The sequence below is a fragment of the Pelmatolapia mariae genome, linkage group LG7, assembly GCF_036321145.2.
Source record: "Pelmatolapia mariae isolate MD_Pm_ZW linkage group LG7, Pm_UMD_F_2, whole genome shotgun sequence".
NCBI classification, from domain to species: Eukaryota; Metazoa; Chordata; class Actinopteri; order Cichliformes; family Cichlidae; genus Pelmatolapia; species Pelmatolapia mariae.
Window position 1 is genome coordinate 8,412,460 of NC_086233.1, and position 72,089 is coordinate 8,484,548.

General features: G+C 39.2%; 2 protein-coding genes, 1 long non-coding RNA gene and 1 other non-coding gene across 4 annotated transcripts in view; 1 reads left to right on the plus strand and 3 right to left on the minus strand.

The window, feature by feature from the left end:
- Positions 1-4,888: 4,888 nt before the first annotated feature.
- On the minus strand, positions 4,889-18,181 carry st3gal2 (ST3 beta-galactoside alpha-2,3-sialyltransferase 2). Its single transcript, XM_063480226.2, has 7 exons — positions 17,664-18,181; positions 11,195-11,254; positions 10,626-10,759; positions 8,750-8,929; positions 8,391-8,436; positions 7,390-7,509; positions 4,889-7,306 (listed from the first exon to the last, which is right to left on the minus strand). The coding sequence occupies exons 1-7, from the start codon at positions 18,060-18,062 to the stop codon at positions 7,133-7,135; spliced, it is 1,113 nt and encodes a 370-aa protein (XP_063336296.2). The 5' UTR covers positions 18,063-18,181; the 3' UTR covers positions 4,889-7,132.
- A 45-nt stretch (positions 18,182-18,226) lies between these two features.
- On the minus strand, positions 18,227-58,202 carry LOC135933352 (uncharacterized). The gene is made up of 3 exons (XR_010573730.1): positions 58,033-58,202; positions 57,730-57,919; positions 18,227-20,264 (listed from the first exon to the last, which is right to left on the minus strand). It is a non-coding gene; the product is annotated as an uncharacterized LOC135933352 (long non-coding RNA).
- An 8,778-nt stretch (positions 58,203-66,980) lies between these two features.
- LOC134632511 (5S ribosomal RNA) lies at positions 66,981-67,099 on the minus strand. The gene has a single exon (XR_010094518.1). It is a non-coding gene; the product is annotated as a 5S ribosomal RNA (ribosomal RNA).
- A 798-nt stretch (positions 67,100-67,897) lies between these two features.
- sf3b3 (splicing factor 3b, subunit 3) overlaps positions 67,898-72,089 on the plus strand; it is a 21,804-nt gene continuing 17,612 nt past the window's right edge. Inside the window, exons 1-5 of the mRNA XM_063477738.1 lie at positions 67,898-68,004; positions 68,551-68,678; positions 69,035-69,190; positions 69,486-69,656; positions 71,860-72,032. Of these exons, the coding sequence (XP_063333808.1) occupies positions 68,609-68,678; positions 69,035-69,190; positions 69,486-69,656; positions 71,860-72,032 (570 nt within the window). The 5' untranslated portion in view covers positions 67,898-68,004; positions 68,551-68,608. The remainder of the gene's footprint in view (positions 68,005-68,550; positions 68,679-69,034; positions 69,191-69,485; positions 69,657-71,859; positions 72,033-72,089) is intronic.

Consider the following 72,089-nt stretch of genomic DNA (forward strand, 5'->3'; position numbering starts at 1 on the left):
AAACAATGCAGCCAATTAGTTTAATGTGCCTCTGTTTCTATCCACGAAAATGGAAAGTGTGGTAAACTCCCTGTGCAGCGTCACAAAGCTCGATAACATAGTTTCAGGCGATCAGTAATTGGGTGATGTTTGTGGCTTAACCGAGCAGCAGCACATGACACGTGAGACAAAACTGAGTAAAAATAGTCCTGGATGTATCGGGGACCTGGATTCCACTGACAGCACGAACAAAGCAGCTTTTAGCACAGGGATGGTCGGGGTAGTCCGGTCTAAAATTATTGTATAATTGTATTAAATCAGTCCAGTTTAAACTCAGCATTTTCTGTAAGTCAGCCTCAGTGAGCCACACAATCAAATTTCACAGCCTAGCACAAGCACACAAGCACAAATTTAACTGAAATGCTCTCAGTTGTTTCCTACAAAGTTACAACACAGAACCTAACCAGAAAACTGGTTCTCCAGGAGAAAAGAAAAATGAGTGTATTGGGTCAGAGACAGGCGAAAAGACCTACTTTAGGTTAGAAATACTACAGGGAACACTCAGATCTGTGTCATGTAGGTGGAGGGAAAAACTCCACACTAATCTAGGCTGGTACACCCGAAAGGGATCGCCCTGCCACTTATCTCTTTCTATCACAATGTTCTGGTCTACAGCTGTGAGCCAGGAAGCTAAAAACTGTTTCGATGTCGGAACAAGGTCTGGCCTGTTTGTGGGGGGGTTACAGTTACGGCTTTTGATAGGAATGTGTTACACTGCTATCGGAGAGCAACATAAGTAATGTCTGCATAAAAGCCACATTATCTCCAAAACAATTTACACATTCATTCTGAATGTGGCAGCTGACGATTTTAAGAAAACACCGAACCAGGCTCAAGTTCACCACAGAAGCGGTACAGTGATACGTCTACAATTTTAGCTGTTTTATTATCATCTCCATCTGCTGTTCTACACTCACGGCGTGCTTCAAAACAGACAAGAACAGGACAGGTACCCGCAGAGTCGCGGGCTTGAATATAGCAGATTCAAGCTCTCTCTGTCTGCCGTCTATCTTGCCTCACGAGTATCTACCCTGTGTCCCAAAAAGAAGCAAAGGGCCTAATATGAATTCACCGCGAGTCACGCTGCATCACGAGTTTACATCCTCTCCCTCAGCCTACAGCCATCTTTAGAAAACAATGACAGTGTACAAAGCAGTAAGGAGTGAACACCAGGGGACGTTTGTACCGTGACCAGAAGGCAGAAGAGCGTGTTTCATGAAGGTGTGTGCATGTACAGCTCAGAAGGCACAGTTCTCAGCCAGAAGATGTGCGTGTGTGTGCTTTTGTGTGCACGTGTTTGTGGGAAAAAATGGCAAATGGTAGCAGGTGTGTGTTGCCGATGGAGCAGCTGTAGGCGAGAGGATGTCCAGCAGCAGGACAAGGCACGAAAGCATGAGTGTACGTGTGTGTGTGTGTGTGTGTGTGTGAGTGTGTGTGAGAGAGAGAGAGACAAAGAGTGTCCAGAATCAGCCACAGCAACACCAAAACATCCTGTAAAATCTGTTATGTGCAAAGAAGAATAAAAACACTGAAATCAAGTACAATGATAATACAGTAATACACCAACAGAGCTCATATCAGAAGCAGAGGCACAGCTTAAAGTGGACCTATTATGCTCATTTCCAGCTCCATGTTTGTTGTGTTTTTATTCTTGGGCTCTCACAGTAGCCTTTAATGATTTATAGCTCAAAGTAATCTTTATTTATCATATACTGGGTCTTCAGCTTGCCACTGAAAACAACCAGTGTTGGCTCTTTTTCCTTTAAGCCAGCTTTCTTCTGATTAGCTGAGACGAACAAATTAGGCACAGACCCCCCATAACTGTCTGAAACTGGGTGATTAGAGCAGACTGAAGCCTTTTTCACCACAGTACTTGAAATTTTGGCCATGTTTGATATGAGCATCCACTTCTGTAACAGTATATATATATGACAGAAAATTAGGTAAAGCATAATGGGTACTCTTTAATTGTTCTCAGTAAGAATGATGGTTAAAGTACATGTAAAATGTAAAACAGCTAATAAGAACATACCTCAGTAATAATGTCAGGGGATGATATCCCCGAAGTTATAACAACAATCTCAGAGAGATGTGATTGTTCTCTCACACAGGTCTTATTTCACATGGATGAAGCAGGTGCTGCAGAAGTTGGCGCTCACAGTTCCTACGCAGCTTCTATTGACAAATCTTCATAACCATTTTTAGGGGGTGTCAGATTTGGTATTTTAACTCAGCGCATGCCACATTATGAGTCACTAAATACACGCTGACTCATAAAGAAAAATATTCAAGCTGTACCTAGCACTTTTCTCACAGAGCAGCATGCTCTATGAGTCTGTCTGTGCTGTTTGCCCTGGGTTAAAATAGGAAGGCCGGATGTGGAAAAATGTGAGATGAAACAAAACAAAAAACATAAAAACATAAAAACACTGCTGGTGAATTTTGAGAGCCTCATAGAGCAACAGCAGTGACAGGGCCTGCAGAGGTTTTGTTTCTCTGCAAGCATATCCTGCAGATCTAACAGCCCAGCTCAATGCTTTTTCCTATTCATAAAACATTAACAAAGCTGATTTAAACACAAAACAAAACAAAAAAAACTAAAAGCCTAAAACCATCGGCAGGGAAAACCATTATATTACTACATTTTCTAATTTCAGATGTATGAAAACAGGGACACGCTGCTCCATAATGTTGCCAGTGGTCAAAAACTCCACAGGATACCTTTAACTCTGAATGTTGTCGGTTTCCTCATAAATATTTAATACTATTTTTGAAATATGTCAATTTGAAACTAAGTGTTTAGACGCTTTAAGTAATTTATGACTTACAGTTTGACAACTCACCACTGAATCAAGCCTGTGACTGACAGAAGTATTATCAAACAAATTTTAAAAAAAATGTTAAAAGGGGCCATTAATGCTCATTTTCTGTTGTGGTTTCTGCTTGATTAGCAGTTTAAAAAATGTTTTCAATAATTTACCTTATACTGGCCCTTTAAATAGCCACCCAGCGCATCATCTAACTGAAACATTCTGGCCTCTTTGTTGTGATTGGCTGTCTTGCACCCTTGCCTTCTTATCGTAGGAAAGCCAGAGCTGTGGCTGACCATATAAGGAAATATGCACCAAGCTGACATCAGATAGACACAAGAGTAGAAAAAAACATTAAACTAAGCCTTTAGAACTGTGTAACATCTGGGATTAGAGCTCACAGCAGTTACTTTTATAGACGCTTACCTTATTACTTGAAAATTTGGCAATATTTAATATGGGCATCCACATTTGTAACAGTATACAGGTCCTTCTCAAAAAATTAGCATATTGTGATAAAGTTCATTATTTCCTGTAATGTACTGATAAACATTAGACTTTCATATATTTTAGATTCAGTACACACAACTGAAGTAGTTCAAGCCTTTCATTGTTTTAATATTGATGATTTTGGCATACATAACTCATGAAAACCCAAAATTTCTGTCTCAAAAAATTAGCATATTTCATCCGACCAATAAAAGAAAAGTGTTTTTAATACAAAAAAACGTCAACCTTCAAATAATTATGTTCAGTTATGCACTCAATACTTGGTCGGGAATCCTTTTGCAGAAATGACTGCTTCAATGCGGCGTGGCATGGAGGCAATCAGCCTGTGGCACTGCTGAGGTGTTATGGAGGCCCAGGATGCTTTGATAGCGGCCTTAAGCTCATCCAGAGTGTTGGGTCTTGCGTCTCTCAACTTTCTCTTCACAATATCCCACAGATTCTCTATGGGGTTCAGGTCAGGAGAGTTGGCAGGCCAATTGAGCACAGTAATACCATGGTCAGTAAACCATTTACCAGTGGTTTTGGCACTGTGAGCAGGTGCCAGGTCGTGCTGAAAAATGAAATCTTCATCTCCATAAAGCTTTTCAGCAGATGGAAGCATGAACTGCTCCAAAATCTCCTGATAGCTAGCTGCATTGACCCTGCCCTTGATAAAACACAGTGGACCAACACCAGCAGCTGACATGGCACCCCAGACCATCACTGACTGTGGGTACTTGACACTGGACTTCAGGCATTTTGGCATTTCCCTCTCCCCAGTCTTCCTCCAGACTCTGGCACCTTGATTTCCGAATGACATGCAAAAGTTGCTTTCATCCGAAAAAAGTACTTTGGACCGCTGAGCAACAGTCCAGTGCTGCTTCTCTGTAGCCCAGGTCAGGCACTTCTGCCGCTGTTTCTGGTTCAAGAGTGGCTTGACCTGGGGCATGCAGCACCTGTAGCCCATTTCCTGCACACGCCTGTACACGGTGGCTCTGGATGTTTCTACTCCAGACTCAGTCCACTTCTTCCGCAGGTCCCCCAAGGTCTGGAATCGGTTCTTCTCCACAATCTTCCTCAGGGTCCGGTCACCTCTTCTCGTTGTGCAGCGTTTTCTGCCACACTTTTTCCTTCCCACAGAGGTGCCTTGATACAGCACTCTGGGAACAGCCTATACGTTCAGAAATTTCTTTCTGTGTCTTACCCTCTTGCTTGAGGGCGTCAATGATGGCCTTCTGGACAGCAGTCAGGTCGGCAGTCTTACCCACGATTGCGGTTTTGAGTAATGAACCAGGCTGGGAGTTTTTAAAAGCCTCAGGAATCTTTTGCAGGTGTTTAGAGTTAATTCGTTGATTCAGATGGTTAGGTTAATAGCTTGTTTAGAGAACCTTTTCATGATATGCTAATTTTTTGAGACAGGAATTTTGGGTTTTCATGAGTTATGTATGCCAAAATCATCAATATTAAAACAATGAAAGGCTTGAACTACTTCAGTTGTGTGTAATGAATCTAAAATATATGAAAGTCTAATGTTTATCAGTACATATAATGAACTTTATCACAATATGCTAATTTTTTGAGAAGGACCTGTATATGAAAGAAAACAAAGAAAAGCACATAAAGTTTCAAAGCCACAGCTCTCAGTACAAATGCTGCGTTTACGATAATGATTCAAATCAGTATAACTGCATTAGGTGCGAGTGAAGAGCGAGTTGAGTTCACTCTGCCAGTTTTTCTTCATGTTTTACAGACCTGCGTAGGAACCCTGAGTACCTTTCATTTTCAGCCTCCACCTCTTTATGACCACATCTCCATGGATGAATTTACAACCTCAGCTCAAACCAAATACTTTCGCCCATCTACCTCTGCTCTAGAAATGGTCTAGCAGCACATCCTAAACTATCATTTGCTTGTTTTCTTGTTAAAGACATATCAACTAACAATGGCGAATATCAACGAGTAAATCACTACTACATGATGGTGACAGAAACACTTTTTTTCTGAGGTGATCCTGTAAATCACTCAAATCAAACAAAGCTAAGCATGAACTCTGCGTTCTGTGGGGGGGGGGGGATGTCATCACGATGAAACAACAGGACAGGATGTGCAGTTTTATGGCAGAGAGGTCAAGTGTAAGGCGACTGGTAGCTCCGCCCCCTCCAGACACAGCTGAAAGCTTTAATTGGTTAAAGAGGGACTGGGGCTAGTGGTTAATGATGCTGAGCTACTAATGAGTTAATAACTCTAATATCTGGTGGAGGTTTCTTTCACTCCATTAAATGGGCCTTAATTTGGGGTGAAGTGCTCCCAACAGTTTCTAACTCCACTGAGGTGTGGAAGTTTGCCTGAAGTCTTAGCTTCTCCATCTTTTCCAAACCAGAGCGGTGAGTTTGAGTAGCGCTGTGCAAGCGGCTGCACATAAACTGCAGCGACGCGACGCCTTCTTCTTTTTCTGCTTCTCATGCCGGCTTTGTCAGTCTGTTTCTACAAGCCCCAGCTCTTTGTTTTTAGTCCTCTTCTCCCAAATTAGACCTGGACAGACCACATGAGGATTAAACTCGGGGCCCAGACACCAGCATGCCTCCATCCAAACATAAAATCCCCGGAGATGGGCTTTTGGCCTCACCACAGTCAAAGCGTCATTCTCCCAGAACATTTCCTCTCCGAGTCTGAATGTGAATAAAGGCTGTAGCAGGGGCCTGTGGTTGTTGTGGCATTTAAAAGCAGGATGCGGTGCTAGTGCTGCAGTAATCTTTCTGAGTCAGAATGGCTGAAAGGCAAAAGTCTCCATTGTGCTTCTGTGGGTCAGCTGCATGGTGCTAATGCCTTGCTGAGACTGTAAGGACTCTGGGGACTTTAGAGGACAGTCATATGCTATAAACCTAGAGCAATCACGCACCATCTTATAAGGAACCATTTTACAACCCACCACTGTCAGACAAAGTCCTTATAACACTGTCTTCTCCAGTAGAAACCACATAAATAGGAGTTTACAGTGAAAATTGTCAAGATTTGAGAAGAACAACTGTTTATCAAGTGGCCTTTTAAGTTCTGGAGTCCTTTAAATGTCCAACATTACACTTTTGCGTCTGCAACCTCAGCCTTTTCTGAAGGTCTGCACCTAACAAGGGGAACAACAAACGATGTAGAACAACATTGCTCTAGACGCTGACCGTTCAGCTTCTGTCGTCTTTTCAGTACATATGATAGCGTGTCTCTGTTATTTATTGAGGATTAGGTTGTCATCCAAGGTGAATATTTCCTCTGGATTTAGTCCAAAAGTGGGACATGTTTTCCCTCTGTTTCCTTCTCCAGCATCCTCCACGCTGCAAACAAAGTCAGTATTTATTGTCATTGGTTAGGTTTTCCTCCATGGGCCCTCATACCTGTGTTTGTGCTGTCCTTTGCCTTGATTTTCAGTCCTAACGCAGCCCAGGTGAAATCCTGAGCCTTTTGCTTCTAATTTGAGGCTCAACTCCCACTTTTAGAGCAGCGAAAAGAGTCACGTTGGATCTACACAATAGTTGTTCGTAGCTACTTAACAGATGCGACCTGCAGCTCAACAGAGGGCATTCATTTAATATGAGGGGAAAGTGAACGGAGTAAAGTGTTGAGTACCAACTGTGATCACTTTGTCTCGTCTTCTGTAGCCATTTGGTTTTACTTCAGCAGAGAACCTAAACTTGTGCAGGCAAGTGAAAGCAAAAACATGATGTAAGCAGCCTGTATAGTGTCTGTTTGCTGAACCAGCCCTCTAACGCTAAACTTTAGATATATGCAGGATGGTTCGCTGGTTATTTTCCAGGAAAGACTGTGATTTTGCCAGCTTTGGCCAGCCGCTCAATGATCTGGGCTTCGTAGTCTGCGTCGTGGACGCCGGTCTTCCTGAATTCTCCGGAGTAGCGGTTCTGCTCCCAGTAGTGGTGCCAGTTTCCACGGCTGTCTGCACCGAAACCAAACACGTTCACCTAGAGGAGAGCAGAAAATAAAGCAAGACATATGACACAAGTGCAACGTTGATGCAAACGCAGAGAGAGAAAGAAGAACAGACCTCATCACAGACGTGCAGAGCAAAGAACAGCACTAGCATCCCAGTGGAGGGGTAGCGGCCATGATGTCTAGTCCAGCGGTCGTGGATGTATTTAAAGAATGCTGGGTTGAAGATCTGGACCTGGGTCATGGAGGGACATGTAGAGAAAGGGAAGATACCATAAGATAAAGTCTTATTTACTGTGAAATCAAAGCAAAAGTCCTACAAGAAAACTGTGGAATTTCTTGTTTATTTGAAAGTACCGCCTCGGGCAGCGAGACCTGCAGACCTCTGCTTCAACTACAAAGCCACATCGTTCCAACTTAAGTAAAATTCAAGCTCATTCCTCATCAAAATGAAGGTTGTTAAACAGATGTTTGCACTGTAACACAGGGAAGATAACCCCGTGCATATTATAGACGCTGCATATTCCACCAGTCCCACAGAACAAAAAAAAGATTTTGCCAAGTTAAATTTTAATACTCCCTGCAGTTCTGATCACTGTGAAAGATTCAAGGACTTCTTAAGGAAATGAATGGTAATTAGAAATTTATCATCTACCTCTAGGTGATACTCAAGTCTGCAACAAACTGGGCTTAGAGAGGCTGCTCAGAACCCCATTTACTCCCCCACCCCACAGTGGGGGAGTAAATCTTTTAAATCTATAATTTTGGGTCTGCCACAAAGATGCTGTAAAAAAAAATTGTAAAAATAAATTAAAACTGAGTCTCTGACCAGGCGAAGATATTTGCCAAGTCTTCACATGACAGGGATTAGTCTGAGTTTATTTATTTTCACGGATTAAAAATACCCAAAAACGAGCAGATTAGTAAAAACAAAGGAAGGGTTTATAATCTAACTGTAATCCTTCATCAACAATGGGAATGGGGTGAAACAGTTGTAGCAGACCAGGTTCCCTCTTTGTGTGTGTGTGTGTGTGTGTGTGTGTGTGTGAGTGTGAGAGAGAGAGAGAGAGAGAGAGAAAATGGCCAAAATGAATTGCACTCAATGAAAATACATACCTTGTCTTTATCTACTCGGAGGAACTGCTTCACTGGAGCGTAAGTACTGAGAGGGAGAGAGAGAAATTGATTGAATACATTCAATCAGCACTTTATGTGATTGCTGGAGCTATGAATTCTGGATGATTGACAGCTGGCAGATTGTTCCACCCCAAAAACTCTCTGGCTTCTCACATCTCCACTCCACGTGTCAGTGCATGTGTGTTAAGAAAATTTTATTTATTCCCCAAAGATACTCTGCCGTGTGTCTGTGTGCCCTGAAGTCAAATGGCAAGTTTCAACATCCCTGCGCTGCAAGCAGTATTTCACATGTCTTAATCCATGCTTATGCATATCTGCGTGCACGTGTCTCGTCTTACAATCGAATCTGGCCCGTGGACAGAGCGCTGGTGATCCAGACCAGATCCAGTGTTTTGAAGGGAACGAGCACGAAGCTGACGTTGGCTGCCAGGTTTTTGGCACTCTCTGGGTACATGAAGTGGTGAGTGGTGTGGCTGCCCGCGTCTTCCTCGTAGCCCACCGTAGGGGCCAGATTTATCCTAGGAGAGAGTGTGACGGGGGAAGAGCGTGAGAGATGAACATCATCAGGTCACAGGCTGTTAGAAATTGGTGTGTGAGGCCTCGGGTTTTACCTCCAGCTGGACTCAAACTGGTGCCAAAGTACCTTCACATGGATTTAATTTCACACTGACTTGCCAAATTCCTGATGCAATTCCTGCTCATGTTGCTGGAATCAATTTCTTGAAGCGTGACTTCATGACCTCATAGAGCTCAATATAGCTACTAATTTTGGCTATTATGGGTCTATGACAGATATACCGGTATACAGATATCAGCTTGCGTGTTATTCAGCTATTTTGTAACTGATAAAATAAGTTTGAGAGCAAACAATACAGTTGTTTAAAATGTGCTTAACTTAAATAAAGTAAAAATAAAGCATGTCATAAAAGAAAATGGGCTCAGTTTGTCACACTTTACAGCTGAGGTGATCAAACTCGCTTTTTAGTTTCTTCTTCCTTTGTGCTGTTTCAGTGTTTTGCTGCTGAATGCAGTTTGATTCAAGGTCACACAAACAAGTTCTTCACCTATAGACCGCTGTTCTTGGCGACTGTTTGTTTACTTGTTCTTTACGTCATAGCACAGCTCCCATAGCAGTGAAAACACCTTACGTATATCACAGTTACACTGTATCAAGTACACATATGCAGCGTATACAGTAATGTATATTATATGCAGTAAAATCAGTCAGACAGTAACTAATCGCTCAGCTGCGTTTGAGCCATTCATTGTATTTACAGTAGCTGTGACTCACTGTCTGGAGGAGTGATCCGTTTATGTAAACAGTTGGTTGCGCTTGGAATTAAAAAAGTGGCTACTGACTTCACCTTACCATATGCCAGTGAACAAAACAGATGTTGTTCACACAGCAGGAGTTAAAAAGCATGCAGACAGGCGGTGGGTGGTGACAGTGAGGGGGACTTTTGTGGGTCAAGCTGGTTGAAAAACAAATGAAAATCAGAGCACAGCATTAAGAAATCGTAGCAGGAGATGGAAGTTGGAGGCTGCCCACACGGGTCTATTGAGAATGCAGCTCTAATGGATTCCATTGCTTATAGCAGGCAAAAACACATTATATCAGTCACTCCTGCTGAGTGTTTCATGGCACCGGCATGTGTCCTCGACACTAACTCGCGCGCAGTGCAGGAAACTACATATAGCTGTGCTCATGAGTTGGATTGTTTAAGAACAATCAGGCTTTGTGATCCGTCAATGCGGCTCGGAAACAGCTGGGGAGCAGACTGACACAAAAGGATTTATGTGCCTCTGTGCATGGGTGTGTGTGTGTGAGACAGAGACGCAATCTATAAGTTCAAATGTCTCGGGACACAAACGCTGGGATTACTTTTGCTATCGCACACATATCTGCTGTTTGCTTCTTTGTAAGTACAACTCCCCATCCTGTACACACATGCACACACAATCTAGATGGCAATGATGATGGAACTTTAATGGCACATACTGTGCGGTGTGAGAATACAGTGTAATCCCCACATAAACTCTTTTTTCTTCTTCCCTCCAGCTGTCTCCCTCCTCTCCTCTCCCTCCTTCCCCTCCAAGCTTTGGTCTTACAGCATAATTTTACTTCTTTGAGTCGTGCTTTTATCTAATAGTGCCCTGCATCCACTCTGTTTTGTCTTGCTCTGCTCATCTATCCGTTGCAGCCGTCTCTCTCACCTCATAATGTAGTTGTGATCATCAATGGTTGCGCCATATCTGGCCCCGCGAAGGTTCCCGGAGTTCCCCACCACAGCGCAGCGCAGGCAGCGTCCCGGATCCCACGAGCCGTACGGCGACCTTCCGGGAATCACCTGTGATAAACAACCATGATTAAATCAAGCAGACTGGACCGAAGCTACGGAGGAAATTAAATACATCACAAATACACATAAAACGACCTAACCTGCAGCTCAGACCTGACTGTGAAAATACATGCAGCTCTCAATATTGGGGTGAATTCTTTATGAGAATCTCCATGAAAAATACATGAACCACTTCAGCCCTAAGGGAGCCAGACTAAACCTACATCCTTATGGGAAAGCACTTTAAGTGCTTTGAGAGTCCGAATATAAAAAAGTCATACGGACGCGCTGGAGAGGAATGAGCCAGGTTTGAGATAAACCAAATGTCAAATAAAGACAATCTGCTCCCCCTCCACTCAGTCTTTGGACGGAAGTCTGAATTAATGACTTGGCTGATATGAAAGCACTACGGCAAAGGAAAGATGAATTAATAATATAAAATACCTGGAACAACCTCAGCAGCACCTGCTGGATGCTGTGGGGTTTAAACTGGGGCTGTAACATCTAGAGAGAGAACGAGAGAGAGAGAGAGAGAGAGAGAGAGATAGTTAGGATGTGTAGTTTCTCCTCTGCAGACAAATCATATCTGACAAGAGACTTTAAATTTAGTTACATTCTGTGTGCCCGTGTGCATGTGTATGCATGCACTCACTTGCATTCAAGAGAAAATAAGCAGATGCTTGTGCCTAAGTGTGTGCGTGTGTGTTTAGGTAACAGCTACATGTCAGACTGACAGGATGCAGTCAGACTGTGGTCAAAGGAGCTGAGGCATTGCCGTCCACATGTCAAAAAAGAAAAGAAAGCAGTGGGGGAGCTCCCAAACACCTTTTTTTTTTTAGGAAGGTTGTTTCAGAGTAAATTATTTAAAAAAAAAGATTTGGTAAATGTAAAGGTGCACAGAAGATAAAAAATAAGATCTAAACATAGCCCAGAGAAAGATGAAGAGAGGAGGAGAGTGATACAATAGGTCGCTCTTAAGCTAGCTGTCTGTCAGAGGATTAATGGATAGATAACACCATAAATGTGAAGCTACTGGTGTTTTACATTGAAAAAAAAACACCCTCAGATTAAGTTCCTCCCTTTGGCTACTGTGAAAATGGGTTTAATGCATTGTTCATCAGCTTGTCTGAAAACATGAATAATAATCTAAGCGCTTTAGCTTGAACAGAGTCCATTATAATTTTAATGAGGAAGGTCACTTAGAAAAAAAATAAAGCACGGCACCTCACAAAATTACCATACTTAAAAGCTCCACCATTTTACAGGGCACATTTGAAATGAGCACAGAAGTATCAGTCTACCCTCTGACCTGTGGGTGCTGACTTTTGAAGCCGTTTTAATGTGAAGCCTTAATAGCTTTTAAACTGGTGAACTTTAAAAAGCGCTTAAACCGTCTTGGCATGTTTGTCCTCATAATAAATTATAGCATTTCAACACATGAGACTATGGTGAGAGACCATGGGCGTGACTACTTCTTGAGTCCTTGAGCATGCAAACTAGTGCCATCTATAGGCGAAAAAAGTAACAGCAGCACCACCCAGAACAATCTGGGTGTCACCTGCCACATGTGAAAATATTAATTTCTTGGTAAATGATTTGGTAAATTTCACTTAATCAAATACTAAAAAACAAAAAACGCCCCTCCAAACACTAACCAGATTTCCATCAACCTCAGCTCTGCTTTGGTTTAATGGTAATTTTAAAATGTTAATTGCTTCCAGCATGTTAGCATCGTGACATTAGCATTTAGCTCAAAGCATTGCTGTGCCTAATTATAGCCTCTCAGTGTTGCTAGCATGGAGGCAGCCTTCATTCTTAAAGTTTTAACTCACGAAATGCCCGTTTTTTAACTTATCCTTTAACTTCAAAGCTTTCTTGGGCAGGCACCAGTCGCTTTACATCGACAAGTGATCTTAAAGGGCATGAACTATATTGAAGCCACATGTTTACAGTTAAGAAAAAAAAATATTGTTTGCTTTATTCATGTCAGTAAGAGTGTTTTTCATTTCTCTGGATCAGGGTTTGAGTGCCCTTTTGTGGTATGGTGATGCTTACCAACTAACAAATAGAAGTTGTCCAATTAAAAGGCAAAAAATAAATCCTGGCTCATTTGAGCATCTGCCAAACCACACAGGCAAATGTGCAATCATGCATGAAAAGATAAAACAAGCACCTGCACAAATGTAAAAAAAAAAAAAATCCCATAAACAAAGAATGCAGTTTATGGCATCCTATGGATAGCCATCGGGGTATTGGCAGCTGAAGCATGGCTCCTCCTATCCATAACCATCTTTTCTTTGTCTCTCCCACACACAGCAATCTTCATTTTCACACTCCTTTGTCACCCCTTCCTTTGCACCCACCAGTGTCCTTAATTCGCTTCTTCCAACACAGATCTCAGTCTTCAAGATTTTCATTCATGCATCTTCTGTATCAGCCTTTTTGCCCTCATGTCTAATTCCTGCTCTTTAACTTCCCCTTTCCCCTCTCCCTTACTGCTGCTCCTCTTGTCTATCTTCATCTCCTTTTCTCTCTGGGTTGCTTGTGCACGAGGCAGATCATAAGCCCTGATCAGAGTCCACTAATCTTTCTTTCACACCTTCTGACTTTGTCTCTCTTGCTGTTGCCTCTCTGCCATTGTGTCTTTGTCTCTGTTTTCCCAATCCTCCTTGATCCATCCATCCCTTTGCCTTCCTCGGTCTCTGACTGCATACACGATGCCAGAGCCAGCTTGGCATTCGATACCGCTGTTGTTCAGGGGCTACTAATTTTTGGCGTTTGTTTTCTGGCAGCATAGCCGGATGCTGTCGAGCTTCCTTCATGTCAGCCGTCTTCTGACTCCCAAAGTTTCCTGGCAACTGCATCCAAGGAACTCTAATTTTTCTTTTTCCATTGAAACAAGATTTCACTGCTGTTTCCAGAAGCCACATTAGATATTCAAAATTAGCCCTGTTATAAAATTAGAGACAACTGCAAAGTGTTCAAATTTTAAAAGAAATTGTAAAATTACCTTAAAAAGTACAATTACTGTACAACATTGGAGAGTTTGTGTCTACAGCAACAGACTGAAATGTTTAAAATGTTTCTTTCACTGCGTGCTTGCATTGTGTCTCTCCTGAGTCAGGAGTACACATTTGCACATTAGGTTTGATTGAAGAGGTCCAATCACGAATACGCATTAATCGCTTGTTTTCATTTCTTTATAGCGCTGCTTGATTGGATTTGGGAATAAAAGAAAGTCGACCAATACAAAAACAAACAAATCAAATAACAAAGGAGAAGTATTTTTTTCACTGGTTGCATCGGGTGCATAGACTTCCCATAACAAATCACTTTTGGACTGAAGAGGTTCTCTCAGAAGAAATAAAAGGAGGTAACTGACTAGGGAGCAGCTACACAGATGATCCTTACTGTGAATTGCTGAAGTCTGCCTCATAAAACTCTTTACCAGGAAACAATGTCTTTTTCTGTTTTCTGATTCCCAAATGCAAGGACTGTAAGTCATCCTTACTTTACAATACAGCGCTCAAAGATAAATACTAGTTCGAGACACAACAATATAAACAGCAGGCAAGACACTAGACAGCAAGCCATTATTACTCTTGAGGTCTGTGGCCGTTCCTCTCTCCATTCTCCACCCAGCCATCCATTAATTCCTGTTAAGTTAAAATGGATGTATTGATTAGAGAGTGGAAATCTGATGACTGCAGTGTGAGAGAATAAATATTGTGTAGTTGCTAAATAAGGCTTGCCTTTTAGGTTTGACGTCAATTCTTTTGAAAAAGTCAGAATTCAAGCATAACTCAATTAAAGACTCTGGAGTATGTCTGTGATTGTAATTCTCAGCAAATTTCCGCACAACTAATTCCAGCAGTCCAACAATTCTTGACTGTGATATGCAGGGTTTCTCTTTTCAAACAGAAATAATATTCTAATTAAGTTCTAGTCAAGTTTTTATTCTCCGCAGTACCCTCTGCAGGAGAGGCCGCATGAATTTCAATGTAATTATTTACATGCCTTGTGATCATTCTGGGCAAATTGTTAAGCTTCACTCAGGGTGCTGTGACATTTTTTTACTCTAAATTTATGCAGACAACAAGTAAACTGGCACTTTTCACTGTGTCTGCAGTAATTCAGAAACAAGGACAGCTGCCTGTCTACAACACTTATCTCTCCAAAGCCTGGTGAGTTGTCTTTACCTTCATAGGAGGCTAATAAATATAATTTACATTATGTTCATTCTTACGATATTTTAAGGAACATTCTAAATTTAGAGAAAAATATGGAAACTCTCTATGAAGTTTCCAAATTTAAATTTTAAGGTATTTTAAGATAGGTAGAGTTTTCCTCCCCATTAGCATTAGCAACGATTTTAACATATCTCCCAAAACTACACTCCAGACCTCAAGTTAAGAGGTCTTCAAGGTCAGGTGTTCATGGTGCCAAACAAACACACAAGGTATATGCTATATATTAGAAATCAAGCAATTACAACATTACATACGTGGTGTAACCAACACAAGTCGTTCATTAAAATGACTGCCTACAGTGGTCAAGCAATGTGACTTATTGGAAGCCCATTAAAAGCTGCTGCTGGTCAGAGCAGATGATTACATTTCTGGACTAATTAAATTCAGAAACCACATTTAATATAATTAAATTAATATAATTTAATATAAATCTATTTTAGATCTGCCCATTCCTTTCCTATCCACTCTCCCCCCCCCCCCCACGCCAGTTCATCACCACCCTGTTACAGTGTGACCTAATGACTTGGCAGCTGTTGGCCTGTGTTTGCAGTTTTTTGCCATTTCAGAGCTTAGCTGAGATTCGGCTTTGAAATAAGAGTCTAACCCGGCCACTGAAGGACACTACACTGGATGACACTTACTGCAGATGCACACAAACACATTTGCACTTAGATTTGAGTGGACATAGAGAGACAACGCATGTACGTAAATAGTTACAAACCAAACTAAAAGGAGGCATTTACATAATGATCCTTTAAGTGCTTCCTGTCAGTATCTCACATTTGACTCGAAAAAAACTCATTCTGGGGTTTGTTTGTTTTTTACACATTACTATAAAACAGTTTAAGGAAAACCCAGAGGCCAACCTTGTTTATTTGTTCCACTTTTCCACAAATACTATGACATATGACTGGCAGGGATACTTGAGAAGCATGTAGGACTTGTAAGAGGGGGATTGGTTGGCTCAGAGATGAGGCAGGATGAGGAGGATAAGATTATTATGTGTTACTCCCCCTGTGTTAGTGTTCTATAAACTTATGTCTTCCATGTAACTTGCAGCTCCCCACACTCTCTATATACGTAAATAGAAAGTGCTTGATAGTGCTCCAGACAGTGGCACAAAGTTATTTTTGTGTACTGTGGTTCAGAGGAGAATGATGCTATATGCTGTAGTATAATACATGATCTTATTACTGTGTTTTGCTTTATGAAGTTAGAAACATTAAATCACCCAAACACAGTCTGCAGATTTAGTGTGAAGTATGCAAACCAGGTGTTTTACTCCAAAACAAGTAACTAAACCACATATACAAAAAACGCAGCATAGCATTTATAAGTAGAACTTTAAATTTCTGATTTGGAAACTTCTACAATTTGCATGAACTTGTGGTAGCATGCACTGCATACCAATTTCCCTTCCAGTCAGGGACATCTGACCCGGGAACACTGAGATAAAGGGCTAAGAGCTCAGACAGGCAGAGGAGAACTTATTGCCCTTACTATTGCTGGATTTTTTCATGGATATTTATGAAAGTGAATTCAGATCATGGCTTTAAATTATTTAATTGCTCACATGTAAATTTACCAACAATCAAATGAAACCATTGTAGACATTATAAGTTTATCTAATGAAGTTGTTTTAAAGACTGTATGACACTGAGGGTTTCTGCCAGGAAAACTGTGGCTGCTGTAACTCGTGGAGGGATAAGTCGGCATTTTAATGAACACAAGTGAACGAATAGCTGCAGAGTGGACAAAGTATGACTTCATAACATTTCTTCTGGTTCTTTATGACTACGTTTTTAAAAAACAATCATTTAAAGTATTTTTACATGTGTGAAAACAAGAACGGTATGCTAATAAGACACATTAACTAACTTAACAGCTGTAGCATTTGTTCCAGTGCTTAGGAGCAGTGGGAGATTTAGCTCTGGCAGGCACAAACCCTGCTAATATTAACATCACATTGTATCAATCACGTATGGACAAACTATTCTGTTTGTATGTTAATTATAAAGCCAGATACTTAACATAACAACAGGAAGCAGTGGAATCAACTACGCAGGCTGTGTTCAAAATTCAACTAAAAGTTCATTAATTACCATCTTATATCTTGCATGTTTATTCTATAATGGTTTTACAGGGGATTATGTGCTGTCACCTAGCAGGGGGCAAACAAACTAACACGATAACACCTGTTAATCAGTGAGCTTTAGAAGAACTGCTAAGAAGATTTTGTTTACTTTGGAAATGCCATGCTGTCTCCAGCCTTCCAGTCTTTGTGCTAAGCTGACACGCTCTTGGATAAAGCTTAATATTTACCGATTAAGAGCAATAAGTATATATGCAAAGAAGCTGAGCTATTAAACTCGTAGCATATTGAGGGCATAGGCTCTTTGCTTTATTCGAATATTGAGAAAAAAAACATCAAACAGAAGTCAGGAACAAAACAAACTTGCACATGTAATAATGCGTCACCACACCTAATATAGTACAGATTTACAAACATGTAGGAGCCCTGGTTGTGGAGGTTATTGTTTTTCCAGACTTTGAGATATGTTACAATAGTTTACTGCTTTAGCTGATGTGAAAAAAACAAAACAAAAGAAAAACACTCCAGACTGTTACTAACTTACAGAACTTTAGAGATTAAAGTTACTTACCACCCACCAGTAGTAGACATCAGAGGGTAACTGCATGTTGTCTCTTGTCCAAACAGGAGAGATATCCGGGTCGTAGTTTTCATCGAACCAATCAGAAACTCCAGGATCCCCGACACAGCGCGGGCAAGCACACGTCTTCTGCTGTGGGGCATCAGGTGATGACAGGCGGTGCGCACCCATGTAGCTGGGCACGAGCTTCACACGCCGTGACTCTTCCCACCCGGGTGGTTCCAGGTAGTTGAATCCGACGCCCCCGCGAAGGGACACGGACAAGAATAGGGAAGTGAGAAAGATGAGAACCAGGGAGCCGAGGAGAACCCAGATTCTGCGGGAACATCTCACCCTGCCTCCTTTCTCTGCTCCACCTCCTACCCCGGTACTACCTCCACCTGTAACCATCCCTCCGCTTAACCAGGGCCTGAGCTCTGAGATTCTGGGAGCTCCCCTGGATGCACCCCCGCTCCAGGAACCCCAGCCCCAGCGCCTGTCCCGGTGCAGGGTGGAGGACGGTATGCGGCCCCCCCATGGCCATGTCCCCACCCCTGGGCCTGCCACTGTCCCCAGCCCACAACTACCTCCTCCTCTTCCTCCTGTGCCTCCACTAAGCGACCACCACGGTCTGGTCACAGTGACTGGGACGAGCCCCTGGCTGCCAGTATGGACCACACAATCACTCCCTTTATCGGTCTGTCAAAGACACGCACAAACACACACACAAAAATACAAAGGACAGTGTCAGAGTCAATCTGTCTCACAGTCAAGCTGTTCGCTCACCGGAGCTCCTACGCTTTCTCTGTGTCTCCCGCTGGATTCTCTCTCTCACTGCTCCACAGCCATGCACTCGTCTCACACACTGAAACGTCTGAACAGACACGAACACACACACACACGCACACAGGAGTCGCTGCTGAATCACACACAACTGTAGCCAGACTGCTTCAGAGGTCCTTTGTTTTCAGTGTGAGGTGATCTCTCTTTCAGTTTCGAGTACAATCCCAGCGTATTTGCACCTTTGTATCTTTTGTCCACTCCCTCCTCTTTTTTGAACTTTATAACTTTCCCTTTCCTGGCTTTCTCTGTCTGGATCTCTGTCACTTTTCCCTGCCTCTTTTTATTTGATTAACTGCAGTATCCATCGTCAGTGAAATCCAACGGCTGGATGCGGCAGGTCTTTCTCGTTTCCTCTGCCATCTGTGTGAATGTTGAGCTTGGCTGCAGCGCTGTGCTTTCTCTCTTCCTCCGTCTCTCTGTTTGCACTGAAGCGACGTAGCCAAAGACAGCCAGCAGACTAGTCGAGAGCGGTGGAGAGAGGGAGGGAAGAAGGAAGGAGGAGCAGCAGAAGGGAGGTGGTTTACCCTGAAGGTTGTTCCAACACTGCTCTAGCCACCCTTGACAATAAAAAACAACCAGTTTTTCCTTTCTTTTCTTCCTTTTGTCTTTCTATCAAGTTTCACCTCACCCAGTGTCACCCTCTTTCAAGGTCTCTCCTTTTTTTCTTTTACCCTTTTCAGTCCATTGTCTGAATCTGCCACTGAGGCACGCTGAGCTACTTGACTGAGAGCAACTGTGTTGAGATTAAAGCTCTCCTCTGATGTGACTCTTCTTTACGCTCTCCTCAAACACAAAGTCTTAAAAGTTAGTATAGAAAGTTTCAATTCTTTGTGTGTTATGATGAAATTGTAATGAAAAAGAAGTGTATAAAAAAGAACCCTTTAAGATAGTTTTCATCACACGCTGTAAAAGAATACAGCATTTCCTTCTATCACCTCACTGATGTCTCACCAATTTGGCATCCACAGTTCAGAAAGAAAAATCAGTCAAGAAGTCCTGTCACTGTTCATTTCAAACTGGTGCAGATGTCAGATTTTTATGATGACTATTTGTCCATGGATGAGGCTGCGCCGTGGAAAGGCGAAAGTGGTGGATGGAGTGAGGCGCACAGGGCGTGATGGAAAAATAGACAAAACCAATCAGCCCCAAATCTCATCTTCTCTCCAGCTGGCTTTGAGAGGATGACGGGAGGAGGGGAGGGCGTAGCATCTGTCCTCTACCCCAGACTATGTGTGTATGTGCACATCTTTATGCCTGTGATTTAATGTGTGTATGGTGCAAAGCTAGGTTTGCACACCGTCTGCCAAATGCACTAATTTAATTGTGTTCTACAGCTGTGCCAGTGGGTGTGTGTTTGTGTGCGGATGTTTTTGTGCATGCTCTGTTGGCTAGAAGCGTGAGTTTCATGGGGCTGGTGAGCTTAAGGTGGTTGCTGCTTAGCTCTAATCTGCTAAACTGTAATCTAAGGTTAGGACCCCTGCAGCGCCCACTTTATGCCAGATGTCTGCCCTGCTCATGTTCGTTAGATGCCCTAAAAAACACCTGCTTTGCTCACCTGCAGAGAAACAAAGTTATGCTTCTGTATTTCTAAAAAGCAGATGTTAATGTCTAAGTGTCTCTGGATCTTTAAACTGCAAATCATTGGTTCCAGCAAAGCTACAAAACTGGTTATTTCATGATCAAATGTCCGTATCTGGTTTTGTGCAGTGTTTCATAACTTTTAGCTCCCATGTCCAACAAGAAGTTTTACTTCCTCTTCAGCTGGAAAACCTGGAGAAACAGAGAAATAGGGATAAAAGAACGCCATTAGTCTCATTAACCGCATCGATATCTTTAATCTTCCTCTTTGATCCACTCACTTCAAGCCATCTCATTTAACCTGTTCCTTATTTCTGCTTTCTCTTCTCCCTTTCTTTTCATTCTTACTTTGATTCTGCTCTTCTTTCTTAATTTGTCTTTCAGACTTTCACTCACTACAGACAAGGGCGAACATTTGGGGAGGGGGGAAACGAAAGACTTGATGTCCCCTGTTTCTGAGTCTCTTGATTGGAAGTGAATAAATTTCAAAATGTCACTATGCTGAACTGGAAATGCTGAAACAGACTGACAGCATACAGATTGAAAGAGCGGGGGCAGAATACTAAGCAGAGAAACAGGCCCCTCATATAAACAAACTCCTGTCATATCGCCTGTCTTCTGTGTTTATTACTGCTGTACTGGATGATCGCGCATCTGTGGCACATTTACTAAGCTCAATATAAAATGTCAGGTTGCACAATTTTGCATCACAGCAATATTTCAGTGTAGATGACTGAGAGAGAGACAACAGAGGCTACAGACTAATTAAGTCCTGCTCATTAAGGTTTAAACTCAGTGGTGTGTTTGGACACATTTCGCCCGTGTCTGGGAAATGACACAAAAAAAGCACAATAGAAAGTGTTTCTTGCTGGCGGATTGGTTAAACAAAAATATTTTTAGAACTGCAATGTTTATTCATCCTGTAAGAAGGTGGCTGCATGAGGAAATGTGAGTTAAACTGCCTAACGTCATTGGCTCTACAGAAAGATTAGCAACTGAATAATCACTGTGGGGGATTTTGGTTAAGCTTTTAAACTCTTGAGTTGATTCTTGCTGTAAACAACAATAATAATAATAATGAAAATGATAATTAAAAGACACTGGACTGGACTTCCAGATGAGTCATTTAAATTAAGGCAAGAATGCAAATTTAAGAAGGAAATCAGAAAGGAAGCCACATCACATCTGTTGTATGGTTGTCGCGTTCATTGTCCAAAACATTTTCTGCCATTTCACACGCTAAGCCTTCAGTGGATTAAAAAATCTAAAATAATCAGCAGTGTAATCGGCAAGTGGTAGCTGGAGCCCCTCTCTTGCATTTTATCAAAGCCAAACCTTATAGCGGTTCATTATAAATAAGGAGGGACATCATTTGGGAAACGAAGGGCTGCAAATTCTTATTGCATATCCCAATATGTAGTTGTGTAGTGGAATGCTCTCCTCTTTGTCACCTTTAATTATAAGGATGTGATAAATGGAGCAAAGCTTGCTAGCTAGAGTGAAGTAAGCAACACATTTAACCTGCTCACTCTAGTCACATCATATACCAAACACAACCTCCCAATTTGGCTGTCTATTTAAGCTGCACACCTCCCACCTCACCCTGCATCTCTGCCTGCTGTTTCAACCCCTCCACTGCCCCAGCATCCATTTGTCGGCTTCAGGGGGGACATTTACTCATCTCTCCCCAATCTTATGTGTAACATGTGCGAGGAGAGATGAGCTCGGAGCCTAGACACCGATATCTGACTACGTCTGCTGTAATAACTGAATCATTTGAGGTTATGAGCAGTCTGACTGAAGTAATTATATGATGTGATTTGTGTCTGCTTCTCTTTTGTGCCATCAACCTACCAACACACCCACCGAGCAGCCAATGATCATTTTCCACTACTCTATTTTTGATGCATTGCCATGGCAGCCAGCAAGTGATGCAGAGTTGTTACAGCAACACAAACCACAGAGTCCCCAACCTTGACCCGTCTAATCAGTGCAAGAGAACTAGGGCAGACTTTGGTTCCAGTTGACATAATTTTTCTTTCTTGTTAAGTTGCATTTCTATATTTGCTGTATACGTCCACATGCTTCTGTGCTAGAACTTTTTCATCTTATTTTATAACTTGGTCTTTTTATTTTAACTGCACACCCACTTGTTGGAAAAGTGCATTAATAAACAACACACATATGCAGCTGTATAGAGCTGGCACAGGTTCTAACATCCCAACAAGCTGCACATTTACAGTATGGTGTAGCTGGTCGGCTTTTCCACACTTGTTCGAATTCATTTTGCAGGTTCCCTATAAATTCTTGTTAGAATTCCTTCCATTTGTCACTGAAAGCCAAGGGAAACAATTAATTTGAGCATGAAGCTCGCCTCTGCCCCTTTGGCTTTAATGGGAAATTCTGCCAATGCAACTAAGAGCATTCTTTATTGTATCCATTACTCATTTCGGAGAGAGAGGGAAGGACAAATGCAGACAGAGCTCCACCGTGGCAGCTGTTAGTGAAACAGCTGTCAGGATTTTCCACTGGATTTCCCACGGTTATCTATACTGTCCTTTAGAGTCCACACAGCCGTCAATGAAATCGTCTGTTAAATGATTCACTGCATCCAGTTTTCACTAAACAAATGCACATTTCTCCTCAGTTATCGCCGCTTATTGCTATGCAAGACAACACGGTTAATGTATAAAACATTGATGCCACAGAGTCCTGCTCATGCTGCAGCTCAAATGTTACATGTTTTTATGTGCACGGAGACATCACCTGTCTGAGTGTTAATACATTTATACACCTGGGGAGCAGCTTTCAGGATGTGAACTTGACTTCTGTGATTTGTATGCTGTCCAGTTTTTGTACACTGCCCTGCTTTCTGAATGCTAACACTTCTGTTGCATTGATTTCAGTCCAGCTTTAATAAGAGCACACCACTTTCAACTGTCAATCACCTCTCCCACGTCCCCCACCTTTGTTCTCTCTATTTTCTGCTTTAGGCACAGCAATTGCCCTGTCAAATTCCTGCAAGTCTGATGCCATCTCAGTTTTACAGCTAGCAATTATCACCCGATACCTCCAGTCACCCTTCTTTCTGTAGCTGTGAACAGGTGTCAGAAAATTTCAGTGTTTTTCTCTTACACTGCCTCCTGTTCAGCACGCTAACCTATGATACCCTGGGTCTAGTCAATCTTGTTCATTTCCTAGGTGAAGTTGTCCAAAGACTGAAGAAAACAATGGCTAACACAAAAACAAATCTACGCCCTTGCAAATAGATTTTAGAGATTTATTGTTCAAAGCTGAGCACAGATGCTCCACAGCGCATGTAAGTGGCAGACAGTTCTTTAAGTCCTGGCAGCAGCTTCACGTCACATTTCAGTGGACTACTTAAGAACAGTGAATATGAGCATAGTCATTAGTATTAACACTGAATATGTGCCCCAAGAAACTGACAGCTCTGTTCAAGATCTGTATTAACTGAAAATGTGATATATATTTTTTTAAAGTTGCTTCATTCACAAATTCTTTAGGTATATATTAATGCAGATTATGGTGATGTGCAAAAGTCTTGAATCACCAATCATGGAAAATTGATGCAAACATACATGCAACTACAGTATGCGGTGCAAAAACAGAGTTTGTACAATTCTAATAAACTTGAAAGTCAATTCTGAGTCCTTGATTCTTCAGCACAGCCTGAACTCTCTTAGTCAAGCTTTCTTGTAATTTTTTTAAGTAGTCTTCAGAAATACTTCTCCGTTCTCCATTTTGTTTATTACAGGTGTCTCATATTTTCAGTGAATCATACTTGTTATTAATCTCTGTCTCTCTTCTACAGCATGCCTTCTATCCTGTCTTCTTTCTGTCACCCCAACCGGTCGCAGCAGATGGCCGCCCCTCCCTGAGCCTGGTTCTGCCGGAGGTTTCTTCCTGTTAAAAGGGAGTTTTTCATTCCCACTGTCGCCAAAGTGCTTGCTTATAGGGGGCCATATGATTGTTGGGTTTTTCTCTGTATGTATTATTGTAGGGTCTACCTTATCTTACAAAGCGCCTTGAGACAGCTGTTGTTGTGATTTGGCGCTATATAAATAAAATTGAATTGAACTGAACTGAATTCATATACCTCCCCTGCCTCTCATGGTCACGGACCATTCTTTCCCCTTTTGTCTCTCTGTATGACCCCCTTCCCTCACCTATTGCATCTCTCCTTTCTTGCCAATAATAATGCTTCACTGCAATTTCATTACAAGAGGCCACCATCAACATAAAATCTAAAAGAAATACATTTCTTCATTATATTTAGATTTCAACTGACAAATTTAGAAGAACCTAATGCATACTTCTGTTACAAAATCCTTCGTCCACTTGCACAGCTGTGCCGCTTAACTCTCTTTTTTGTTTTTCTTTTACTTTTGCACATTTTGTGTTTTTGCATCTGCATTGAATATCTTCCTGGATATGTCCCTCTTCTTTCACCTAGTCTCTTTAGGGATTGCTACAGTGGATCATCTACCTTTTTATGTGCACATGTCCAAACCATCTCAACCTTGTGTCTCTCTTGTGTCTTCAGCCTGAGCTGTCCCTCTTACATACTTATTTCTAATCTTGTCTATCCCACTCTACCCTCCCTGCACTACTGCTTCAACTCTCTTGTGCACAGTCTTTTATCTTTTGCATGGTTGACCCCAGATAATTAAACACGCTGCTCGCTGATCATCACCACTTTTCTAACCCTAACTTCAACAATTCTTCAACTTTATCCCTCTGTAGTTGCTATAGCTCTGCACATCACCATTGTTCTTGCATTGTTCTTGATGCAAACATAATGCAACTAGAGTATGTGGTGCAAAAACACAGTTTATACAATTCTAATAAACTTGAAAGTCAGTTCTGAGTCCTTGATTCTTTAGCACAGCATGAACTCTCTTAGTCAAGCTTTCTTGTAATTTTTTTAAGTAGTCTTCAGAAATACTTCTCCAGGCTTCTTGAAGACCAATCAAAGCTCTTCTTTGAACGTCGGCTGCCTTTTTGTACTATTCTCTGTCATGATGATCCCACACTGCTTCAATAATACTGAAGGCCATGAGATTCATGCTCGGTACTGTTCCACTGTGTGTTTTTATATCCAGTTATGCTTTTACTGCGCTGTCAGCATATTTGTCGTGCTGAAAATGAAGGAACTGTTAAAATTACACTGTTGTGTAATTTAATGTACCTCAACCTTTTCTTCCTGTTTCCCTTCTTTACAAACGGCTTCTTCACAGCCACCATTCAACGCCAATTCTGACCAGACTTTTTTTTGCCTGCCAGTTTATTCAAATTTTTTAAGGACACATTCTATACCATACCAAGATATGCCACATTTGTAGCTAATAGCTCTTTGGGAATCACCTTGTTTGAGCAAAAAAAGAATTTTATGCCTGTCAACTGTCTTTGGCAATTTTCATAGATTCACATGGAAAACAAACAAACAAATATTTATTTTTTTCTTTCTTTTTGCAACAGACTGCTAGTAATAAAGGTTCCTAAAGATATCATTTAAAATAGGTTATTTGCTACTTGGTCTGTTATGTCTAGACGCAACACTGATTAATCTTTTCACTTAAGAGCCTTTTTATGTTTGAATGATTGTCAGTGCCAAGTGGTTTAGGAAACAAAAACAAATAATTCCTCCAGAAATAGTTAATTGCAAGGATGGGACTGAAAATGAATGCAAATGTCCAAAGACAAACTTTGAATGACCATCAGAAAGCCTGGAAACTATTGTCTCTATTATTACTTTTATAAAGTCTTAAGAAAGTCATTTCTTGAAGACAATGTACAAAGAAGAGAGGTAGCTCAAGACTTTTGAATAGTAATGTATGCCCTACATCTAACAAAATAGAACCTGAAGGCTTAAATCTGACCCACAGACCCTTTCGACTTAAGGTAACCTGCAATCACAGCACTGCTGCTTATGTGCGCAAATGAAATTTACATAATTAACACAGGGATAGCCACTGTGACATGACACATTAGTTTGGGACTCTTTGTTTTGGAGTTTCGACATCAAGATTTTGGCAGTTGAAGTTATCTTTTATAGACTGTGGAGGGCTCATTTGTCAACTAATACTAGCAAGTTTTATTAGCCAGCTGTATTCATAAACTGTATGATCGCAATGCACAGACACACATATCAGCTAAATAGTGCTCAGTAACCGACAAATACAATACTAGAATTTCACACACCATAAATGAAGCACAAACTTCTGCAATGTATTTGCACTTGAACCATACATTCAAAACAAGTTTTATTCTACACACTTTAAGCTTTTTATCTTACAGCTATGGCCCATTTAGATCACCACCCTAATCTAACATGCATGTCTACTTAAGGCATGCAGGCACAGAAGGAGCATCCAAACGGCACACAGTTAACAATTGTTAATTCACACTAAAGGTACGTCTGTGTCTGAAGGGGCAGAATGTTATAAACTTAAGAACTTGGCAGCGAGAGATGAAAATTCAGCCTCATCAAATTTTTTATGAATACCAAACTAAGTGTGCATCCATGGCAACTACTCACCAAATTCATTATTTAGTCCTGTTTGAAAGACTTTTGCTAAAAATTACAGAGCTCTGATGCAATTTTTAGAGGTTTGCATCTTCACAGGGAATAAATGGGCCACAGACTGTTAGGAATATCAGAAAATGTTGGTGTGTGGACTAAAATATTATCAATTTCGTATTAGCCATGGGAAAATGTTAAATATCCCCAGCTTTATTCCTTAATTGATATGCTGAACACTCCCTCTTGAAAATTTAAAGGTAGGCACAGATGTGCGACACATTAAATCAAAACTTGAACCCCTGCAGAGAGGTGATCTGGTGGCTCTGTTATGCTGTGGGGGCATTTTTCATGGCACTGTTTAAGTGCACTGGTCCCTTAGTAGAGAAAGATCACTTCAGATCAATGCATGTTATTCTGGTTAATCACCTTTATAATATAGAAACATTTTCTGTCCTAATAGGAGGAGCTCTTTTCATAAGGCACGAGAATCACTGAACTGTTTGACAAGACGGAAATGATGTGAATCACATGCATTAGTACTCCAGCAGAGTTCAATGATAGGAGATTTTAGACTGATGTGTCAGACAGTGCTCTCCACCACCTTGATCCAAAGACCAAATGAGGAGATATCTTTAGCAAGAAATAGATTTATTCCTCCGGCAGAGAGTGGGAGATTTAATGTTGAAGTAAACTGAAGCTGTACATTTTACACAAATATCATCATCCCGATGTCATAAAGTATTGGCTGAGCATAACAGCAGCCACTTGAAGCTTTTGACGTGTAAACTAGTGACTCTTCACCTCATGACACTGCATAGATGAAATCATGTATATAATATAATGCTGCATGAACTGAGGAAACATTTACAGCTAACTTCACATCTAGTAACAATATCACCTTGCCTATGTCGATGCTGCTTTTAATTGTCTGGTGCTGTTCAGTGTCCAACAAAACAACTTGCTGTGTTAGCCAGCGTGTATTATACGACTTCATCTGGATGAGTCCCCTTCCAGGTTTAATTACCATCTTTAATTACTTGCCTTAACTGGTGCTGTCACTAGGACTGTTGTTGCCTGCCTGCCATTAACCTATCTGGATATCTGTTCTTGGTCAATCAATCCTCTTTTTCCCCCATCCATTCCTCTTTTCCTCGCATGCGAGGAAAAGAGGAAAATATCCCTTAGCAAAAACATCTGTTATTAGCAGCTGTTATCTTGCACCAACCATTTTCAATTATCTTTGCCAATCATCTTCTCATAATAGGCTCTCCAACCACCCACTTTTAGTCTGTCTCCTCATCTTTTACCATTAGTTTCTTATTATTATCCAGCCCGCTCATTCATCTCTATCTTCTGCAATTATGTCTGCAGTTTGACTGTGTTTATGACAATGAAAGATTGATGCTGTCATTATAGGTGCATAGCACTCAGTGCTATGCACCATCTTCACCTCCATCATGGTTCTACTCCACTTTCCATCCTCCCATTGGAGGCAGCTGTCATTAGCAGTTCATGTGATTGAGGTCCAAAAGGTTCTAATAATTTTCCATCACAGTTTTTTTTTCTTTTTTGTCTCTCTCACCCTTGCTGGATGTCTCATTTGTCATTGTTTTTTACCGTTCCCCTCCATCAACCTCACTCTGTCTTTCTGTTTCAATCACAGCCGCAAATGGCATGAGTCAGAAACAATAAAAATCTGCCATTTTGTTTATTACAGGTGTCTCATATACCTCCCCTGCCTCTCATGGTCACGGACCATTCTTTCCCCTTTTGTCTCTCTGTATGACCCCCTTCCCTCACCTTTTGTCTCTCTATTTGTTTCCAATGATAATGCTTCACTGCAATTTCATTACAAGAGGCCACCATCAACATAAAATCTAAAAGAAATACATTTCTTCATTATATTTAGATTTCAACTGGCAAATTTAGAAGAACCTAATGCATACTTCTGTTACAAAATCCTTCATCCACTTGCACAGCTGTGCCGCTTAACTCTCTTTTTGTTTTTCTTTTACTTTTGCACATTTTGTGTTTTTGCATCTGCATTGAATATCTTCCTGGATATGTCCCTCTTCTTTCACCTAGTCTCTTCAGGGATTGCTACAGTGGATCATCTACCTTTTTATGTGCACATGTCCAAACCATCTCAACCTTGTGTCTCTCTTGTGTCTTCAGCCTGAGCTGTCCCTCTTACATACTCATTTCTAATCTTGTCTATCCCACTCTACCCTCCCTGCACTACTGCTTCAACTCTCTTGTGCACAGTCTTTTACCTTTTGCATGGTTGACCCCAGATAGTTAAACACGCTGCTTGCTGATCATCACCACTTTTCTCACCCTAACGTGAACAATTCTTTCCTATAGCTTCATGGTATGGTTAATCAACTTTATCCCTCTGCAGTTGCTATAGCTCTGCACATCACCATTGTTCTTGCATGCTTGTACTATTATACTTCTCGATTCCTAAGGCATCCTCTCATTCTCCAGGATCATGTTAAGCAATCTGGTTAAACAGTCTGCTGCATCTCTCCTAGACATCTCTATACTTCCACAGGTATTTCCACTCTTCATCCTCTTCACAGCTGCCCTTTGCTCCGTAATAATCATCTGCACTTCATTCTCATAACTTTCCCCTATATGTCCTCCTCTCTCTCTCATTTGTGAGCTCCTCTTTCCATCTTCTTAACACACACACCTTTCATATTTTGTCCTAAAGAACACAAAAAACCTTTAGCAACAACCTAGATCTTCGTGACTATTTCTGTGTCTCCACATCTAACACTGCAACAGCACTGCCAATTTGGAAATAGAAGAAATCATGACCAGCCTTAAGCAAAAAGAAACAAAGTGAAAACACAGAATGACTGAAATAACAATGGGAAAAGAAAATCTCATACACAGTCAAAGATCGGCTAATCTGAAAAGAAGATAAAGGGCTATTTATCGCAAAAGTCAAAATTCTCTCCATTTTGATAAATGCAAGCAGAAAGCCCTGCTCTGCAACTGGGCTGTAGCCATGGAAACCCACTATCTATATCCTTTGAAAAGAGATTATTTTTTCACTCCTGCCTTCAGTTAATTGTGTCACTGAACCATTCTGATTACACAAAATGACCAAAGATCTGCTCTTTAAAATGCAGTTGGTACATTATAAAATTGCAAAAGCATTTTTTATAACTGTCATGTTGGCTATAACATTTAGTGCAGACTGATGTGACCCATCTCAAATCATTAATTTATCAGGACTGAAACTCAGGATTTATTTTTCACAAATCATACTGACTTTTCTAATACAGTTCTAGTTGAAATGTGTATATTTCCTGTGCACATGGATGACTTTGCAAGGAGGCATGATTTTTGACTGTTATTTATCTTATTATGGAAAATGCAGTTTTGTACTTTAGTAGTTCGAGCTATAATGTAACATTCTCTTGGAAGCAGACAAATGTACCAAAAGTGGTTATATCTGAGTTTAAAAAGCACAAAACTTAAAACTAAAGTTACCCAGACGTTAAAAAAAAGAGGAGAGCTATGACAGACATTAGACAGGCACACTACAAATTCTTTGACAGCCTCTGTAACACATTAATAGTGTTTCGCTGGCATCTTTTAAATGAAAAGTGCCACAAACAGAGTTGGAACAAATGATAAAAAACAGACTAGAAAGATGATATCAGACTGTTGGTTTCTAAAAGTTACAGGAATGTTTGATGCAGTGCTTTTAGTTTAGACATGAGTAAAGTGGTGGGGGATAGGGGGTTCTGAATCCACCTAACCATCTGAGTGTTTCTGACAGGGTATGGTGGCCCTTTAATCATAAGTTTTTTGTGATGTCAATACTTGACACTTTTCTTTTTTCTCAAAGAAAGTGCTTTCCAACAGAACCTCTCAAATGACATCTATAAATAAACACAATATGATCCCCATGTACCACCTTTCTTAGTCTCTACTTTGTACTTTAATGCCTAAAAGAGAGATCGCTCCAAGTTTTGCATTCAAAGTGTGACACAACCAGAAGTAGAGCTAAAGTCCCTAGCAGTCAGAAATCTTTAAAGGAACTTATTCTTTTTAAATCTTTACAGAAAATTATGTTGAATAATGTCGAGGAGACACAAGAATCAGTATAAATCAAATAGAGTACTGTGTGCAGTATGTAGATTCTTATTTTTGTCTTTGCCAAGACCACACCAGCAACATTTTGAATAATTCCAAGCTCTGCTTTTGCTGAGTGCAATTTCTTACTTTAGTACTGTCAGCATGTCTATAATTAGATGAGCCTGGCTCCTGTGGCAAAGGATCACTTCAGAATAAAGTCTCCTGACCTGTAAAAAATGTAGACAGCATGACTGGATTTACAATCCTTGGACAGTTAGTTTTGCTACATGTTCAATGTCACCTTAGATATACCTTTATAGTGTAATGTGAACAAATACGGCTATTCTGATACAGTTTTTATGATAAAGCGAGTGGTAGAAGATGCAGATAAAACTGTGCTTTTTGCTGTGGTACAGATTGCTGTATGCTGAGAGCTGGTTCTATAATTTGGCCAATCACATACATATAAATAGGGATGATAAAAAATGGCCAGCAGTTGCCAAAATAATGCTGTCAAATTCAAAAACACCTATAACTACAACCTAATGTATGTCACTGGATGGTTTTTACATTTCCAACAATGTCACAAAAAACTCTTTAAGTATCACATCATCATATATTTCTGCTTATATTAATGAACTATAGATGCTACTTTTTGAGCAATGCTAAATTTAATGGTTCACATAAATATTCTGATATCTCTGGTATCATTTTACACATACATATTGAAGTGGAGACATATGCTGATATTTTAAATTACAATTTACAATTAAGCTGAGCTACTAAGTATGAGTGTGCAATAACGGACACTGAGGTTAACGAGGTAAAAAGTTTTTTGCTCTGGAAATGAATGCAGCAGCTCTAGTTTCCCCAGAGGACTCAGAACCTGACAACGAGTCACAGAGATAATCACGCCAGATGGGAATTTGCATCCTAAGGAACAACACAAAGTTCACGGATTCAGCACGGAAGGCAAACTGAAGGATGTTGAGGACATATGGTAACGAGACTGTCAACGACATTTTATAACAGGGGTCAAAAGAACATTCACTGTGGGTGGTTAAAATGTGTTTTTGTTTGTGTTGCCCACTGAACCATTGATATTAATTAATTACTGTTATTACCTTGTTGCTAAAAGCATAATAAATGTGAATTATGTGTTCTCCCACACAGGACATGACACCTTCACATGCAGGAACATGGTTGGTTTTATATGTACAATTCCCAGACATTGTTGAGCAAAGCTGCATAAAATCTCTCAAGAACAAACCTGACCTTTATTCAAAGAAGCAGGCAGCTTGGCAGGGCTGAAGTGTTGTGTATCCTGTGCTGAGTAGATTAGGCTTTGAGTTGTGGCTCAATTCTAAGGGTAAGCAACCACCAAGGAGTGACCTCCAGAGCTGAAAAACGAAGCCAAATGCACGTGGCAAAGACTGCAGTTCTTCTAGAAGCCACTTGAGGCTGTCTCTAAGAAGGACAATTCCCACATACCCCATGATAAAATGTACAAAATTAAAGGTTTGAAAAGCATAGCTTGGTACAAAAAGCTCTAGAGATAGTTTCCCACTTCATAACAACTTAGAGGAGGGGATTTTCTAGTAACTCAACCATCTGGATTGACATGTGACCTGACACAGGAGCTGGAGCTGGTCAGTGACTGTTACGCCTCATCCCTCACACCTCACGGCAGTCCCTGAGCCTGATTCTGCCAGAAGTTTCTTCCTGTTAAAAGGAAGTTTTTCCTCCCTACCACTGCAAAGTGTTTGCTCATCAGGGACTTATTCCTTGTAAGGGTTTACCTGTGTGTTCCTTTTGGAGTATTTTTAATTTTATGCGACTAGTATTGATTGCTGTGTAGTACAAACCATCCAAGATATGTGTGCTTGAGTGTTGGTGACTAAAAGTCTGGTGTTTAATTACCCCTTTAATTAGCTGACATTTGTCTGTACATTGCACCTGTACAATTTATGCTTTTTAATTCATTTCAAATCAATTTCTTTTGTATAGCGGCAAACTAAAACAACTGCTGCCTAAAGGCACTTTAAACTTTTAGTAATGTAGGAGTTCAAATCACAAAGCTATGACCAGTATTTAATCTTAGCTAATTAACATAACTAGAGAAAACACAGTAAATTTGATGTTTTATGTTCATTTAAATATTTTTCTTTCATTCATTGTGGCAGCTTTGACCAGCTTTGAGTTTGCCTTTCCTTGCTTTCTCACATGAAATATACTTTAATGATGATTCAAATTCAGCAGCATAATGCTAAAAGCCAATTTTCTTCACTTAGAGCGGAACGTGTTCCAGCAGCACTACACCTTGGACCACAACAAAGAAAATAAATGCTAATGCAATATTTCAGTATTTCTAAAAACAGCTATTAAAGGTCAAATATTTGAAAAGGAAAGTGTGATGTAAAAATAACCCCTGAAAATAATTCTGCCTCTTCGGATTCGCTGTACATGACAGTCCTAGTGAGTCTGGGCTAACAATCATTGTTTTCAGCAAGTTTAATCAGCTGTCAGGCAGCAGCAAAGGGGGGCTAAAGGAATGTAGATGTGTGGAGATGGAGGATGAAACAGAGACAGAGAGAAAAACGACACAGGGAGGGAGAGAGAGAGCTCGTTGCTGCTGGAGGAAATCAAATGAGTAATGTTCGACTCTTAATGTGTGTGACTCTGATATTGTGTCATTTTGTTTGTGTGAGACAGGCAGAAAAAAACAAGGCAGGTGAGAATAAATGTGTCATCTAAATATTGAAGGATTGAAGTGACTGGATATAGTGATGAATGTTCACTCCTATACTGTTCTGCTAGAGGGTGCCAAATACAAATATACAAATATATATTTTTCTTCTAAGGGCCTCATTCCTGAACCAACTCATGAACTGTTCTAAACATCTTAACTCCAAGAAGACATTATAAAAGATGGTTCAATCACCTCTGTTAGCCTTTTTATTATTAACAGGAATGTGTTATGTTAGGGATGGGTGAGGTGTCTGCCTAAATATGCATGAAAATCATTCTTAATGCAAAGGAAATATAGTCTTAGATATTCTACTTATTTTAATACAAATAAGAATGACAGGTTTTAACAGTTACAGCTCCTGAAAGACAACTGGAAACCGGAACCCTGACACAAAACCATAAACGCTTGTTTCTGGATTGCATCTCAGTTTTAGAACTGTGACTATCGCAGTTGTGTTACTATCACCTCCGAAGACTCAAGTTAATGAGATGTAGCATAAAAAACGAACCATTGCTAAACTATCCCTGAGTTAAAATAATGCTCAGGGTAAGTCTTAGCCTAAATTGAAGTCCATCCTTTAGCTTCCGCTTGTCCTTTTCAGGGCCACGGGGGGTGCTGGAGCCTATCCCAGCTGTCTTAGGGTGAGAGGCAGGGTACAGCCTGGACAGGTCGCCAGTCTGCAGCAGGGTGACTTGCTTTTTCTGATTATGGAAAGCATGTCCAAAGTACTCCTATGAAAGCATATTTTGAGTGATTTTAAGTGTGTGAATGCTGTCAGTATTTGATTTGAGTGACTCTGCGTGATAGACACATAGACAGAGACAACCAATGGCACTCACATTCACTCCTGCATTCACACCTATGGGCAATTTAGTGTTTCCAATTAACCTATCCCCACTAACTGCATGTCTTTGGACTGTGGACGGAAGCCAGAGTACCCAGGGGAACCCACGCAAACATGGGGAGAGCATGCAAACTCCACACAGAAAGACCCTGGCCTGATGGTGGAATTGAACTTGCTGTGAGGCAATAGTGCTAACCACTTTGCCACCATGCCGTGAGATTACCCAAAAGCTAAATGAGCACCCACACATTGGATGAATAGATTTGCATTCCCAAAACATGCGTAATACAACTGCAGACACACAACCACAGAAAGGCCAGTAAGATGTTAATTCTCTGTTAATTTATGCCACAAAATTGCGATATGCACGTCCCATTTCCTGGACCTAATTTACAACTTAATGCCAGAACAATGGCCACTCTGTAAAATGAGTTATTATCACGGGGTAGCACCTGACAAGACATCCTTTGTTCGCAAGAGAAGATGTTCATTTAAAACAGGGGAAATGTTTTACTTCTTATCCCAGATACAAAGCATACTGCAAAGCTGCAACTCCACTGGCTGACCCTGTCACACCACAGCTGTGTTGAGACTCTGCCAAACTCACATTCTTTCAGCTCACACTGACCATCAGCATGACGTGAACCCTTTTCCACTGGCCACGGCATGGCGATTTTCCTTTTCATGTGTCCGTTTCTGTCAGCATCCTGTGAAACCCTTCTATTATCTAGTGTGGGTAATTTTATCACATGGATATTCAATCTGTTGGTCTATGTGACAACAACTGCAGGTTCTTAAGTATGCAACATTAGGTCCCACTGTACCAATCTCCCCTTGGCAATTTTTACTGAATCAGGTCTAATTATAAACTGCTGATTTAAGTAAGTAGGATGCTAAAATATTCATAGTTTACTAAGTGAAGTAATGCTTTCAAATAAATTGTTGCTGGGAATTTATAAACAAATGCATCATGACTCCTCCTGCACGCCTCATCAAATGCAACAAAACACAAACAACAAATTTACTTAATAAGTTAAACTAATGCTCTTTTCCCTGTTGTGCAATTGATCAGTTTCTGTTATTAAGAGAATGTTGTACAGTTGAGTTACATTAGTTATTAAAATGATAATGAGTTAGGGGGTAAAAAGCAGCAAAACTAATGGAGCATCTCATTCAACCCAGAAAAGATAACAAACCAGACTCAGTAATACTTAAATACATCACTTTTCTTACAACCTCTGATTCTGTAAGTGTGTTACTAGCTTATTCGACATGTTGAGGATACAATATACAGCTGAACTGCTATATTTGTCACTGAAAATGCGTGTATTAATAGGTTTTGTCCCTGGAACCAAAAATATTTCAAGTACAAGTAGAGCTGGGCGATATAAGATTTTTTCATATCACGATATGTTTTTTTCATTTCAGGCGATAACGATATATATCACGATATAAGCCAAATAACTATATTTGTAAGATTTAAATGTGCCGTTGCTAACAAGTAAAATGTGAAATAATCAGCAGCTTGTCTTGATTTTAATATTTATTTCCCATAATAAGTTCAACAGGGTAGATGTACTTAAGGAACATGAGACTTTTTCAGATAAATAAAGGCAAATATTGCAAACTACACAAAAGGCAGCCGCTAAAGCGTTTAAGTTTCAAAATAGAACAAACAAAACAGACTACTAAATTGTCAATTCCACTTAGAAACAAAATATTAATTCTAAAAATAAATCTTAGTTTGTTTTACAGAAGAACAGACAAAATTGACTAACTTTTGTCAATATCAAATAAACTGAGAACTAAAAGGAAATTTTCAATCTCTCCTTGTTGTATAGCTTTCTGAACTTTCTGAATCCTTTATCATCCGCAACTGAAAATAGTTGTAGATGATTACTATACCTTTCTAATGTGACGTTGTTGTCCCTGGCTCTCTTTCTCTCTCTCTCCCTCCCGCTCTGTTCCTGTGCTACTGCGAGTGTAACTACCGCCCCTCCCCCCTCTTCCCAGCGCAAATCACAAGGCTCGCGTGTGGAGTGAAGCGGAAAAAAAGTGAGAGAGAGAGGGTGAGAGAAGGAAAGAAAAAAAACCCCACGGCTCGCGATAAGGAGCCGGCTCGCGTTGTTCACGTCAAAAATCCGGCTCTAAGAGCCATTTCGTTCGCGACAGACACATCACTACGAAATACCTTCGCACTACGGAACTTCTATGGCCCTTCCGTTCGACAATCTCTCCGGCATTGGAACCATCATCTCTTTTCTCTTCGGTAACCTGGTCACCCACGCTCTCGGTTGATTTTTCTCTAGTCGGCACACTCATTTCCTCCATTACCTAGGCAGCCCGGCTGGCTGCTTCCCAAACAACTACACATGTGCGGCTTGGCACTTGTGCTGTACGTAACAAGTCACGTGACGCTGCGGCTGTGATTGGTTCGGCTCTGCGCTACTTAATTTGGATTGGCTGTTCTTTTCTTTTTCTTTTTTTAAGAGAGCAAGGTCTATCGCAATAGTTTATTTTTTCTATCGAGAAAAAGTTATTTTGCAATACATATCGTTATCGTTTTATCGCCCAGCTCTAAGTACAAGTAAAAATCCATATATTTAACTAGCAATCCTCTTTGGTGGACTCCTAGATTTTATTTAGGGATGTATATTCAAAATCATGCCATGACGGTTCTAATTGTGCTTTAATTTGACTGTTTTCTAAAGAATTCTTTAACGTACACACAACATGCTGCAACAAACCACCTCTGACTGTTCATTTAAGGTATCACCGCATGTTGCAAGTTTTTTATTTCTGTCAATGGAAACAATTTCGGAAAACTGCTCAACACAATCAAAAAATTATAATCTGATTTTCTACTATTGGTAGACAGTCATGCTAACGATTGTTTTTGCCAAAACTACAGGAACAGAAATTCTTTTTGGTTTAAAGGTACTTTGTAGCAGATGTATTTGCTTGCAAAAAGACATTTGTTTGTTTGTTTGTTTAAAAAAAAATGCTCTCTAGCCTTCTGAAACCCTTTCTGAGTCAGATTATGGGATGAAATGCCAGTTTTATTTTGTTATTTATACAATCCGATGGTGATTTTGTAAAATATGACCCCCATTAGAGTGAAAAAGGATACTAAAGCAGGTGCTTGTGATGGATGAAAGTCACTAGCCCGTGAATGTGCAGTCGCTTGGTTTCTCAGGCATGCGTGCTTGTCAGATTCAGTTTTAAAGCACCTAAACTTGATGGCGATAGCCAAAACCCTCAGCTTGAGGCTTCACATCGGATCTTCTTTAACCAATAGGTGATGCCAGATAGGCATTGCCCATCTTTTATATACATTCTAGGGGTTGGGGCATAGTTTTGTGTTCATCACTACAATGAATGGAAGTCTTTTATTTACTGTTTCAACACTGTCCTCAGGGCAGATGAGTTAATGCAGAAAAACCTGTTTAGATCTAATTTTCTCTGAAATCAATAACTAAAAGAAGTAATAAAGAATTTGAATCTTGATCCAGAAGCATTAATAGCTTTGTTTTCACACCCCAAAATGAAACATGGCAATCTGAAAAAGCCCTGTGGCTTAAACGAATGGATTTAAAAATGCTTGATTTGTTTTACATCAAACCTTATTTCTATGTATCTTCTGCTTCATACACACCCATCTCTTCCCATCTTATGCAATGGTCAGCTTCTCCTGTAACCAGTGATGGTTACAGGAGTGCAATACTAATCCCTCACTCTGTCCTAAAAGTTTCCACAAAACTGCAATTTGTCTGACTGCCTCTTCTCCTCTTTCTCACCACCACCTTCCATTTTGTATTTGTCCTATAATTCATTTTTATCTTTCCCTCCATTGGACGACTACTACTTTACGATCTTAAATCTGATAGCAGAGACATACTTGACCACTGAGTCATCGCTCTCAAGTCAAAGAACATGGCCTTCCCTTTTCACTCCACCTTCTCCTTTCGGATTTATGAGTCGTTACACATTGTTTCTGTATTGGATAGCATCGCATTTGTCCAATCACTGGAAAAAATAGGCGCACTTAAAGAGCACTTAACAATAATTCTTCTCTGACAGCTGAATAGCTAGGTAGCGGCGAAGAGGTCTATCGCCAAAAAGAATCTCTCTTTTTTTCTTGCTTTCATCTCCCAGCTCAACCCCCCGACCCCACTAAACCATTTCTTTCTGGCTCCTTATAATCCCACTATTTTTACTGTCTTTTACTCTGAAGACACTCTACGAGGAAGGGATTGATATTAAATTCTCTTTTAAGAAAAGGTAAATTCTATTCAGTCATGCCACCAGAAGTTTAAAATGAGTAATTTCTTTCAAATGGTTTCCTGCAGAGTTCCTATTCAACAGTGTGACTCTTAAAAATCTATAGCTTCCCTCTCCTATCATTCTTTCAAACTTTTCTCACCTCCGGTTTCACCTCTTGCTGCTTTCAATTTCACTTCTGTGTCACAAGTTTCTTTGGATCTTGATTATTTGTTACAACACTGTTCAACTTCACAATCTTCTATCACCCTGTCACACATGCTTTTTGTTGTGCCAACACACAGTCAAAAGCTCAAATCATGTCTGGCATTCTTCCTCAGATAAAAGTCTAAATTTCTTCCTGCATCTGAAAAACCTTTTTTTTAAGTCTTCTATCAATCAAAACTCCTGCTGCCGTGCAGAGATGCTCTAACACTGCCTCCGTGGTTTTAATCTTTGCACCATGCTGCATTGCTCTGTAATTTGCATTTAGGTGAGTGCCCCTCGACCTAGATGCACCTTCCAACAACACTGAGCACTGCTCTTCCTTTCAAAGTCACCTGTTGTTCACAGCTTTCATCTGTCAAAGACAAGTTCTGCTATATTTGCAGAGACTATACTTCACTGTGTGCACTCCCATTTGGTGATATTAGGTGACTTTTAAGCATTTGGTACATCACCATCTCTAGTAAACATCCCTAAAGTCCAAGATGATGTGCTGCTCAGCTGAAAAAACCCTTTTTAAGGTTAAAGGTTATGGGACAACTTTACAGTGAACCTACTGTGCCTTTTCTTATTTTCTGTCCTTTATGTACAATCAATCCACATGAGCCAGAATTTCCTCCTTGAGGCAGCTCTAAATGCTCAATTTCAGACATTTTTTTTCCACCCTTGTAGCTGTATGGTGTGAAAGTGAGGTGATATGCTTAATATGATCCTCTCAGGCACAGGAGCACAAACGACCCACCCCCTGCTGTTAAAATAGTCTGTTTGCGAGCAACAGCCAATCAGAAAAAAGCTGGTTTAAAGGGAAGTTGGTTTTAATGAGAAAGAAGGAAAAAAAAACTTTTTTCAGACAGTGGATGAACTACGGAGCTCAATATAAGATAAATAAAGATTATTTTGCTCGGTGCATCATGTAAAGCTAGAAAACATGGGGACTTTATGTACTTTATGCTTACATGGAGCTATCTGAATCTGTTCTTTGTTGTGCCAAACACATCAGTTGGCTATATACTACTGTATTTAACCTCTTAAGCCCCAAGCCTAACTGATCTCCTGCCTTTTGCCCCCGTATCAGGGGGCGTTGGGGCTTAAGAGGTTAAACCACTGGCTAATTCCCCATTCACTTTAATTCTTAAATAAATTCTTTAATTTTTAAATAATTTATTAATAATCTTTATCTGTTGCAAAGATTTCTCTTTTCCAATTCAGTTGTTAGTCATCTTTCTAACTAAATTATGAATGTTGTACATGTTGTGCCTTACCAAACTCAAGGTACTGATTAAAATGTGATTATCTGCAACAGCCGAGGTAAGACAAGGCAAGCTATTTGTTTAGCACTACTGAGACGCATAGGAATTCAGAGTGCATAGAAAAGAAAAAAAAATGCATTACAAACCTCATTCCGATCTCATCAAGCCTCCCAAGAATTCAAGCAAATTGAATTCTGAGGACTCTAACCCCACTTAACAAGAACAGATGGCACAAAAAGTGGATTAAAAAAATTATTATCAAGATAAATTAAAACATGTGGCATAAGGGGGAAAAAACCTTTAGAATTGCAAAAACAATTTAAAATAGAAAATTGCTTTTTATGAAAACAAATCAGTTTAAAAAGATGAAAATGGTTTAATAAAGGGTTAAACATCGAGATAAAGGGGAAGCTGCTGAAGTCATTTAATTGTTAGGCCACTTAAAAAAAAACGAAAAAAGTTTTAAGTCTTGTTTTAAATGAAATGACAGTTTCAGTGCAAGCCTGTTCCTGACGATCGAAGGGTTTTTAGTATTTTGTGAGGTCACACCTAACTAGCTTACAATGTATAGTAGCAGCTTTTACTTTTAAGGTCAAGAACCACGTCTTTGCCCAGCTATGCAACTTTACACTCCAGCAGTCTCATTCAAGCCTCGCTGAGATAGTTTACATTTGCTGAATGTTTACTTGTACTATTACCTGTAAAACACACCGTTTTAAAATACATGCTGTGGCTAAAGTGTTAGATACACCCTTCACCCGGTTCACCCGGCTGTTGGACATTGATGCTTATAATACTCAGTACTGCACTCTGAGAAATAGCCTAATAATATTTTATGCTTTAATACTGAGGTCAGTGTACTGTGCACTGCAAAAAGTGTAGTGTAATCTTTTTTCTCTTTGTGTATGTAAATAGGGAGACATTAGAAACACCTCTAAATGTAACGCACCGTTTTTCTCTCCCCCTCTCATGTCTCTGGTACCTCTGTGTCTCTGGGCTTTTCCTCCACTCCCCTGCTTTCCTTTTCTTTCCATTAGTCTTGAGTCTTCAGAGAGGCGAGAGGAATAATAAAGGGAAGACGAGGAGGATAGTCCTCCGTCCCGAGGCCCGGTGCCAGCTGCTACTGCTGCAGAGACTATCCATCCAAACACAGGCAGGCGGGGATGACACTGTTTTGGAATTCAGCCCTTGATACAAACTCTGTCGGCAAGGCTGCCTCAGAAGACCCCTGGGCTGCCTGTGTGCTATATGAAGCTCTGTCCCAGTAGTGATAACATAAGTCACCCAAGCCTATGCTCTGTGAACAATGTTACCATTACAAGCATAGCCATCTCTTATCTGGTATGTACACAGATGGCAGGCAGTCTTCTTATCTTCCCTCCGTTTAATGACACATTACTATATGGACTGTAGACTACAATTACGACGACAATATAAGATGAAACATAACAGTTACTTAAAAAGTGATAATGGTGTAAGAGAGGCCAAGATTTCAACTTCAGAGGCAATAATTTAAAGCTATATTCAACCACATAAAACTTCAGCACACTAAACTTCTCCTGCAGTATACTTCATAATGTTAGTGTATCAGAGTCAGTTAAATCAAGACATGAATCTAGGCCACCTGTAAAGCACAACACATTGGAGATTAAAACATGTGGGCACCTAATACAATGTTACCCTTCAGTGTAGGGCTGGGCCATATCATACCGTTCACGGTAATACCGGTGTAATGTTGGGCAACGATAAGAAAATGAAATATCGCAATAGAATATGGGTAAAACGTGCATGTGCAGTGCCTTTGTTTTCATACGCACATGGCGGAAAAAGCATGGCGGCGACGGAGAATGAGAAGGGCGAAAGCAGATCGCTGAATGAAACGGATGAACCAGAATTGGTTTGTAAAAATGCTGCAACTTCAGTGGTGTGGAACTGGTTTAGCTTTCGTCCGTCAGATACACAACAAAGCACTATTTTTGGTAGAGCATGCTAGCGGGCCGTCATTATTACCGTGTTTTTTGGAAAATACGGCACACTTAAAATCAATCCTTTGATTTTTCTGAAAGTTGACAGTGCCCCTTATAATCCCGTGTGCCTTATGTATGAATTCTGGTTGTGTTTACTGACCTCGAAATGATTTTATGTGGTACACGGCGCTCGAAAATCTGTCAAATGTTTTAGTACGACTTTGCTGAGCTACGAACCCGCACCGCTTGATGGATTGTCGGAGCATTACGGCTATCGTAGGCAGGAGCCTCGCGGAGTGATACGTACTGTGCTTCAACATAATATTACCGTATTGTGTGTGTATAACCTCTTTTTAAGTTTTGTAGATATTATACATGGTTATGCTGAGGATATGTTGGCCAATTTCCACTGGAAATGCCTTTTGGTTAAACTGTCAGCAAGGAATTTGCATTTGCACTGTTTAATTTTTATATAACTTTAATGCACATAAAAAACAGCTGCTTGTTTAAGTGAAAATACATTGATGTTTGGGGTTTTTTTGCACTAATAAAGTTGTCGAGTTGTAAAGTATTTTGTCTAGTGTCAATTATATCGTCAGTTATATCGTTATCGCAAATTTTCAAATGTATATCATGATAATATTTTTGGTCATATCGCCCTGCTCTGCTTCAGTGTAAGTATATGCAAATAAAAGGGACACTGCGCCAATGCACATATAGTGTCTAGCAGGCAGATCTGTAGCACCCTTTTCTGGGTCCACAGAGTTTAATATGTTCACTCCATTGAGCTACCTGATCGTGCAAAGCGAAATAAACTGTTTCTCACTTAAATAACCCATCCACCGAGCAACAGGGAAGACAACAGCATTGTCAAGCTGTGTAACAGTAGAGGAATATTCTAAACAGCCAGTGCTGGCTTGATTTTAGCAAGTGGAGGCCAAAGAAAGTTGAAGGATGAGATAGAAGCTTTGAGATGTTCAGGTGAAAAGACGGTGGCCTGCACCAGCCTTCTAGAAGAATGCAACTGGACAAAAAAAAAAAGATTTCCAAACAACAGCTCTTGAAGTGTGCTCTGAGGCAGCTCCTTGTCACCTTCATAGTCTCGGGAAGTTATTAGACACACTTTAATACTCATACTTCTGTTATGGAGCTAAAACAGCATCCTCCCTGTGTTTGGAACCATGCTGATTTACAAATTAGGCACTGCTTTAAAACTGGGCATCTGCCACCTGGGATGCTGCTGGAGTCACAGCAACAATGCAGTGATTCCAGCTGAGAAGGAGGTTCTTTTCACATTCTGTGTGGAATATAAATGACAAAATATATGCTTTAGCAATGTAAATAAATGTTAGACAAGTGATAGCACTCCTATCACTTGGAATTTCTGATCCTTGGGCGCAATACACCTGACAGCAGCTCTGCACAAGTGCAGGTTTATACTAACCAGTTTAACTTTATATCTTTGAAAGTTAAGAAAAAACCTTCTCCTTTTCTTCCACTCTAGAAGATTTAGATTTCTTTTCTTGGATGGCTTCTCTCATTGACTGGCTGTTGCTTGTAACCACTGATACAATCTTCTTAAAATTGCCAAATAAAAATATTTAAAGAATAATACAAAATAATACCAAGAAGAAAAAAAATGCACCCATGAACATATAAAAAAACCTCACCCAAATTAACATTAAAATTCAGGGAAGTCAATTGGTCTGCATTTTACTAGCCAGGGCAGTTTAGGACATGTTGAATAGATGTGGGGAGAGCTGGCTCCAACAACGTTGAGAACCACAACTTTAGGAGTAAATGAGGCCTCAGCAATTATCGTTCATCTACAACAATGACAAGATAAACAGCAGCCTGTCTGTTGTTTGTGTCTGGTTTATCATGATGCATATACTACCAAAAGCCTGGGAGTATAATTATGACTAACAAGGAGACGGCCAAACATTAATGAAACAATGACATCCTTTAATTAAAAAGACCTAAATTGGGAACTGGTTTTGCTCACTGGGTTGAGCAGGTGACCTATAATGCAGAGGCCCAAGTTTGAATCCACCATAGGACCATTTACAGAGTGTCTTTCTCCCTGTTTTTCTTCACTGTCTTCTCGCAATAAGGGCTGAGAAGACCCCCCCAAATACACTGACAATATATAGTAAAATGTTTAAGTAACTTGGATGATCTTCCATGAATGATAGTTTATTAATCACCTTTAGACAAAGCACAAAATAAAAGTTGCATTCTTTAACAGAAACTGAACCAACACAGTGTCATGTCAGTTCAATCAAAACTAAACAGATGCGAGACGAGAAAAGAAGCTTTAGATTAGCAGTGGTAATTACAAAGAATGAGCTCTGTGCCAGAAGCAGTGTCAGCCTGTGAGAGAATGCATTCCAACATAAATTTGGAGAGCATAGTTAATCATTTGTGGTTTGGATGCACAGACTGAACAGTGTTTGTTTTGTTTTCAAAGGCCCGTGTCCATGGAACAGAATTAGTCTATAGCAATTTTAGCCTCAGCAACAACTGAAGTAAAATACTGAGACATGCGTCTGGCATTATTTTGCAAAAGCTTCATCAGAGGAAAAAAACCCCCCGCCACAACAAACATTCCATTTATGTCACTGTTGCAAAAATAAAGACTGAAAGCAACAAACTTTAAAAAAGATAACAGTGTTGGGGAGATGGGCTGGAGGAGGAGGGGTATCTTTGTGCAAAAGGAGACATACTTTGTTAAAGAAATATTAAATGTTATCAGATAAAAGTTTAAATAAAAGCAAATACACACACACGCACGCCACAATATATTTTGTCTGTGGTCAGACTTCAGCTGTGCTATCTTTGAAACCAGTAAGCACCAATGCTCTATATTCAGCTGCAGCACATGATCACCTCTTGACCTGCTCCTTTTTTGCAGCCAAACTCCTTAAACTCATCATTACCAGCTGCAGTCCCAATGGATGTCCACACAGGAAAAGACTAGGAGCAATGTGTTGACCAAAGACTATGGGATGTTAATAAAACTCAGCAATGACAGGAGAAATAACCATAGCCAGTTAAACTTATCTCATCTTATCTCAAAGATTACAATTCACTGACATGATGTTGTGAATACACAAAAAACCCTTTAAAGCCAAGCGTTTCATGTTTGATTCATTACTTTTTCAGAGTTCTTGAGACTCTGTAAAAAAAACTGCACAGAACATTTTAAACAATAAATTACAAAACAAATGTCAGATGTAGCAAATATGATTCAAATTAACACAAATATATGCACAAATATATGCAAATTAACTTTTTTTTTTGTCAGATGGTTCAATAAACACCTTCAAAAAAAAACTACAATTTTCTGGCAATTATTTCATGGTTCACACTTTAAAGGGATAAGTGGGTAGCCAACACACACAACCAATTGCAGGATACAAAGCAATGAGCAGTCTGGATGAAAGACCCTTAGAAGAAGGAGCTGAATAATATTGAGAACCAACTATAAGCAAACTTAAGACAGGAACATGATCTATTTAGCTGCAAATGAACTGTCAAAATAAGACTGAGAGGTTTGTCCAGTAGTAATGTAACTGCAGTTGGTGTCATTCTCTTAAAGGGAATAAAAATAAAAAATATCAAAAAAGAGCAGGCAGGTATAAATATACCTGGGTGGACATGAAAAATCTGTGTCTGGGAAATGCTGACAATAGTAAACACATATCCCCTAAGGCCTCTAATGACACAATACTGGAGTTCATTAAAAACCTACTGTGAGAGAATCTGTTGCCATGACAATAATCTTAAAATCAGTTATGTGAATCAATCACAGTTTTGATCTTGAATTGCAAAATTTCTTTAAAATAATTTTTTGAAATCCAAAGTTGGGGTTTCACTGATTTCACATGACTCCGCTTACATAAAACATTGTTTAAATAACAACAGCTTTCATGTCCTGCTTACAAAACCACAGGGAAATAATACGCATATCTTAAATTCAAGTCAGGTAGCAGTTCGGAGGGATCGGAGTCTCTACAGTTTTAGGGGGAAGTCGATTAACTAGGCCTCAGACCTACAAATTTCTTGAAAAGAGAGCTGAAGGGATTCCTTTGCTCCTGCTCACTCTCTCCCTTGGGTGCTCTTTCACGCTGCATAGAGAGATGTGAGGATGAGGAGAGACAAAGAAGATGAGAAGATTTCTGGGAGACAGATGAGATGAAGTGAACGCTTGACAGACATCAGCCCTGGGAACTCCTCCCGTCTGTGCTGCCATACAAAAGAGAGACAGGCAGAAAGAAAAGAAACTCGCTTTCTCTAAACTTGAGGAACACAGCCGGCAGCTTATTCTTTTCAAGTCACATTAACTGGAAAATGCTGGAGAGGGAGGCGTGATAATTTGTGACATGTGCATTTCTGGTGGTGGTGTTCAAGCTGACTAAGATCAGTTTAATTTTACCAGTATTTATTATGAATATGGAGCTATCACCAAAACAGTATGGAAATGTTAACCTGCATAGAAGCTAGTACTCCATGATGAAGTTCCAGGAACTTCAAAGCTCAAAACGAGATCATTAGCACGGTGAGACACATAGGCTGTCGTGAGCTCACAGGTAAAGACGGGACATTTAAAGAAGGTTCAATAATCCTCAGAGAACAAAACCTTCAGATGGCAAATGAGCTGCTTTGACCGATTGCTCTGTCTACCTTCCTATTTGGAACAGGTGTGGGGTAGGGATTGGAGACATAGTAAGTGTGACATATGAACACAAAAGCTGCTTGACTCATTGGTTACACACAAGCACACACACACACTTGAAAAAATGTACATCCCTAGAGTGCTATGTAATTTCACATAGAACAGGGCACTGATGAACTGATGTGCAAATTGAAAAATAATCAGTTCATTCAATCACAGACATAATATAGATAAGCAAGGAAATACACTACAGCAATCAATGAGCTGCATTTCACAAGGACTTTTCCAAACCAGTCATAAATTACTTGAGGCGCAGCTTCTTACATTGGACAGACTAAACAGTGTCTGTCATAATTCATCACCAAGACTAACTCTAGAATTGCTTTTTTTGAAAAATATAATTGCAGTGACATATTGCACTATATTACATAAAAAAGCTAGACGTTACTATACTATTGGTAGCTGCTCTTGCTCAGGGGGTACCTGGAGGGAAGGCAGGAAATACAAGATTTAAGTGGCTAGATATAGACAGTCTTCATGCTGACAAGAGAAGTTTTCTTCTTTCTTTAATGCATGGTAATAGAGTGGCAGAAAATACATGACACATAAACCAATACAGATTTGTGGCCTTGCATTAAGTCTTTATCAAGTTCTTTATCAACTAAAAACCAAGATATATGCTCATAAACTCCTCCTTTTTCAGCAAAACGGCCAGAGCCGAGCCAGTTCCATTGGTTTTCATCAAACAAACATTAGTGCTGCTCAAAATCTGGCACCAGCAAAAACACTGAGCCCAAAGTTGGGACCACTAACACTGACGGCTATGGAAATTCTAGGATTTCTGAAACTGATGATTTCTTTTTTCTTACTGAACAGTATACCAACATCTGCTAGTAAAGCTAAAGGCATGATTCTCAAAAGACACCAATGCAGAGCCTTCAACGTATCAGGTTGGCAGGAAAATGCTGATAAATATGATAAAGTTGAACTGATATTTTTAATATTTTGAACCACATTCTCTGGCATTAAATCTGATCTAATCTACGTTTGTTTTCATAGCTTTCCTCCAGCCATATCTAGGTTGTTTTACATGACATCTCCCTTCATTTCCTACTGATGCTGGTTCTTATTAAAAAGTCTTTTATTAGCAAACTATGCAATGGCTTTGTTTGCAACATAAGCAATGCACTATTAAGGCTAGCAATGACTTTTGTTGACCAATAAAAAGTTTAAATAAAAAGCTTTAATCACAATTAAAAGTCTTACTGGAGATTTGATCAATACCGCTAACTTGCCATCAACTCAACTTGTAATGCTCCTTTGTTTTGTGTTGACAACAAAATGCAAATACTGGTTTAAGATTTTAAGATTTCAGTTTTAATCTGTTTTGATCTTTCAGGATTTGTTCATGAATGCGGATAAAAGTCAAATCACTCCAAGCCAATTGCTGTCCAATGATTTGCCAACCCCATTTTATTATGTACATCAAATCTTAACCTGGTTCCTTTACTGAACCAACTTTTCTCTCACATAAGCGAGCATACACCTGGTAGGCTACACCTTGCTCATCTGCAAATCAAATATTTAAGCTGTATAATAGTGCTTATGAACACATTATTCTTCATTGGAAACTAGTGCATTTGTTACTACGCCCATCTGTTCTCTATCTACCAGGACTGTCACCAAAGCTTTCCTCCCAGGAAAACAAAACAGCAGTTTGACACCTCAATGCCGTGTGTCTACTTATTTATTCTGTGAACATGGCCTGTGAGTGTCTTGTGCAATTGAGCAATCCCCCTTTGTGAGTAATGCATTTGGAGAGGGGCAGAATGAGAAAGAAGAGTAACCTTATTTGAGGCTATGTCAACAGCATAACCTCTGTGCTAACCCAGTTTGAAGTCCCTGTGGAAAAAACAAGATACAAGAGACTGATTCATTAAAATACGTGGATAGGATTTAAGAAGAGTACGGAACCCATGCAGAAAATGAAAAAAGAAAAGAATTTCATCCAATAATAAACTGTTTTCATGCTAAAGGTATGATGAAGAGAAGAGAAGAGAAGAGAAGAGAACCCAGTTAGGCTTGTGATGCTGTGTTAAAACTATGTCTGCTCCCTAGGTATCAGATTAACCTATTTGAAGCTTTTCCTGATGAGTTAATTAGACATGATTGGAAAAGGCTTCTGAGTCCTGCCACTGCAGATTTTTAATGATATGATGAAGATCATCGGCTGCAGCCTTAGAATAGGGTGTGTGAGCAGAGGAGTGATCTATAATTATATTATTTGGCTGAGCCCAAGTTCTAGAGTACCCTCGGCAGAGCAAAGCTTTTGACTGCTGTGAAAGATAATCTGCTGTTTGGGCAGTGATTTCATCAAGACGGCAGTATGCTTTTTGCGTTGTTTTCTCCTCATCGTGCTTTCGTAGTCTGGTCTTGGCGGGCAGCTGAAAACTGTCCACATTTTAATGGTATATAATGATGCTTTTAGTCTACATCTTTCCTTGAGACCTTCATAAAATCCATCAGAGGGTAACCATTTCAGTTGGCTCCAGTCTACTTTTAAAAAGCCAAGAAAGAGGGAGAATGAGAGAGAGACGTAGAGGATGAGAGGGGACACTTGAGAGATTGTAAGAATCTGCCAATCTTATGAAGCTGTACTTTTTAAAGCCTAAGAGTGGAACAGATGCAAGGATGACACAAGCTGATGATGCATCTCTGCCATCATGTGCTTTTTCCCCTTCACCATTGCAACATCATACACCACACACTCTCACAGTATGACATACCTTAATGGCGTACAGCGTGACACAGATTGAGACCTAGATTTTATTAGACCCGTCTCACACAGTGTGACATGCCGTCAACCTTCACTTACTTGAAGCACAGAGTTTGATGTCAGCTCTGGTCCCTTATATTATGAACACGTAATGTGATCTACATCTATCTAAATTTTTATAATTATATTCTATGTGGCTTTAAGCACAAGTAAATACTGTGAGATGTAGCAGAAAAATCCTTTGACAACTTTATTGATTCATTTTTATTATTGTTAACTTGATTAATTCTTTATTTGTGTGGGACAAGTGCAGCAAAAAAAAAAAATGATGCCAAAGGCGTAGCTCTACTCTATGTGTACATAGTCACAGCTTATTTCCAATGATAAATAGTTGGTGACAATTGAGACATTTTGCTGTCAATTTGATGGTAGCAACATGTCTCAAAGAAGTTGGAAGAGAGCTATGTTTACCACTGTTTAACATCCCCTCTTCTTTTAACAATAGTTTGGCAATGGAGGAGACCAGCTGCTAGACTTTTAGGAGAGGAATGTTGAAATTTCAAATGGTGAGAGGTCAGGACTTCAGACAGGCCATTTCAACACCTGGACTGATGTAAAATCTGCAATATGCAGCATGCATATTTTAGCACTGTCTTGCTAAAATATGCAAGGCCTTTCCCCGGTTCCTGTATATACTTTTCAACACCGATGGTGCCTTTCTAAATGTGCAAGCTACCATTTCCGTAGCTAGCCTAAGGGATGCAGGCTTCTGAAATGAGATGTCCCTCACCTCTTTAGTCCAGAGGATGTTGCATCCGTGTTTCCAAGAAAGAATTTAAAATTTTGATTTATCTCACCACAGAACAGTTTTCCACTTTGCCTCAGTCCATTCTAAATGAGCTTTGGCCTAGGGAAGATGGTAGTATTTCTGGACCATGTTCACATATGGCTTCTGCTTTGCATTCTCGAGCTTCAACCTGCATTTGTGAATGGAACAGCAAACTGTGCATTGAATTCCAAGACAAAATCTTGCCTTTTCATGCCTTTTTAATGCAGTATTTCCTGAGGGCCCAAAGATGACAGGTATCCAATACTGATTTTTAAGGACAGAGATTTCTCCATAGTCTCAAAATCTTTTTAATTATATTATTTACTGTAGATGATGAGATATTAAACAGTTTTTGGATTTTTACATTGAGAACAATTTCATTATTCTGAAATTGTTTCACAATTTATAGATGCAGTTCTGCCGATCTTTACCTTTCTAAGAAGTTCTTTTCATACCAAATGATGTTACCAACCTGTTACCAATAAACTGAATTAGCTGCAAAATTTCCTCTGTTTATTTTTTACTACCGCTTACTTTTCCAGCCATTTATTGCCCCCAAATTATTTTTATAAATGTGTTGCTGTGATCAATTCCAAATAAGCTATTTTTTAAATGGTACATTTTCTCAGTTTAAACATTTGATCATATCAAATGTTTAAAAAGTGGGGCAGTTTTGGGCTTAATGCAATTTAACTGTGACATTGATTTGACTTAGATAGTAATTAAATGGAGCGAAGACCATTATTATCCTTCTCTGACCTTCAGTGATGATTATGTGTGCTTTTGTCAGCAGTTACACAAAACATTGATTAGTAACTAGACAAACAGAGTGGAAACAAATGGACTGACACAGGCTGTGTTATCTCATTGGATGGTCTAAGCAGCTATGTGATTTCTATTGGAGAAATAATTAGAGACAAACAGCAATACCAGACAACCCTTGATGATTTGCCAAACAAAGATTAACACTAAAGTGAGAGTCGATTGATTTCCAGTAATATATATAAATACAGTAAGAGTGCAGTACCCTGCAAAGTTTAAGACCATCTTTGCTTTTATACTCAGTGGGGTTTTTTTTAAACAGTTAATTCATTTAACTGTGTAAATAAAGGAATTAAGCATGTGTGAGAAAGTTAAGTAGTTTACAGTGATTGGATAGAGTAAGTGTACACATGTGTATGGCAGAGAGAAAGAAATACAGTTACTGTAAGTAGTTTAAGATGATGGGATTATCTGTGTGAATTTATCCGCATGCATGAATGTGTGTATGTGCATGTGTCTGTGTCTGTAGGTGTGTGTGTGTAAACATCCATGCTTTCAACATCATATTGACAATGTAGTTTCAGAACCTGGAGAACTTTCACTTTACGCCCACCATCACCTGAAATTAGCCTGATGCAATAGGATGTGTTTCATATAGGCACATAAACTGAAGTTCACCAGAGGCCATTAGCTTGAAGGTGGTGTTTAAACTGAACACAGATCCTACAGTTTTTTAGCCTCATTAAGCACTAAATTTGCTGAGACAGACAGATTTCTACCAGCACACTGCCTTAAGAAATCTTTGATGATGATGTTTTGCGGTTTAAAATTTGTTCATCTTAAAACCTTGAATTATTTGTTGGTAAACAGAAATATTCCACTCAGAGGATGGATAGGAAATCATCAGTCAACTACTAGGTGATCAAATTCATTAAAAAGTGTTGACTGAAAGAGGAGCTGGGTGCTGTTTGGATGCTTTTTGTGTTTTAAAGAATGAGGCTCATTTTACTTCATTTCTAGTCATTTCCGAGCACAGCAGCAGGGAACCAGGTGAGACAAAAAAAAAGATGAAACTCAGGCTTTTTCATGAAAACAGAATACTCTAAACCACAAAGCTTGGAAGAACAATTCCAAATGGCGTTTGCTTCCAAAATGCTCCGGTGGAAACATTAATTAGCAGAGAGATGCAAATGAATATTAAAAAGGTGGATCATATGCAACCTCAAATCAGAATATGCAGCCTGTTAAAGACTGAGTTCCTGTGTCTAATATTTACTTTAGGTTAGTAGAGCTTATGAGTATTTTATTTTCCTTTTCTATACACTCCTGATGGAAGAGAAAGCCATTGAAAACCTAAAAAAGTGCCACTTGTGCAAAATTAATAATCAAGTCTAAACACTAATAAAATACTATACTGTGTTTTGAAAAAAAAAAGTTTAAAAAAAATACAGTTACCCAAATTTTTGGTCATAACGCACAACTAAAAACTATAAAATAATACTATAAAAATACCGGCAACCATCAGAACTACCCCTTAGCTCCCTAGTAGAGACACCTATCAATTTCAAAATCCTACCTCGTCTTGTCCTCAAGTTATCACATTCACAAAGTTTTCAGAAAACGTACTCTGAACTCATCTAAGATTTTTAGTAAGATGCACCCATGGTATCAATTTGAAGCTCCTACTTCTCCTCCTACGTCTCCTCACATTCATAAACATGGGTGCCCACATGGCCGCCAGCCCTGACAACAATACCCCATCAGCCTTTTACGCCTGAAGGGTAATAAAAAACAAAACTTAAAAAAAATCTTACAATAAATCCATCAACTATTGTTTGTAAGTGAATCTCTTTTATTATGTACTTAACACATTAACAGTACTTTTAGCAATGACACTGTCGGTGCTGATGTGGCTGGCTGGTCACAGACCCTGAGATGGCATTCAGCAGAAGGGATTTACATTTCAAATCTGTTCTTGTTATTCTGAGAATGTAGTGATGAGGAGGGAGAAAGGGGAAGTGTGTGTGTTAACACATGGTTTAAAGGTAACAATCCTATTAGCAACCTCCTTGCTGTACACTTAAGTTTACCAGCTGATGTCTCATGATCCTTGGGTAAAGACTGCACTTGTATCTTTACTTAGTTTGGAAGCGCTGCAGGCTTGATCTCATTTGTAAACAGTCTGTGACTGCATTAACTAGTAGTAACTAGTCCAATAACTTGGCATAACTACTACTATAACTTGACCATTAGTGAAGCCTTTTTTGTACGGTGCACTCCATTACTCTGGTTCTAAAGTCTGTACATAATAACAACAAACCAGTGTTTGCTCTGACTGAATACATTTTCTCTGGATAGTTTGTGATGCCACACTGCAAATGGTAAAGTAACAAGTGACACATCAAGAGGATTTTAAGTAACAATTATTTTCATTACATGGCACTTTGTCGGATCTCCAAGGTCACTGGCACTTTTTCATGTTTTGTGGTGTGACATGTTTACATGTAGACCCTTTCAAATGTTATTACCACTGACACATTAAAAGCTTTGCATTGTAATAGTGGTTATTTTATTCACTTGTCAAAGGTTGTATTAACTGCATGATAGGCTTTGTGTAGATAAAGTATTGTAGCATGTACAGAACTACTCAAGATTAAAAGAACTACTCACAGCTTTCATTTGAAGTAAATCATTTTAAAATACAAAGTCTGCTAGTCTGTTGCACCACATGACAGATGAAAAATGTACCTCAAATGCAAAAATGCAATTACCAAGTACCGTGTTTTCATAGTATATGGACTTATCCCAATTCTAGGGATACATTTACTGTGCTTGCATATAAAAAATCTTTAAATATTAAACATAACTAAATATTTATAAGTCTGCTATGTACATCGGTTGTTTAGGTCTTGTTTTTTTGTGTAGCTATTTTGCTGATTGATACAGTTCTGTAAGCTTTTTTTAAACTGCACAGCCAATGATAGCACTTTAAACTTCTGCAAGCTTTTAAAGAATCTGAGGCAACAGATAGAAAGGAAAATCTTTTTACTGGTTACTCAGCTACAAACACTGCAATACTGTTAAGACTTAAAAGTCAGTGAAATTCAACATCATTTTAGCTGTTACTAAATGATACAAAAAATTAAAAGTTTAATTAAGACATCCAAAGTGAACTACATGTTTTTATACTTTTTGTGTGCCTTTGAAGAAATACAATATAAAATTACACATGTCAAACATTTTTAACATATGGTTTCTATTAGTGTCCAATGACTCTCCAAACGACCTCAGCCTCTACTGTGCCCAGTTACTAGTATTCACTGGTGTGTGGCCAAGGATACTGTCCAATAAACTTATTTTAATTCTTTTTGATATTTGTTATTGTGTGTGTATACTTCATGCAGTTGAGAGCTAACTAATGCCATTTTTTAAAAAATATTTTGCCCTGGGCTTCATTTTGCCTTGTTTTGTTCCATTTTTACACCAATCAGTTCTTCATTCTGCTAATGTAAAAGTCTTTCTATAATGTTCTATGTTATAAGTAATGTGTTACTGTGTATGAGGTTGTTATGGGGTGAGGTTGTGGCTCAGCTGCAGCGGGAAAGGTGGAGTGAAGGTTTCATGGGGCAGTGCCAGGGAGATGCTGGCTGGCACAGCTGGTGAATATTTTCTAATTCTGCCTCTCTTATTTATGCAGTACTGTGTGTGGGGACCAAGGAAGAACAGGATGGTGAACAGCTGGCAACACTGCTGGAGTTACGCTGGGTAACGTCTGAAAAGTCCCATTGTACAGTGAGAAAAGTAATAAAAGAAACATGCAACGCAGAACAAGACGTGTGAGTGGGTGTTGGGACACTCCTGTGGCCTGAATGTGCAAGTTTGTTTTTTTAATACTGTTGTTTTACCAATTACTGTAAATTACCCAACAAAGGGGTTTATAAGAACTTTTAGAATTCCTAGTTTCTACATTAAAAAGCGGAGACTTCTTCAAAGATATTTAAGGAATTATGAAAGACTTCATACATGTCTTTTAAAACCAGGAAAAAATGGGAATTTAACAATCATGCCCAATGCACAGGAGCCGCATGGTGTGCCGTAACTCATACATTTATTACTAAAAACACCAATTTAAAACAAAAACAAAAAAAACAAAAAAAGCTTAAAAATTGTATCCTAAAACAATATATAAGATGCAAGCGGGGGGTTTAGATTTATCTTGTAATATAGGAAAAAAAGTTTATAAAAAAGTGGTGTCGGCAGGGTGTGGTGAAGGTTTTATGTTTCTCTGTAGTAGTGTAGTGTTCAGATACCAATGCCACTGTTAGCTTTGGTTTTAATGCTCTGAGTGACTATCTCTGGGCACCTCTGTTTAACAGTTAATTGGTTACACAACAAGAGGCCAGCCTGTAACTTTTTCACCTCTCACCACAGATTGAAAGGCTACATCCCAGCTTATACTTAAGCCCGATGTGTTCTTAGAAGACAAAGTCTTGTTGTGGGCAATGGGCACAGTGTTTTCTGCTAAAAAAAGAACAGCGTTAGAGATTTTTTTTTAAATGGATTTTTTATTTCTTTCTGCTTTTTTCCCTGATTGAAATCTATTATTATACATATTTTTATGTTGAAAATGTGCATGAAAATTTCTGTTCACTGCTATCAATTGTTATTACTATCATTATCCTTATTATTATTAGTAGTAGCAGTATATTCAGGTTATTCAAGTTTAAAACTACCACTTGTAGTGAAGTCCTGTAGACACTTCCACATAAGAAGTTGGGCAAAATAAATAAATAAATAGCAAAATAAGACAGAATAATATAAAGTTTCATCTTAAGATTTTAACATGAGCCGGAATGGCTTTATGCCAACATTGCATTAAGTTAAAACTTAGTAAGTTGCACCCGTACGTAGGGTTGTCATGATACTGAAATTTCAAACAATACTGACACCAAGGAAAATACCCGTTACTCAATGCCATTTTTGATGCCACACGGAAAAAAATTACAAACAATAAAGAGGCATTAAAAAAAGAAAAGAAAAACACCAGAGCAATACAAAAAATTATATCAATTTATATCATATAATTAAAAACTAATAGGACAAATATTTTAAGTTTCTCTTAGGCAGCGAAAAAATAAAAAACTCACACCATGCAGTGTTTGGTTTCTTTGTAACAACAATGATTTAAGACCTCTGAGGTAGAGCAGTGCTTCTGGTGATTTGGCTCCAAGTTTTCACTGCTGATCAAACAGAGTCTTTAGTGCACATTTCCACTGTTTCTGTCTAGTTGCTGCTAAACTTTTCTCACTTTAACAGAAAGCGAATTTGTCTATCAGACAACTGATTATAGTTGTCTGACAGATGGCACTGTTGGTACTTTTACAAATGACTATTAATTCAATATTTTTTGGTATTCGAGTATCAATTTTTTTGACAAATCTAGTTGCAGGACAATTTTTTTTAAGTATACTATAAAACAAACAAAGCAGTAGAGCTGTCAAATTTTCAGATTCAGCTCTACAATATGAAACATTTGAAAAGATTGTTTTAGGCTCCAGACAATTAGTTACAGACATTTCCTTCTATTTTCTCAGTTTCATATACTGAACAGATAGAAAGTTAATCATAAAAGCACATTAATCAATAATCCTTAACTGCAGTCATGTTCAAATACAACTGGAAAAAAAACCCTCCACAAACTCACGTGTTTCTTTGTAAACTACTGGTGCAACTTTCTTGCACAACCAACCAGCTTCAGCTAGGACATACCAAAGCCACATGATATCTGACAGAGAATCTCCTGTTTCAATCTTCACTTCCTTTTCTGAGCAGGTAAAACTGTCTCTCCATCTACTCTATCCTTCGCAGTGCTCCGACTGTGGTCGTCTCTTAGCAACGCCACTGGGCAAATCAATGAAGGGGAAAAGAGAGAGCCATAGAGACGAATGAGGGGTTGAGAGGACAGAAGAGGAGGTGGAGAAGTGTGGACAAGGGCAAAAGGGGGTGTCAAGTGCATAAAGAAAAGGAGAAGAGGAGGTGGAGTGGGCATGTAGGGAAGGAGGAGATGTAGGTGGGAACGGAAAGAGAAAGGGAAGATAGGATGAGGGGATGAAGACAGTGGAAAAGATGCTTAAATGTCAAGCTGTACTGAAAGTCACTCTATTAAATGTCATTGTGTATCATAAAGTAGAGCAAATGTTGAACAATACTGACATGCGTTGCCTACACCCCGAGTGTATTTCTTGGAAAATTCAGAGTGCAGTTATTTAAAAAAAAAAAAAAAGTTGCCTGCCCTGGGTATTTTCTGAATATGATCTTCATGATATAATGTAGCATATCTGACTGCAACTTTTCTCCTGGTATTGTAATAAAGTTCAACTCAAAGGAAATCAAAGCTTGAGTCAGCCAAAGTGTACGCCTATTGTTTTACTCAACTGATTCCCATCAGGCCGGTAAAAAAAAAAAACAAACAAACAAAAAACCCAACAACAAAAGATGAACCACTGTCAGGCAGGTCAGCAGCTACAATGAATCTCCTGCCGGGCACAGAGAGATGCAAATAGCCGATGGCCTCACATCAGCGGCTGACACTGGATGGGAATGATGCCACAGCAAAATGAATGTTTAATCAATCTGTGATCATGTAGCTGAATGCAAATGGTGTTTTCCGAGGCTCACCTTGTTGTGCCAGTTGTTTATCTTGGTGAAATCAACAACCGGTCCTTTTCAGGCTTTCTCGCTGCTCCTGCTTTCCGTTATTTCTCGTCGCTCGTAGCATGCAGTCACGTTGTCTGAATCTAAATGTGTCCGTCCCTCACACACTCTCTGGCTAAAAGCCCAAACAAGCAACTGAATTAAATAGAAAAGGCTGAAACAAAGAAAGAAAAGAAAGAAAAAGAAAAAAAAAAGATTAGCGGTTTAAGCTTAGCTTTGCAGAAGCAACCAGATGTTGACACAGTCTTTGGTTTGGGTGGCTAATACCTGCTAACCAGCTCGCTGAATAAAAATGAGTGATGACACAGTGTCCAATACGAAGAAGAGACGGCGGACCGCTCTCCAGGACGGCCCTCAACCACGGAGGCAGGAGGAGCAGGAGGCGGTGTCGGGTTCTGTCTTCCTGGGAGGGACGGTCCCGTAGACCCCGGCGGCAACCGCTGTTACGCTAACCAGCATAAATCTACAACTTCCTGTCCCAGCTTTTCACAATTAAACACTGTGCGTTGGATTTCAAGGGATTATTTTGGGGATTAGCACACATTACGGGGACTAGCTAACTTTAAGTAAAACATAAATGAAAACAAATTAAAATAAAGGTATGGAAACGTTTCTTTTAGGTTTAAGACTAGATAAAGGGTTTAGTGAGCTCCCAGTGAAGCAAAATATTTAAGAGCTGTATTATTTTTCATGAACTTCACTTTATTTATTTTTTTTTATTTATTTTTTTTTGTTTTGCTTTTTATGCATTTTATTTTGACTCATAAATTAAGATATAAACATGAGAGCTTGCTTCTGCCATTGATAAAAACCTTTTTAAAAATACATTATTTATTTGTATCTATAACTCAAAATTTCATGTTATTATCTCAAAAGTTGGGCTTTTCTCCATTTCATTTTCAGTTAGTTAGACAAAACTTTGGATGGGTGGTTAAGAAAAGAAGAAGCTGTTTTTATTTGATTTCATTTTTTCAGAAACAAGTTTGCAAAATAACTGCATGTTTATGTCCTCATGTTCTTTTTATCTTACTATCTCATATACCATTTCTTATTTTATTTGTATTAAATTTACTCATTTTACCATTAGGACCACCCCACCTACCTACTAATCCCACTTTTCCCCTTGAAGAGAGATTCCCGTTTTCTACGCACAAGGGATATGAAGCGCATCTTATCAAGGGCCAAATATAGCTCGATTGCATCTCAAGTGTTCCAGAAAAGTAAATAAAAACAGCTCTGCGTCACGTGAACCATAAGATTTTTTTTAACTACTGTTCCTAAGTGAAAAACAATGTTGCCACACAACAGAAATTATTATTTCTACAAAATGGAAGAACAGCCCAATTAGTCTTTCTAAAAAGACTTTGAACTCCCCAGATTTTTAGACTCCTATGTTTTATATAAATGCTTGGATCAGCAAACCTGGCTTTGCAGCATAGATTTATTAATTACTTCACTGCAGTTGTCACATGCTGAGCCATTCAATGAGACAAATTAGACCCTTTTGTGGGTCGCGTCTGTCCCCTGGGCCCTATGTTTGACACCCCTGTTACCCTACCTCCATAAATCATGTTGTTCTATAAGTAGCTTATATACGCTGCGCTTTCCATGTCCAGTGAAATTTTCATAACTGACACCTTATTTCTTTTAGGTCCCTCCTGAGAACTGTCAACAACAACAAAAAAGTTAGTACCCAGGGATGAAAATGTTGTGTATCAAAAAGAAACCTAATGGACAGATGATATAGGTAGATATTTTCTCTATTTTTATAGATAGTAGCAGCATAGGATTTCATTGTAACATTGAAATGTTTACTTTAAAGTTTGAAGGTAGCTCAATCAAATTTAAGATGTCATCTTCATAAAAAATAATAATAATATGCTTTACTCTTTTTTCGATTTTTTTCTAAAATAGCACATTTGGAAATTCGTGCATTGTGGTCTGATATATTTGTTAAGCAATATATAACAAAAATGTGATTGTTCGGTGTTATTGCATTCCCAATAACACACACCTATCTATCTATCTATCTATCTATCTATCTATCTATATATATATATGTATATATATATACATATGTGTGTGTATATATATATATATATATATATATATATATACACACACACATGTATATATATATATATATATATATATATAAAACACAGTCACACCACGTCCTTATTCTAGCAGGTCAGGTTGAGTCCAACACTTCTACAATAAAGGACTGCAATTTTTTTTCAACCCCTATAATGTGATGCCTGAACAGTGGTGGCTTTAAGTGATGTATCAACTCAAACATGCATCCACAGTCTATGTTATATAAGTACGATGATCGGTGGTGACGGTTGGCGCCACTTTGGAAGCAGAAACTGTTGTTTTGAAAGCCTTTAGTGTCTCCTTGTGGCGGGACTCTTATACTGCACTGTAAGATGTCGAGCAGTGTCAGTAGTATGCTAGAAAGTGATACATTAAAATTTCTGGGGTCACCATGAAGAGCTTACTTCCTTTCTTGCTCAGTGTGTAAAATGTGGTACTTAATGGATTGAAAAGAAAAAAGATGACACCCTTGTAGTTCATACAAGTGGTGATGATTCAGGGTTTTAATTTGTAAGGTTTGAATTTTGAGCCATCATAAATTTTAAACCAGGAAAGTATACTATTTAACATATGTTAAGTCAAAGCTAATATAGCTGCTCATATATAGCTACTTATAATTTGAAGAGCTACCTACACCAAGAGTAGACTTCCCAGAGTGGAAACAGCACTCTTTGTGTGGTTTGAGAAAACAGTCAAGTTGTTAACAACTATGACTGAGAAAAATCCGCCTGTGTACAGCAGCAAGCTGCCTTCCTAGAATTTGGATATCCCCCATGCTCTTGTCTCTGCGTTATGTTTACCCTACCGCCTACTGGTGTTGGCCAGAGGGGCCGATGGCGCGATATGGCAGCCTCGCTTCTGTCAGTCTGCCCCAGGGCAGCTGTGGCTACAATTGTAGCTTGCCTCCACCAGTGTGTGAATGTGAGAGTGAATGAATAGCGGAATTTTAAAGCGCTTTGGGTGCCTAGAAAAGCGCTATATAAATGCAATCCATTATTATTATTATTCATTACCTCTCTTGGAAAATTAAAACAGCAGCTTTTTATATTTTTCATTCACTATCAGCTTACACCAAAAGTCTACTCTGAAGAAGATTATTCAAAACATGCAACACAGTCACCAATCCCAGCAAATTCACCCCTAAGTCAGACTGTACAATACAGAAAATCAAATAGCTACATCTCAGACTCTACAGGCTTCAGCTAGCATGTTAAATGTGAAAGTTCAGTTAGAAAAAGACTGAACAAAAACGGCCTGAGTTGAGCAATTAACCAATGTGACAAACATTGCTCTAAATAATACTCCCCTAATCCAAGTAGTCACCCAAACCTGGACGTGGATTTAGAGGCCTGAGGGCCATCTCACACATTTATTCAGAATAATACAAGTTTCAATTAAAATTAAACAAATCTAAATCTTGTGGACGTATGCCTTTTACATGTTGGTAAAATGTTTAGGATGAGATGGAGATATAACACTCATGCACCCTGAAAATTATGAAGGTCTAAATATGTATCAAAGGGACTCACTGAACATCAGTGGATTTCTATGGGGCAAACGTACTTAAACTAGCCACTGTGACTATTGAGGCAGAGCAGAATGAATGATACTGATGGGGACTGTGAGGGTTTGTAGTTAAATTCCTGCTCTTACAGGATCAGTGAGTGTCTGTTTAAAGATTATTAACATACTTTTACATCACTATGGAACACCAGCATTTCTGCAGAGGACAGAACCACCTGCTTTAAACTACCATGATGCTCTGTGATATGTTGTCATGGCAATATGAAGTCAAATAAATACAAATATACAAAATGCACATTTGAAGGAGGACAAGAAGACAGGCAACTGGAAGAGCTTTTGAAGCAGGAAAACTTTTCTGGATTTCTCTTAATTTAACTGGAAATTTTGCGAATACGAGTCAAGGAGGAAACAAGGAGGCAGCTGGTTGGATTATATCTGAGGACAGGACGCATGAAGGAGAAGCATGAGGAGAGAGAAAACAGCAGAGCGATGGTGCAGAGCTAATCGTGGATCAAGTTGAAGAAGCAAGCATCAAAACTGTGAGTAAACATAACACACAAAGACTTAAAAATTACTGTGCTGATTAAGGAAACATTAAATTTGGTTAGTTTGGGGTCTGCAGCTTCAGGTTTGTGGGTTCAGTTGCTCTCAAAATTGAGGAAAGACAAAAATGTTTCTTTTGAAAGGTTGTTGGAGGATTCTTACTGTAAGAAATATCTGGGTGTGCATCTGCTTTTATTTAAAAAAGTTGAATTTTATTTAGTCACATTGGAAAGGGAAAATTGGAGGATCGGGAGAATAATGTGGCCAGATTTACTGTTTCCTTAATCAGAACAATCATTTTAATCTGAACTAGAAATTTTGAAATGGGTTATTTTCTTTCCTCTCTACTGATCACTGTGTTAAAGGTTGAGTTACTTGTTTGTCTACATTTATGTTAATGGTACTTTTAAAAAATGCAGTTTATTCGTAATTTTGTAGAAAAAGGCTCTGCACCTGTGAAAAAAAATAGGTATTCACACCCCCAAAATCACTGTGGATCAGAGTAGCTAAGCCCTGGTTAACTGCAATTATATCACAGGAGATGAAAAATATTGGAATGATTGAAAGAAACAAAGATTGCTTTAGGGTTTGAAGATTTGACTTTCTTATTGAAAGAGACGAAAACTAATCTATGTGTGACACTGAGGAAAAAAACTGAAAGCTTAAAAGATCTGGAGGTCCAACTGTTGTTATACAAATGTGCAAACTTGTTTTAATGACATTAGAAAGAAAAATGGGATGTTTAAAAAGGTAATATATAAAATTGATTTTTATATTACTTGAAAAAATGATGTTGGTTAGCGCTGCTGTACTTGGAAAAATGCTGGGTCACTAGTAAGCTGAGATTTAATGTGATCAACTGAGGAAAGGTAATATAATCTACACACTCGCTATTATTGTTGTAATCAATACACCAGTTAATATTTTATCAAACATCATTCATAATTGGCGATCAATGCAAGTTTTAAGCAATAATATTTATTTGCATTCCCAACCGACTTACAAAATATAAAAAAGAAAAATCTTGTTTTTTTTTAAGAAAAAAAGACGTTTCTAACTTTTGAGCTGTAGAGTAGATTGATGAGCACGCAATAAAATGAACTTGTTAGGGAGAGTTTGCCATCAACTCAATTTTGGATGATACACACAGCTAAAAAAATGAATGTTTTGTTGACACTGATGTGTGGACCGATCACATGGTTATAAACCAGGTGAAAATTGACTTCAGACTTTTGAGCTGTAGTGTAGATTGCAATGATAGTGTATAGTTATCTATTACAGAAGAATATATAGAAGTATGAGGACAGGGAGACACTGTGAAAAAGTTATGAGCTGTCTTGCTGCAGAGAAAGTGGAGTCTGTCATCCTTGAAAAGCTCCCATGATAGGCAGCTGGCAGGTTGAATGATGCTCTGCCTCTGTGGTCAAGTACAGACATAGGCCTTAAGCAACCATGAGCCACTGATAAGCGTGACAGATTAGGAAACATGCATAAAGTGCATTAGTTAGACTCCTATGAGCCACTAATAGGAGAAAATGAGCACGCAATAAAGTGGACTTGTTAGGGAGAGATTGCCATCAGAGTTGAAACACTCCAACTCAATTTTGATGATAGACACAGCTAAAAAAAATGAGCATTTTGTTGACACTGATGACAAAATCCTGATCAGATACAGACAGACACATGCATACAACACACACTACTGCTCAAAAGTTTGTGGTCAGTTTCAAACAGTTGTCTTTTAATTAATAATTTACATTTGCTTTAACATAATATTACATGAAATTTATCAGAAATGTTTTCACAGATGTGTGTTTAATGAATCATTTACGTTAAATCACCCATGATGCATTAGGAAATGTCTACACACTTATACATGGGCCCATTTTTAGTAACAATCACTCCTGTGTGGACAGATCACATGGTTATAAACCAGGAACACATTTGATTTAATCAGAGTACAAACAGAAAATGGGATGATCCATCACAAACCTCGATAATTTACTGTTTTTAATCCACACAATGATTTTGGTTTGTGCTGATATCTTTGGAAAAAGGTTTCTTGATTGACAAGTTGGGATGTAACATCACAAACTGACATCTGGCAACACGATGTACCAAATGAAAATGGGCCTCTGTAGATGTCATGGTTCCCTTGCCCTCTTTTTCTGGCCTGCTTCTTTCTCTCTCTCCTCTTTCGGTGCATGCCTGTGTTGTTGTCCGTGTGCTTGTCTTTTTTAGGGGATGCTCCTCCACCTTCCTGTCCCTCAGTCACTTGTGAACAATCAGCTGATTACTCGCTTGTTCCTCACGAGGTCTTCATGCTGGCTCCTAAACAACCAGATCATTGCAGTACGAAGGTAACGTATCATGCCACAGTCATGTCACACTTTCCATCAGTTCTTGCCTTTGCTCACTCTCTGTTTCTGTGCAGACGTTTCAGCGTTACAGATCTCCGCAACCTTCTGCGACAGTGTCTGAGTGTGCCTCCAGACAACCTTCACTACCTCTGCCCCGTCTCCTGGAGCCCATAGTGTTTATCCTGTATTGATAACTATCTGTAAATATACCTGTAAAACTTTACCACAGTGTCTCATCATCATTCTGTTGTTTTCATAACAGTACACTGTAGAAATAATGGACTGTGTATTAGGTATTGAGGTCATAGTGAATGTAGTTTATTAGTGTGTGTCGTAGTATGATTTTGTTGTTGATAGGATTTAAGATTACAAAAGAGAAAATAGTCCTGGGATGGGAACAAAGAACTGGGGTGCAGGGAAGTGGGGCAATTAACCCCCAAACACAGGACAGTAGCAAGATTTACTGAGGGTGAGGGGCAGACAATTGCCAATGTACATTACCTTAAAAGGAGATGGGGGTCAGGGTGTCAGCACCCCTGGCCACTTTACCAGTGTTTTTCCATTGTGGGGGATTTACTGTAGAAATTGGAGACCAGAGACTATAACTGTAACTGTTGTGTGAAACTCTTCAGATCAGCCTTTAGAGTAGGACTGCACAGGATGCAGTGTGCTGATCTCCAGATGCATCTGTAAGGAAAATGGGTAATAAAAGGATTGTGTGAAATTTGGAAACATCTCTGCGTGATCCCTACCAAGACAAAAAGAATCGGAGAGACCGACGTTGTCTCAACAACACTTAGTAGATATTCCACTAAATCTCATTTGTGATTTATGATAAATGTTACCATTAATTATTTATATTTCTTTACGCTTCTGATTAATTTAGTAAAACATCAAAAAGATTTTCACTGTTGTCAGTAAATAAGACATTTCTAATTCTCTACAGACTTTTGAGCTGTAGTATAGATTGCAATAATAGTGTATGGTTATTGTTTATAGCAGATGAAATAGAAGTATCAGGACAGGGTGTGAATAAAAGTTATGAGTTGTGTTGCTGCAGAGAAAGTTGTTCACTCTGGTGAGGTCTAATGAGTCTAATGGGAGGCTGAGCCTTCAGCTTTCCTGTCCCTGTCCTGTTTAACCAGAAACGCTCTCGTCTTTTAACATTAAACTCATAACTTTCCTTTTTGATCAGTCTTATAGCTACAGCTGGATCAGCTGACCCTGTCCCATCCTTTAGTTATGCTGTTATAGGCCACAACTGCTCATTAACTTCCCATCATGCACTGAGCACTTCTGTCTTTTACTCTCAGTGCGTTAATATATCACTACTGCGTGTCAGTAACGTTGGTCCTCTTCCTCCCATCATGTGTTTTGTCTTGTCCTCGTATGCTCTTGATTTTTTTCTTATTTTGTCTTTTCTGTCATCCCCAACCAGTTGCTCGTCCTTGAGCCTCATTCTGCCGAACATTTCTTAAAAGGGCTTTTTTCCATCCCACCATCCCCAAGTGCTTGCTCATAGGGGATTATTTAATTGTTAGGGTGTCTCTAATATTTTTAAGGTCTTTTATTTATTATATTTAACAATTATTATTGTAAAATGGTGCTATATAAATCAAATGTACTCAAATTAAACTCCCATTTAAACCTAAAGTCGTCTCACCCAATTTGGACGTCCAGCCTAAAAGAATACTACAATATCAACCAGAAATTAGAAGCATAGCCAGCAGCTGTTATATTTAGTTTCTAATTTAATCATTTTGGCTGGTTTAAAAATAAACACTCATAAAAGATCATTGTTTCATTGTCTGGTTTATTCTTTTCCCATTTATCGATTATCCAAGTCCTTAAAACACACACATGTAGATATGAATAATTCAGTCATAGAAATATTAATGTACTGAGATCCTGCGCTCTTACATGGAGATATAAAACTGTTTTTGTTAAACAATGACCTCTTTATTGCTTGATAGTATAAAATAAAACTATTTTGTCCATACTTTTAAAAAACAATGTAATGGCACCAAAGTAACAACTTCCTGTTCAAAAGAGAAGTTTAGTTTTTAGCTTTATGAAAATGGCTGTGCTAGGTTTATTGCTGTCACTGTACACTCGCTCAGTCATCATCCTTTTCTAATTTAGAGATGTATCCTGTTTAGTGGTGCCAATCTGAGGATGTAGCAGTTGTAGCTCCAACTGTCAGAAAAAAGGGCTTTCACATTGCACGAGTTATATGAAACGAGGTAACTGTTGAGTGCAGAGTTCAAAGCTGGTCTGACAGACACCGGTCCTGCAGCAGACAGGCTCACAGTGGGATTGAGAAATAAACACTTCTCTACCAGACTGAAACTGTGAGAAGAACAATAACCTAGTCCCCCACTGACTGTACAAATATAAATGTATTTTTTAGTTGTTAATTATCGAGTTCATGTGCATAAAAACATGTACTGGTGCTCTGTGCATGTACAGCGATACTGATATAACGCAGGAAGAATTGGACCTTACAGCATCTGTGGAAGTGCTCTTTGTGTAGGACTCACAAGGCAAGCCTGTACTAGAGAATGAGCTAAAGCAGCTCAAATTAGTTTCAGTGTTTAAACTGTCATTTGTATTTTTTCAAAGCAAAAGCCAATGCTGTCGCCACTGAGTGAGCATCAGCGCCCTCTGCAGTTTGTGTGTAGAAGTCAAAAAAGCTTACAGCACCTGGTATTCCCAGGCGGTCTCCCATCCAAGTACTGACCAGGCCCGACCCTGCTTAGCTTCCGAGATCAGACGAGATCGGGCGTGTTCAGGGTGGTATGGCCGTAAGCGAGAACGATAATACATAAAACGCATTTTATAGGTGGCAAATGTCACACCGTTCGATATACACTTTCGTGTTTTACAGCGAAAACATGCAATCCTTCGTTATAAACTGCAGCTTCAACATTGAGCTACAAGAATGCTTTTCCCGCAGTAACATCTCAATAATAACACTTGTTAGTTTATTACAGCACAGTGTTAAAGTGACAGAGAGCACACAGTGTGTTAGGACGATTTGTGACGTCTCCTAATGCGTTTTTATGAAGGTACGTCTGTGTATATCAGTGATCATTATATAACTAACCTAACAAACTGCTTTTACTTTGTTTGCTTTTATTTTCTGATTTCCCATCATTTCTGCCTACCTTGGTGCTGCTGGACCTCCCCGCATTTCTCTCACGTCCCTCCCATGGGCCACCCCATTTTAAAAATCCTGCTAAATTTTTCTTAACAGTTCTGTAATTAAGTTAAATGTAACTTAATATCAAGGACACAAACATAATTGTTTATTTTCTACATTTTGCCTTTCTTTTCTGGTGTGCAACAAGCATACAGGTTATTTATTGTTTTCGACTAAATAGTAGGTGTAGAGCGCTATCATGATAAAGCGTGCAGAAGACAGGGGCAATAAATGTAGTGGGAAACTATTTTACAGATATTGTTTTTCTGGCGCCCATTCGCGATAATTCCGTTAATCTTGAGGTCTTTGTCGTCATCTGCTGTGCACAATGCAGTACTACAGTCTCGCATTTCCGTCAGGCACTGTGTGGGCCAGCTCTTGCGACGGCGTTTTTGGCTGGCAAAGGACCCACCAACGGCGGTTCAGCGTCGGCTTCTCAGGGTGTCAAGGAAATAGTTTTCGTAAATGAAACTTTATCCATCTGAAATCAGAGTCATCTTACTAAACACACCGGTAAATATTATATCTTGCAGAACTGCATCTTTTCCGCAATTAAACGGACGTTTTATGTGTGTGAAGTTTGAACTAGCTAAAGTAATATAGCAAAAAAAGGGGGGGGGGAAACGTTAAGCAGAAGTGGCGCTTTGTATGAATGGGCCATGTTCTCAGACTTTTGGATTGATGTAAACGATCGTTTTGAGTGGTTTAAATTCGTGTTAAAGGAATGCTTGACCCCTATTGCACGGTTTACAAGCACAGAGGTAGTAAATAAATGTCCGGTGAACGTTAATTTTCTCACAGCTAATGTTTAGCTAACGTTAGCGGCGCCGTAGTTTTTGTGTCCAGCAAACACTACACCTCTCCATCAACTTTTCATAGCAATATTGTGATGAGTGCAGTCGCTATGTATTGCTCCACAGTCCCACTACAGCTGACCTCAGTTTGAAGAGCCCTCATTTGTCACCAGTGCGACCGCGTAGCTTATTGTGACTTTGTCCAGTGGTCTCCAACTTCTTGGTTCCTTACTGTAAATACACTTTTGGTTTTCTTTGTTTACAGTTCTGAGCCGGGTTAAGCGCTCTTTCAGCTTTCTCTGAATAAGATTTGAGTGGAAGCCATGTTTCTCTACAACCTCACCCTGCAGCGTGCCACCGGCATCACCCATGCCATCCATGGAAACTTCTCAGGTGAATTTGCGCCAGATGTCACTGCTTTATGTCTGGTTAGGTCATGGTTAATTTATCAAAGCTTGGTACCCCTGCTTTATTGTCAAAGAAGCCTTAAACTGCAATCTCTATGAGAATTAGCACTAATTAGCATTAATTGTTTTATTTAAGTATCTTTTCTTGTGTTTGTATAGTCGTTAGAATTTATCCTATCATGGTGTTTCACTCATTATGTTGATGGAGATAATGTAAAGCATAGTTTTCTCATGGTTAAATAATACATAAAAGACATACAAATAATGCTTTTTTAAAAGCAGGATTTAGGTAAAACCATAAAAAAATATCCACGTGATATGTCTGATATTATGTTTTGGTAGGAACCAAGATGCAGGAGATTGTTGTTTCCAGAGGAAAGATCCTGGAATTATTACGGCCAGATGCCAACACAGGGAAGGTGCACACTCTTCTCACAATGGAAGTGTTTGGCATCATCAGATCCCTGATGGCCTTCAGACTCACTGGAGGAACCAAAGGTACAGAAATGACATCATATGCACTCACATGCATATGTTTGTAACTCTAAACATGGATTGCACAGATTAAATGGTATGTATTAATAATTTTCTCTTAAGTGGTTTTTATTAAATTTTTTGTCTGACACTAGAGTTTTGTTTGTAGTTGCTTTCTTTTTTTATTCATTTACAATTAGAAGGGGAAGTTGGCCTCCATTGGCTTTCATTACCTAAGCTTTAATTACATGATAGTATCATAATTAATCTAATGTTGACATGCTGGTTTCGTTTCTAAGTGATATTTATGTATTTTTAGATTACATTGTTGTGGGGAGTGACAGTGGTCGTATCGTCATCCTGGAGTATCATCCATCAAAAAATATGTTTGAGAAGATCCACCAGGAAACATTTGGGAAGAGCGGTTGCCGCCGTATTGTTCCTGGACAGTTCCTTGCTGTTGACCCAAAAGGCAGAGCTGTAATGATAGGTGAGAATTTTATGAAGTATGCATGAAATCAGCATTAGACCATTATGAGGAGTCCATCATATCAGACAGAACACAGATGTTTGTGCTCTGTTTAGTTTTATATTGCTATTTTCCTTCTCTCATAAGATGAGCACCCTTTCTTTGACAAAGATGAACAAGAGCATACTGTTTTTTTTATCATACACACTGCTAGGATTTTGTGTGTAATCTACTGTGGTGTGTTTAGCGTTGGATGTAATCACCACGAAAAAGCCAGTTCAGTGCCAGGAAAAACCCTTACATTACAAGCCAACACTGAAAACTATATACTCCAAAAGAGTCCATCAGTTAAGACTGATGTGTTTTAAAGGTATTTATTCTAATGTACGTTTTTATTTTATTTTTTTTAGGGTTATACAGTGTGTGTGAATCTGCAGCTTTGAAACTGCATGTAGCTCTTTGCAGCAAGACTTTATACAAACTGGCCTGTAGTGATTTTCAAATAACTTAATGTGGTATTTAATTTATTTGTTGTTAAAGTAGGCTGCGTTTAATTTTAATCCTTTGAGTCCTACTTGCATTTGAGCAAAGTGGGCCTGGATAGCTTTATAACATCTATGTACCTAAGTAGGCCTAAACATACTAACAGATGCCTCTTTTTTTCTCCCCCAATTCAAAATTGTTCCATTTGGTGATAAGTTACTTTTATGATTTGACAAATGCAACAAAACATGACATTTTAACAAACCTGCAAAGTTGATAGGTTTTATAATATGTTTTGTGGCTCCATACAGTTATTTATTTATTCATTTATTTATTTATTGGCAAAGACAAAGGTTGTCAGCCTATTGGATGATAATTTGGTTTATAGACTGATGATTATTTTTCTTTTATTTGGGCCTTGGTGTGTTAGTATAATGTCAGTGGTGTAAATATTGCTATAATTGACCTAACCCCAAGAGCCTTACAGGTGCTTAAGATAATAAACCAGCATCAAATGCTATAAATTTGGTAGTTCTACATCAGATAATTTTACCTTTGACAGAAGTGTTTTGTGGAACAATTATGATGTTAAATAATGTGTGCTGAATTACTATTGTTTAAATCCTGAAGAAAAGTTATATATACACTAGGGGTGCAACGATACTCGTATCGATATTGAACCGTTCGATACAGTGCTTTCGGTTCGGTATGCATGTGTATCAATCAATACAAAATTTTAAATTTATTTTATCAACTTTTCTTCTGACGATGCTGTCTGTGTTGAGAGCTCAGTGGATCTGCGTTCGACTACTCCGCCTAGGCTGCACTGTCGAGCACAGATCCACTGAGCGCAGCGCAAGCTAGCAAGACAGAAGCTAAGCTCGTTGCAACATGGCAAATTGAACCTCCCCCACCCTCATTCAGATATGGCCTTTGGAACTATTTTGGTCTTCATGTGAAGTATGACCCTGAAGGTAAGCGCGTCATGGACAAAAGTAAAACAGTATGTCGGATGTGCCACGCAATGCTCAATTACATGGGTGGGAACTACTGCGTTAGCGCAGTTTGCTCGTTAACGTGTTGACGCTGTCCAGCCCCACGCACGGGGCGATCCGCGGTAGCTCGTTAACGGAGATTTGCCGTGTTGTGGCGTTAACGTCATTTCAGATTAACGCTGACAGCTCTAGTGGGAACGCAATGAATATGACTGCACATTTACTCCGACATCATCCTAGTGCAAAGACAAGTGGAAGCAGACAAAAACAACAAGCACGCATGCTACAGACTTTACCCGTGTCATTTAGACCGCCGTTAGCACATGATTCTCCTTATGGGGACCTGATATGTTTAATATGCTGCTGAGAGTATACCCCAGAAGAAGCGTATAGTATAGCTTTTATTTTGGAAAGAGCCATTTCTCTGTAATTAACTCTCTTTTCCAAAGATGAGGGATTTCTCCATCAGATATTTATTTTTTTATTACTTTGTCATTTCAGCAACATTAAATTTAAAAACTGTACTTTTGAGTTAAAATATATATTTATAATTTTAATAAATGACAAATTAAAAAAGCATGAACATTTTTTTTTTGTATCGAAAAAATATCGAACCGTGACACCAAAGTATCGAACCGAACCGTGAATTTTGTGTATCGTTGCACCCCTAATATACACATATAAATAGTTGCATTAAAACCAGTTAAATGAAGCACTTTAATATGTTTTGTCATTTATCTGACTAGGAGCGATAGAGAAACAGAAGCTGGTGTATATTCTGAACAGAGATGCTGCTGCAAGACTGACCATCTCCTCTCCACTGGAAGCCCATAAAGCAAACACACTGGTCTACCACGTGGTTGGGGTCGATGTTGGGTTTGAAAATCCCATGTTTGCCTGCTTAGAGATGGACTATGAGGTAAGGACACAAAGCACAAATGTGCAGGGCTGCTGAATTTCACATACACTGAACTGT

Coding starts and splice junctions, on each gene's coding strand:
- st3gal2 (XM_063480226.2), bottom strand. CDS start 18,062: ATGGTTACAGGTGGAGGTAGTACCGGGGTAGGAGGTGGAGCAGAGAAA. Junction 8,437..8,749: donor TCCACGGGCCAGATTCGATT/GTAAGACGAGAC, acceptor TCTCCCTCTCAG/TACTTACGCTCCAGTGAAGC. Junction 7,510..8,390: donor TCCGAGTAGATAAAGACAAG/GTATGTATTTTC, acceptor TCCATGACCCAG/GTCCAGATCTTCAACCCAGC.